Below are 60,948 nucleotides of genomic sequence, written 5' to 3'. Positions count from 1 at the left end.
AACTAAGACACAGTGCGTGATTTAGAAGTTATAATGGCATAAGCAATTAATAAGTGAAATGCTTAATGAAAAGAAACATGAAATCAAACCTCTTATTTATTGAGATGGCTTCAAGTCTGCCTGGTATCTGTGAACACTTCTTTTACAGGTGGTTTTTTGAAGTACTGGGATATCCCAAATCTTCAAAGGCCAACATCATCAATGGTGTGCTGATGACAGTTGTGTTCTTCGTGGTGAGGATTGCCGTCATGCCTGTATATTACAGCCATGTCATTTCTTCATTTGGAACAGAGGCTTTCCTGAGATTAGGATTTGCAGCCCAGAGCGCCTGGATCATCTCCAGCGTTGCCTTGGATGTTATGAATGTGATGTGGATGGTCAAAATTGCCAAAGGATGCCAAAAAGTCATTTGTTTTATCGGACAGGAGGAAGGAAAAGAACTCACACTTTGTTATTGTGTCAAGTTTTCTTTCTTAATGTGGTAACATCCTAGGTGCCTATCATGGATGCATCAGGAAGGACATGGACCTGATGGAGCCGGTCCAGAGGAGGGCCATGAAAATGATCAGGGGGTTGGAGCAGCTCTGCTACGAGGACAAGCTGAGGGAGCTGGGGTGTTCAGCCTGGAGAAGAGAAGGTTCCAGAGAGACCGTAATAGCAACCTTCCAGTACCTGAAGGGGGCTACAAGAAGGCTGTAGAGAGACTGTTCCCATAGGCCTGCAGTGATGTAGCCGTTTGAGCTTTCCCAGAGCCAAAACCCCAATTGTACAGATGTAGGATATCCCAGTCTCCCCTTCCCCTTGTGGGGAAAAGTTAGGCAGGAGAAGGAAAAAAGGTAAGCAATGAAAGACATGCACCGACTGGGAAGTTAAAAAGGTAGTTTTAGCAAAAACATAAAAGGTGTTTAAAGAAAAGGAAGGTTACAGGCTGATAGGGGAAGGGGATAAATACAAGTATATTGCAGATGGCCAAGGAATCTCTGGATGGCAATGGATTCTCTTTGGATGCAGGCCCCCACGAGGCAGCAGGCTCAGACCACATGGAGCAGGGCCAGCCAGGTGGGCAGCAGCAGCAGCAGGGAGGAGAAGGCAAGAAGGAAGCAGGAGGAAGTTGGTCTCCCTTATATAGAGTCCAGACAGGAAATAGAAGTGGAATAAAATATGACCTGGGGAACCTCTTCCCAGTGTCCACCCAGGGGTTTCTATGCACCCCCTGCAGGCTTGAAACCACAACAGAGGAATGAGGAGCAATGGCTTCGAACTAGAGCAGAGCAGATTGAGATTGAATGTGAGGAGCAAGTTCTGCACCATGAGGGTGGTGGAACACTGGAACGGGCTGCCCAGGGAGGTGGTTTTAGCCCCATCCCCGGGGATACTCAAGGTGAGGCTGGACAGGGCTCTGGGCAACCTGATCTAGTGGAGGATGTCCCTGCTGACTGCAGAGGGGGTTGGACTGGATGAGCCTTGGAGGTCCCTTACAGCCCAGCCCATTCCATGATTCTAAAGAAAGGTTTTATTTGGTTTCAGTTCAAAACCAGCTGGCTAATGTGCAATCTTCAAGTCTCATGCTGTAGGGAGGGAGTATGAGGTCTGGAGCCACATTGTTGTTCACGTGGCTGGATTTTAAAAGGCTGTAATTCTATGTGGGACATTACTGGGGCCAGGAATGTAACTTCTGTTGGATAGTGTAAATATACTGGCCTGCACCACATGCTTCAGAATAGGAGCTGTTCAGTTGTCTGAAGGCTGTCTGTGGATAAAGAGCTGCTGTTATAAATCAGAGAATCACAAGAATTCAGGTTGGAAAAGACCCTCAGGATCACAAAGTCCAACCCAGAACCCTATTCTACAAGATTCACCTCTAAACTATATCCCCAAGCACCACATCCAGGCCACCTTTAAACACATCCGTAGTTGTTGACTCTACCACCTCCCTGGGCAGCCTATTCCAATGCCATGCCCTTCAGAGTCCCTTACTGCGCACTGAGAGTGAGGCAGCTCCGAGGCTGTGTATGTGCAGCGAAGGCATGCTTCAGAAGCATGATTTGTGTGCTAACACTGAGAGGTTGTTCTGAGCACCCTGAGAGGAAGGGCCCCTCAGTTCAGGAAGGACACGGAACTGCTTGAAAGAGTCCAGCACAGAGCCACAAAGATGATTAGGGGCTGACCTCATTCATGTTGATAAAGATGTGCAGGGTGAGTGCCAAGAGAATGGAACCAGGCTCTGCTGGGTGATGCCCAGTGACAGCACAAGGGGCAATGGTGAAAGTTAAGGCATAGGAAGTTCCATGGAAACAGGAGGAAGAAATATTTCCCTGTGAGGGTGACATAACTCTGGAACAGGCTGCCCAGGGGGGTTGTGAAGTCTCCCTCTCTGAAGATATTCAAAACCTGCTCTGGCAGGGGGGTGGACTGGATAATCTTTTGAGGTCTGTTCCAGCCCCATACATGCTGCGAGTCTGTGAATTGCTGCTGCTGTAACCATTGGCTTCAAGCACAAGAATTGCTTGTGCTTCTTCTGAGCTTCTGTACTATGTGATGGTTACATTACTAGAAGAAAACACAAAGCATTCCAGTGGGCTTTACTTTATTCCTCTCCTCTTGCAAGTGTTGTGTTGGGGTTTGGTGTTTTGGTTGTTTGTTTGTTTTGTGGTTTTGTTTGTTTGTTGTCTTTTTTCCCCTTTCATTTATAAATTATGTTCTTAGGGACTAATTCTACACTCTGTTACTGTAGGAAACTGCACCCCTGGGAAGTGACTGGGAACGTGGGGTTTCTGGTTATTTTTAGGGTCAGATGGCACATGGATCAGATTTCCAGCTACTTGAGGAAGGACAACGGGGACTCGGTGGAAGGCTTTTGTATTGGCACTGGGCAGCTTTTAACACGGTGAATGGTGGGAGAGGAAGGACTGAACACGGCTGGGAACAAGGGATGCCTTTCAGCAAGCCATTCTTAACCTGGCAAACGCAGCAGCTCTTGATTAGTGTGAGAAACAGACCTCTGCCTAAGCCGTGGGGCATAGGAAGTATTTAGTATGTCCACTTCTTAGTCAGGTTCCAGAGCAAAATCGCTCCTCATTTTCTCCAAAGTGTAATTTTTTTATGGGATTTCTCATTGTCTTCTTGCTGGAAACTTTTGTTTTCTGTACTTGTACTGATTTTAATTCTGTATAAAAGTTGTTTTGGTTGGTTGGTTGGGGTTTTTTGTTAAAAATAAAAGAAGTTATTTAATCTTCACAGTGGGCATAATGTGGTTTTTTTTTCTTTAGATTGTGAGTATCTCCTTGTTTTGCTCTGCTTTTCTGGAGATCACAGTGTAATGCACTCAAGGGTTGGCAGTGAGCTTCTTTGAGGTTGTGACCTTGGTGTTCTTTGTAATGCTTTACATTGAGGAAAAATGGATTTGCTGCTTGGCTTATCTTGTAAAGAGTGAAAACTATTTCCTAAACAATGACTAGTAAGTAGTGTAGTTGTTGCCTTTGGTGGGGTGTGACGGTGGAAAGCAGGGAGACAGCATGCTGCCAACAACATAATAGACGGAGAGGAGACTGTAGAACCGATTCCCCGCTGGAGAACACCAGAGAGAAGAAAGTGTGTTTTACCTTAGTGTCATTCTGCCACAGACCTGAAATATTTTGAAGCAGAGATGGCCGTTGGTCTACAGGAGGCACTCATTTCTAAACTGCATTGTCGAGTGCAGCAGAAGAATCAAATGATTCTATCTTGTCGAGTGCCGTTACTGTGAGCGCAGCCCTAGAAATTTCAGCACAGCCAAATATGCCTGAAACTTGGGCAGCGACGGAGGCAATCATGTTTCCTAAGGCATACAATAGAGACTCTGTTGCTGGCACGGTGTGACCTTCCTAACTCCAGGTTCTTAATATGCTGTGCTAGTAATTCCTGCATGCAGAAAGGGCAGGAAAAAACTTCCTTTTACATAACAAAACCCCTGAAAGGGCAAGAATGAGTGAAAGGATGGATATTTGATATTCTCTCCGATTTTCACTCTGTGTTCACTTGGAATGGCAATGTCCTCATCAGTAAGATTGATCCTGTTTTGAAAGGTTGTATTGTGAATATGCTCTCAAAAGCACTCTTCAGAGGAGCATGTGGGGGGAAAAAAAAGACGTTTTAAAATTTAGGTAGCAATATAACTTTAAAAAATGCTTGACAGGACTGCTTTGGTGTGATTTAGAATTTATTGTTGTTACTCTTCCTGATGATTTTCAACACTAATGGAAGGGAATCACTCATTTATTTTCCTACATCAAAATACATACAGACCACGCAGGAGATCCCTCCTCCAGATTCAGTTTTGGATTTTTCTTTATTCTGAGGTAAATGCATTAAATGGGCCACTTCAAGCTTAAATTCCTTCCTACTTTCAACTGCTCAAATGAAATACAATGTTTTGGGGAAACAAAAACCTCAAACCCACACTTTTTTTTTTTGCATCGCTTCTAATTGTTATGTATTTATAATGAGCGCTTGTCTTGTGCCTTCCCACCTGCCTTCTGCACCAGGCAGCCTATTCAGAGCCCACCTTGCGGGGTGAACACTGCAATAGTCGCGCAGGGCTTGTGCCGGCTGTTGCAGCTCTTACCGCGCAGACAGACCTGGTCTCGCTGGTCAGGGAGGGACAGGGTGAAGCGTTCTTCCCTGCTGGGACGCAAAGCCAGCTGCATTTTCTGCACCGGCGCACTCCGGCGTTGTGCGCAGCACTTCAGGGGTATGGTTAAACTGCATCCCCTGGCTCTGGTGCAAGGCAGCGTTCGTAGCAGATCTTACAAGAGCCGCGGTAATTCTCTGGAGTACTTGATGTTTTAAAAGCTATCCTAAGGAACCTTAATATCCCTGTAGGTTTAATGCACCATTACACGGCTGTTTAAGGATGCTGGTACAGCCAGGATTTTGTCTGCCCGTTATAAAAAGCCGAGATCTGCAGTTGTAAGGGATGGTGATTTCACAAACGCGGCAGGTAGCTCATGCGCCGGCAGCGGTGCGGGCAGTGAACGTGAGCCTCGGTGCATACAGCTGTCTGTTGGTTAATTCTGCAAGGCTGCAGTACTCTTCGATGTGCCATACATAACGGCGGCAGCCCCGATGCAGCGTGCGTCCCGTCCCGCCGCAGGGGCAGCCGGGCGGAACCAGCCGCCCCGTTTGGCCGCCGGGCCGCTGAACGCCGCCGCCAGCAGGTGGCTCTGCGTCCTACTGTGAACGCGTTGCAGGAGCGGCCCCGGGTGCGGGCTGCCGGCAGAACAGCGCCCACTGGTGGCCGCCAGCCTGCCTTCCCCGCACCGCCGCACCATCGCCACACACAGCGGGGCCCGGGCGGCGGGCGCAGGCGCGGGGCGGGGCTGAGAGGCCGCGCTCTCGCGAGGCAGGGCGCGCAGCGGCGTCCTGCGGTCGGGGCCGGGCGCGGGGGCGCGGGCCGCGCGGAGGTGAGGAGGGGAGCGGCGGGAGCCGCTCGGGGCGCGTGGCAGCTGCTGGGACGCGTGCTGGGGGAGGGCGCGCGCCCGGGGCGGGGCCGGGCCGGGCCGGTTGAGAGCGAGGGGCGGGCCTGACCTTGCCGGCGACTGGCGGCGGCGGTCACGGAGTGCGGGGCGGGGCGGCGCCGGCGTCCCGGTCGCGGGGGGATGCGCGGGCGTGTCTCTGTCTCGCGCGGGCCTGGCGGTCCGTTGAGCGCCGTTAGGCCTGGCGGGCGCCGCGGGGTTGCGTTGGGGCTGGGCGGCTTTCCCTGTGCTGTTGGAAGGCGCGATGCGGGAACGCGGCTGCCCTTGCGCTCGCCCTCATAAGTAACCCGTGCGGTTGGGTGTGTCAACCAGTTTGCCTTTCCTTCTGTGTAGAAAGTTGACCTACAGAGACCTGGCGCCGGGAAGCCATGGGTCTGTCTGCGTCCTCCCCGGCCGCTGCAGCCCAGTCGCCGAGTCCATCGAAGCAGCACCAGACAGCATCTCCGTCTTCGGAGTGTCCTATGCATCAACAGAAAATGAGCGGTAGTTACTCTTCAACTCACACCAAATAAACTCCTTACATAAAAAAAAAAAAAAGAAAAACAGGTGGAAAATATTTTGGGGGGAAAAAAAGTAATAATTCTACAAGTAAAAGGTTTTCTTTTAGCAAAAATCCTTTTCAAGTAACTTCACAAGAAAAAGGAGTTGGTTATTGAGCAGAACTGCATGCAGGCTGCTTTGTAAAGACACTAGGTGTTTGCTGTAGAACCTGTGGGTTGCTTCTGACTCACATTTTACAGGGGTCAGGAAGGTGTAGGGGCAACCACGTGCTAGCTGGAAGCATGTGGTTGTCACTAGAGAACAGGCATCTGGAAAAGGGCAGCAGAGACTGGAATAAAGTGAACACAGTTCTGCTGCTGACGCAGTCAACACATGTTGGATTAATACTGCTGTGGAGATCTTGAGTGCAGACAGTTCAGTAGAGGGGCTAGCATGAGGTGAGGAATGAGCATTCAAAGACTACATATGAAACTTAGAACTGTGGTGCTCGAGCCTACAGTGCAGAAACAAACAGATAAAACTTGCAAAGCTCAGAAGAAAAAGTGAAATACCAGTTTGTAAATAAATGAGCATTTGATAAACTGGTTTGCATTTCTCATGTCTTAGAGTTTCCTTTTTGTATACATTTTCTTCCTGTATTTCAGGTTGCCCCATGCACATGAAGGCTTCTGAGAGCACAGGTGATGTGCCTGCACATCAAGACAGAGCCTATGAATTCGTGGCCTGCCCGGTGAACTCTGCTGCAGCTCAAGGGAAAGATGACATCGATCCGAGCAATATGGTAATAACTTCTGCTTGTTTCAGATGTTTTCTTCAGTCTTGCTTCTTCTGAAGTACTGTCCCCACAATGTAAATAGTGGTACTGTTCAAGGCAAATGGCCACTCTTAAATTTCTCTCTTTCTATGCTATTTCTTATTTCTAATTTTTTTTCTACTGCTCTTTCTCATTTTGTGTGCAAATGTCAGGATAAAAATGTCTTCTTTCACATTCTTTGTTTTCAAATTTAGATCTTTTTGATAACAGCCAGTTCTCCAGTTTGTAAACATCTTTTGCTGTCTGTTTCCCTGTGTGAGTTACATGCATCATCTTCATGTTACATTAGGGGGGTTTTGATTCTGTAGAATAGCAGTATGAGTGAGTTCTGATTCAATTCTCTCCCAAGATTTCTTCTGATTTCCAGCAAGCACTTTTCTTTCAAAAGCTGAAGTTTTAGGTAAAGGGGCTTCTTTTAGTCTTCAGATGACAAAATTAGGCAAAGAATTCTACTGCAAAAGAGAAAGATCATTTTGGTAGGCTTAAGGCTGAACTTCTTGATCATTGTGGTAGTCGGTTGATTGTGCTTTGATTTTTTTTCACAGAATTGTCAGGGTTAGAAGGGACCTCAAGGATCATCCAGTTCCAACTCCCCTGCCATAGGCAGGGACACCTTACACTAGATCAGGTTGCTCAGAGACACATCCAGCCTGGCATTAAAAACCTCCAGGGATGGGGCTTGTACTGTCTCCCTGGGCAACCTGTTCAAGTGTCTCACCGCCCTCATGGTGAAGAATTTCTTCTGAACATCTAATCTAAATCTCCCCTCCTCTAGCTTAGATCCATTCTCCCCAGTCCTGTCACTACCTGACACCCTAAAAAATCCCTCCACAGCTTTCTTGTAGCTCCCTTCAGATACTGGAAGGCCACAGTTAGGTCTCCTTGGAGCCTTCTCTTCTCGAGACTGAATAGCCCCAACTCTCCCAGCCTGTCCTCAAACATCATAGCATAAACAATTTTTCATACTCTAGTTTCTCATTGTTTCTCCTTGCTTTCTAGATGCCTCCTCCTAATCAGCAGCCATCCCCAGATCAGCCATTTCCATTGTCAACTGTTAGAGAAGAATCTTCCATTCCTAGAGCACATTCTGACAAGAAATGGGTTTACCCATCAGAGCAGATGTTCTGGAATGCTATGCTAAGGAAAGGGTAAGTACACTTAAGTATCAGCAGCAATCTGTCATTCATCAAGCAGCCTGACATTCATCAAGTAATCCATTGATACTGTTTAAGAATTTGTGAACACAAAGCAGTAAATAGTTAACTAACTCTAAAAAATACTGGGTTTATAAACAGGTTTATTTTAAAGAGTGAGCTGGTCTCAAAGTGATCAGCAAGCATGTAGGGAATGCCAGGCAAGACTGTGACTCCTCCAGCGATCAACAAGCAGGGAGGGAATGTCAGGCAGCTGCTGCTAGCTCAGAAAATGTTGAAAGACAGCGCATAGGCATAGATAAGCCTCATATAATTGGCAGCTTTCAAACTCAACTTCCTACCAGTTGATACTAAGGATTCTGTGATTGTCAGAACATCTAACTCGACTCTGCAAAATTGATTTGCACATTTGCTTGACAAATAAATGTTTTCAGACTTCACAAAAAATCAGCATAAGCAAGATCCCAACTGTGGCCTAAAAAAGCTTCTGGGCTGCTGTTCTCTCATTCTTTTGTAATTCTGTGTCATTCTCAAACAGATGCAGTTTAGGGGCAGGTGCTATTAAAACAACAGCAATTCTTTGTTCTACTTATCGGCAATCTATTGAACACAAAGGCTTTGATCCTGTCAACAGTTAAGTGCCTGCTGGAAAGGTAGCACCTGTGCAGTCACAGAGCAGGTCAGTGACGTGTAAGACATTTCTAAGTGCATGGAAAATGTGTTGGAACACTGGACTTCCCTGCCTTGGGAATGCCAGGGGGGATTTGTCTGAAGCATTTCTACAGGAGCTGTGAATGTGGTGGTGTTCATACACTGATCCAGTTAAGGTATTCATTCAGACTGTGTGGATCTCTGTGATGATGACTTTGATAAGTGCCCTTTAACACAGAAAACGAAGCTCTGAAGATGCTTAAGCATATGAGCCAGAAGTTTCCATACTGACTTTGTGTATTTGCGTAGAACCTTCAATGTTTTGACTGAAAGGCCTATCAGATGAACCGAGGAAGGTGCAGTTGTTGTGCTGTAATGCTTTTGAACTGTTTGCTAATTCTTACTTTTTAGGTGGAGGTGGAAAGATGATGACATAACAGGTGAAGACATGACTAACATTATTAAGATTCACAACCAAAACAACGAGCAAGCGTGGAAGGAGATTTTAAAGTGGGAAGCTCTTCATGCTGTGTATGTACACGTGGATCAAAAAGCAAATCCTTTGGGTTAGGTTCTGCTTTTGTAATGCTTTGACAATAGAATGCCTCTTTGGTTCTTGTGGAGATACTTTGGTGCTGATGCAGGCCTTGTAGGAGCCTGCATTTTGATTAACCTGGAGGAAGATTATCCAGAAGATCTTAACTAAAGCTGAAGAATTACTACGCTGATAAAACTGATGAGTGTTTTGGTAGCGTGTGTATAGGGTGGGGTTTGAGAAATGAGCTTCTTACTCTATATCTGTGTGGGACTTTCTAAATGGAAGTTTTTATGTTATGAAAATGACACCAGGTGTAAATTTAGATTAAAAGTTGTCTAGCATAAAATAGTTGCTTTCTATCAGTGTAGAATAGAATAGAATAGAATAGAATAGAATAAACCAGGTTGAAAAAGACCTTCGAGATCATCGTGTCCAACCTATCATCTAACACCACCCAATCAACTAAACCATGCAACCAAGCATCCTGTCAAGCCTTGCCCTGAACACCCCCAGCGACGGCGACCCCACCACCTCCTCAGGCAGCCCATTCCAATGGGCAATCACTCTCTGTGTAAAACTTCCTCCTAACCTCCAGCCTAAACCTCCCCTGATGCAGCCTGAGACTGTGTCCTCTTGTTCTAGTACTGGTTGCCTGGGAGAAGAGACCAACCTCTGCCTCACTACAACCCCCCTTCAGGTAGTTGTAGAGAGCAATAAGGTCACCCCTGAGTCTCCTCCTCTCCAGGCTAAGCAACCCCAGCTCCCTCAGTCTCTCCTCAGACCCTGTTCATAGAGGATACAAACTAGTTAAGCATTCTGTATGTAGAAATCATTCTGACATTCTATGGTCTTTGTTACACAGTAGTTTGGATGACATTTTTCTGTTCTTTACCCTGTTAGATCTGTGGGCTGGGTTGGCTGAGAACTACTCTGTTGATAAGGTAGAACAACAATGTGAACCATGGCAAAGGTCCTTTGTTATACCAGCAGTTAAGTGCTGTCAGAAACTGGTGGACTTCTAAAACCTTTGAACAAAACCCAAAGCTGGATTAGTTGTGGGTTTTTTTCTCCCTATTACTAAACCAAATTACCACTTCTTAAAACTGTTTCTTTCTCAATTGTGTGCACAGGGAGTGTCCATGTGGGCCATCACTGATGCGGTTCGGAGGCAAAGCGAAGGAGTATTCCCCAAGAGCCAGAATACGTTCCTGGATGGGGTAGGTGGCCAGGAAAGGTCTTCCAGTGAGGTGGGGGTAGGGAGATCATAGTATCAGTCAGGGTTGGAAAGGACCACAAGGATCATCTAGTTCCAACCCCCCTGCCATGGGCAGGGACACCCCACACTAGATCAGGCTGCCCAGAGCCTCATCCAGCCTGGTCTTAAACACCTCCAGGGATGGGGCCTCAACCACCTCCTTGGACAACCCATTCCAGGGCTTCACCACTCGCATGGTGAAGAACTTCCTCCTCATATCCAGCCTGAATCTCCCCACCTCCAGTGCTTCATTCCGTTCCCCCTAGTCCTATCACTACCTGATATCCTGAGAAGTCCCTCCCCAGCCTTCTTGTAGCCCCCTTCAGATACTGGAAGGCCACAATTAGGTCACCTCGGCGCCTTCTCTTCTCCAGACTGAACAGCCCCAACTCCTTCAGTCTGTCCTCATAGGAGAGGTGCTCCAGCCCTCTGCCCATCCTCGTGGCCCTTCTCTGGACACCTTCCAGCACCTCCATATCCCTCTTGTAATAGGGGCTCCAGAACTGGATGCAGTACTCCAGGTGGGGTCTCACCAGCGCTGAGTGGAAGGGGAGAATCACCTCCTTTGACCTGCTGGCCACACTTCTCTTGATGCAGCCCAGGATCTGATTGGCTTTCTGGGCTGCAGGTTCACACTGAGAGCTCATGTTGAGCTTCTCATCCACCAGCACCCCCAAGACTCTCTCCTCAGGGCTGCTTTCCAGCCAGTCACTGCCCAGCCTGTATTTGTGCCTGAGATTGCCTCGATCCAGATGCAGGACCCTGCACTTGTTGAACCTCATGAGGTTGGCTTGTGCCCACCTCTCCAGCCTGTCAAGGTCCCTCTGGATGGCATCCCTTCCCTCCAGCCTGTCTGCTGCACCACACAGCTTGGTGTCATCAGCAGACTTGCTGAGGGTGCACTCAATGCCACTGTCCATGGCACTGACACAGATGTTGAACAAGCCTGGTCCCAGGACTGATCCCTGAGGGACTCTGCTTGTCCCTGGCTTCCACTGGGACATGGACCCATTGACAGCCACTCTTTGGGTGTGGCCATCAAGCCAGTTCTTTATCCATCTAGTGGTCCACCCATCAAACCCATGTGTCACCAGTTTGGAGACCAGGATGTGGTGCGGGACAGTGTCGAAGGCTTTGCTCGGGTCCAAGTAAACGACATCAGTTGCTCGCCCCTCATCTATTAATGTGTATAAATAGATGTGTATAAAAAGGTGGTGTAGGATTAATTCTAAGAGTCTTAAGAACTGGAATTACCAGAAGACAGAAGTACTAGTGGGAATGTTACGCCAGTGCCTCTCCCGGGTGTGCAGTACCCATTGAGATAACCTACTTACATGGTCTGTTACCCATCTTCCAGGTACGAGCTCCCCTTCGACAGGCACGACTGGATCGTTGACCGGTGTGGCAAAGAAGTGCGCTATGTCATCGATTACTACGATGGTGGAGCAGTAGACAAGAACTACCAGTTCACCATCCTGGATGTTCGCCCTGCCTTGGACTCTCTCTCAGCGGTATGGGACAGAATGAAGGTAGCTTGGTGGCGGTGGACTTCGTAACTGCTCCTGTGGTGTGTAGTCAAAAAACAAACCATTTTCCTCCTAGGCTGAGGATAAGGGAATGCTAGAACTTGAAACAGAAGTTCACTGCAACTGTCATTGTTTTCATCATCACCCAGTATTATAAAGAGTGGGAAGGGAGGCTGGGGGCATCTGTTGTAAAGTACATTGCTGCTCAGTGGTGTTTTGAATGAAATAATAAAAGTTATAGTAGCAAATCCACGTATCTTTTCTTAAGAGCTTGGAAATCTTTTCTTAGTTTCTCACAGATTCTGTGTAAGCTTGCCACCTTCTCTCTTCTTGACTCCTGTAGGGGGCCTACAAGAAAGTTGGTGATGGACTTCTTAGGGTATCAGGTAGTGATAGGATTGGGGGGAATGGATCTAAGCTAGAGGAGGGGAGATTTAGATTAGATGTTCAGAAGAAATTCTTCACCATGAGGGCGGTGAGACACTTGAACAGGTTGCCCAGGGAGACAGTACAAGCCCTATCCCTGGAGGTTTTTAATGCCAGGCTGGATGTGCCTCTGAGCAACCTGATCTAGTGTAAGGTGTCCCTGCCTATGGCAAGGGAGTTGGAACTAGATGATCCTTGAGGTACCTTCCAACCCTGACAGTTCTGTGACTCCAGTGCTGCACCAAAGACAATAGGGTTCTGATTCTGCCTGGAGTTTTGAGTATTGCTTAAATAATGAAAACTGGAAATTTCATGGACAGTTTTAAGTAGTTACAGTATTTGTAGACTTAGATGATGAGTAAGAAGCAAAACATCTGTCCTATTTAAAATTTTATGGTTTATTAACTATATAAACCTATATATTTGTTTTCACATGGGCACTTTACCTGTTCAAATACATGTTGCCTCAGACAACTTGAGTCAAATTTATTCTGTTAAAAGAAGTATAGTGTAGGATGAGTATTTTTAAAAGTGTGTTAGGTTGAATAGGAGAATATACTGGTGCTGGACTAAGATTAGTTTATTCCTGGTTACAACATGGATATTTGGTTTTGAGGATGATGCCCAAGAAAGGGCTGACAGGGTTTTGATCTGATTCAGAAGGTTCTCTTTGTGATAGACAGTTGCCAAGTGTAGTTACTGTGTTGGAGAGAAGACAAAAACGTGTTCTGATTTTTTGCTGTGACATACCACCTCTCCCAGCCCAGGACACTGGGTTATCACTGTGCTGAATTGCCAGTGAGGGAACCAATCCTCACTGGGCAGCTCAAAAGCCCTTATAGTTGTGGCCCCATCCCTGGAAATATTCAACGTGAGGTTTGACAAGGCTGTGGGCAACCTGATCTAGTTGAGGATGCCCCTGCAGGGGGGGTTGGACTGGATGACCTTTGGAGGTCCCTTCCAACCCAGACCATTCTATGATTCTGTGCTACTGATGCCTTAATCTGCAATTTGTCTTTGAACAAACGAACATCTGTTAGAAGCAGGAAATGAGTGCCAGCTACTTTTAAAACAACATTTCCAAAAGGACATAAATTTGATACTTAATGGCTATTTATTTGAGTATTTGAAAGCTTTTTTTTTTTCTCTTTCTGATGCAAGGAAACTATTAGTAGTTCCATGCTTTAATGATTGCTTCATGCAATGCATTCAGGACAGAATTTAGCCTTATGTGAAGAAACTGTCATGCAGTGCATCTGTGTTGTGCATCTTTGCTTCATCAGCTTTACCATAGTGTATTTTTTATAGAGAATATAAAACTGGACCCGCACAAGGCTGGCTGACTGCACAGCCATACACGTTGCTGCACAGTGACTGCAATAAGGCATATTACTGATGTGTATAGAGCTTGGCTAAAAAGTTACCAGCAGTGCCAAGAAGTAAAGTGGATATTAGCATTTGCTGAGTGATGCGTGTTAATACTGCGTGGCTTAAAGAGCTGGTTAATGTCTGTGCTTAAGGAAACTTGTTCTTAAGTCTTGCACTGCAGTAACTTCAAATTTGTGTGGCTTGGTGAATTTCAGGTGCCACATACCTCTGAATGTAAATTGTTTCTGCCTTCAGTGTGTATTGCTCTTGAGAATGAGCCCTGCATGCAGAACACTTGGAAGTAGTAATGAGGTATCACACTGTAGCTTCTCAGATGGGGGAAACTTCATAAGCTCAGCTGTACATTCAGATCCTGGAAGTGGTTGTTTTTAACTGACACTGGAAACTTTTGTTTGTTTGTTTTAATACCTGAGGGGAAAGTCCCTCGATGTTTCACTTAAGTAACTTCCCATTTAATACAAAAACTTCAGGAAGCTTCCATACTTCAAGGTATTAATGGAGGTGAGTGGCTCCCACTTCAGAAGCATCTGTCCTGCATGGTGGGAATAAATATTACCCACAAGTCCAGAATCTTAATGAAACCATTTTCCTGGCTCTATCCACTTTCCTCATTCCCTTTCTACATTTTAGTGATTTATATAGATTTAAATTAAGAATAGTTTGGGGGGAAAAAAAAAAAACCAACCCACAAAAAACTCCCATCTGTGATGGCAATGTTTGCATGAAGTACAGAAGTGTGTGTGTGAAGCCTGTCTTGCCATGAAAGAGCTGCAGTAAAGGCAGCCTTACTGCTTTTTTGAATTCTTTTTGTGTGTGTACATGTTTGGTTTACACATTTGGTAATGTGATACATGCAGAATTCTGTCTTTCTCACCACTAAATATGGGAAAGGTACACCAAGGTAGGGAATGCTTCAGAAGCTTCAAAAGGAGTTTGCTTTGTTGATTTCAGAGGTGTGATGTTGAGTGCATGATGGAAACTGTCACTGCTGCTAAACCTGGTGAAAGGTGCCACATGGCATTTCATGTATTTACCATCTCCCATCGTATTCCATCTTGCACAGGTTGACAATTGTTCTTTTCTGTGCTGGTGCTGATGAAATGTACCACCTTGCATCCAATAAACACACTTTTCTTAACTTTGGTATTTGGTGATCATATTTTTTAGCTGTAGGAATTACTAAGATATGTCTACTAAGATCTCATATGTCATATGAGATTATTAGAGTCTGTTACAACCAGTCACATCTTTGAACGGTACTAATTCACTAGCTTGTCCTTCTGGGATGCCTGGAGCTCCTGGCTATGTAGAGTCATCTTCTGGCATTTTGCCCTTGCATGGTACTAGCAGGGAGCATGTGAGAGGAGCTGTAGCTCTTCTGTCACCCTTCCAACCCTAAGGCTGGAAAAGACCTCAAAGATCATCAAGTCCAACCTGTCACCCAAGACCTCATGACTACTAAACCATGGCACCAAGTGTCACGTCCAATTACCATTTTGGAATGATGTGTGAAATGAGACAACAATGCTGTCTAATGTTTACATAATGTATTTACTATCAGGCCTCAAATGTGCTTCGTAATTCATTCCTTAAATTCTGAACTATGAATATTGTTCTGGCTCCAAGAGGTGTGAGAGTAGCAAAGGATCTCTCAGTGGTCTGGAAATGATCACAAATAGGCTGTCATTTCACACCACCTCATTTTGTCCATTCAACTCTTGTGTCCAAGTTTGGGGGGCATAATAGCTGATGTGGAGGCACAGATGCTAAGGCTGCTGTAGCTCAGTAGCTAAAGATGAGTGGAACTGGTAAACCAAGGAGCACTGGTAGCTACAGACAACACGTCTGCAGATTTGTAGCATGGGTACATAGTTCTACAACTGGAGTCTGAATGAATCTACTTTTCAAAGGATAATGTAAATATATTGTATTCTAATTAGGCCTCATTAAAAATTGAAAAGAATAGATAGTTTCCTTTGCTGACATTTCAGTTTGGACCACGACCTCTCTTATAAACTAGAAACTGTCACATTTGGTTTTGACAACTATGACACCCCCCTCTCCCTCCCCTTTAAAGACTTCTGTCAGGACTTTTGTTTTTCCAAGGTTTTGACAACTTCCTGGTAACTACAGGAAGTTTTTATCTGTTTTTCCAGCATGCTGCTGCTCTTGCATCCAGCTTCTGAAGACTGCCCCCATAAACCTCTTGTCTGTAGAGATAGCTAATGCTTTAATTGATCATTAGCAGACTTTCAAAACGAGTTTCCATCTGGCAAACGATTAAGTGACTTAGGGCACTGACTTTGAGCAGTTTGAGGCACGGAGGACAAGTGTAAGTGCTTTTAAAAAGCAATGCAAGACCACACATCCCTTGAAAAGCTTGCTTCTAAAATACTTAACAGGAATGGAAAAGATTTTTCCTGATTTTTTTCTTGAAAGAAAGCTTTTTTTGGTAGATCATTGAGAATCCATTAGCTCACTTTCAAAACTCGAAGTGTAAAACCTCATATAAAAAATGTTGAATTTAACCTTCGAATCAACCATGCAAATCACAGGTTTTCATAACTCCAGGGGTTGCCTATCCTGTTTTCCTTGAAGTTTTGCCATTCTGGAGTTGTTTTCTACAGGTTTTTGTGTTGCTTTCTCATTGCCATTTTTGTACAAGCTACATTTTGGGAAGACTTCTAGCACTGTGCTAACCCTTGTTGCTACAGAACTAATGACTTCTTTCTTAGGTATCAGAAAAATCAGTGCTGTTTAACTCAGTCCTGAGAACCATTCCAGTTGGTAAGCACACTGTTCTGGTTGCTTTAGAGCTGTCAATGTGGTTCCAGCAGAAAATACAGGAACTGCAGCTGTCCTGCAGGAGTGCCAAAGGATGGATGTGGTTTGTGTTGCACACATTAGCCATCACACTTAGCAGTGAGTATGGGTTCCGTGGTATTTTTGTCTTGTGACCCCAAAATCACAGAATCACAGAACATTAGAGGTTGGAAGGGACCTCCAGAGATCATCCAGTCCAACCCCCCTGCCAGAGCAGGATCACCCAGGGTAGTCCACACAGGAATGCATCCAGGTGGGTTTTGAAAGTCTCCAAGGAAGGAGAGTCCGCAACCTCTCTGGGCAGCTTGCTCCAGGGCACTGTCACCCTCACTGTAAAGAAGATTCTTCTCATGTTGAGCTGAAACCTTCTATTTTCAAGATTGTATCCATTGTTCCTTATTACTGTGCACCACCCACTGTGTCCCCTTCCACTTGACACTCACCACTCAGATATTGATAGACATTGATTAGATCCTCTCTCAGCCTTCTCCTCTCCAGACTAAACAGCCCCAGGGCTCTCAGTCTTTCTTCACAGGGGAGATACTCAAGTCCCCTCATCATCCTTGTGGCCCTCCCTTGGACTCTCTCCAGCAGGTCTCTGTCTCTCTTGAACTGGGGAGCCCCAAACTGGACACAGTATTGCAGGTGTGGTCTCAGCAGGGCAGAGCAGAGGGGGAGAAAGACCTCTCTAGCCCTGCTGGCCACACTTTTCTTGTTGCACCCCTGAATCCCATTGGCTCTCTTGGCCACAAGGGCACGTTCCTGTCCCATGCAGAACTTGCTGTCTGCCAGGACTCCAAGGTCTTTCTCCATGGCTGCTTAATGGGTGGTTTGCAGTAGTTTTTAAACTCTTCTTAGTGGTCCTCTAATGCCTTTGAGACTACACGCTTTTAGGACCACTTACAGTTGCAGCAGCAGGGATGGCAGGGGGGCTGGCATGGAAATGATGGTAAAAAGATGTAGGAGGATGTTCCACACTGACATTTTTTTCCCCAAATGTCTGTCTACTCCTCTATTATTCACCACTCAGGTTAGGAGAAAATGGGTCTAAACATACAGCTTTATATATAATCACTAGTGGTTGTCGATGCAACACCTAATTGATTTGGGGCACAATTCCACTAACAGGGCTTTTGCAGATAGCAATGGGAAGAAGGTTAGTCTTACCTGGGTATGAAAGGCTGCATTCTGTTTGCCTTCTCAGGCGAAGTGGAAAGTACTTATACTGTCAGTGGCATATTGATTTGTGACAGGATGCTGGAGCTGGATTGATGGAGGCTGACTCTAAAAAGCAAGATTTTTTTTCCCCCCTATGTTGATGAGAAAGCATCCATTTGAAGAAATGAATACGGCTTAATGTTATTTTATCACAAATACGGCTTAATGTTATCAAACAGTGCAATGTTTGAAGAAACCGTAAAAAAAACCCCAATGAAATAGGGAAAGTAAGATCTTGACTTCCAGTTTAATAATAATGGAATGTGAAGGCCAGATTGTAACTGCAGAAGTTCATTTCAAATTTAAATATTTAGCATTTCCACCGGTCTGCAAATACAAGAAAATTTATTACATTAAGATGGAATTTAGATCTTTTGACATGAAGCTGATATTTTCCCAGTGTGAAAAATACCAAGCTGACATTATACTGTCTCATTTGATGACTTCCAAATGTCAGAGTGCAGTAACTTATTCATGGGGACCTCAATGTCTTTGATAGTGTCAATTTAAAAGACTTTTACATCGACTTTTTTTTTATTTAAACATGTAAAATAGAATATGCAAAGCAAAGGAGAAGGGGGGAAAGACCACGGGCAAGAATGTTCATAATAACAGAATGCGGCACTTTTAAGGCTAATTTCCACCAAAGCCTTCTGACAGCTGCGTGGCCTCCCACTACCTGGCAGTCCCCCTGACAACTGCTGTCTTCTTTCCCTTCACCTTATTCCCCTCAGCCGCAGCATTCCCACGGTCCTTGTTATTTCAGCAGAATGCAGGGGATTAAAAAAATAACACAATACACTCTCGTGAAAAAGCAAACCAGCCGTGCCTTTGTCACAATGGAAACTGCTGAGTATTCTAGTCTGAGGTGTTCTAGTGTGAGGTGTCCCTGCCCATGGCAGGGGGGTTGGAACTAGGTGATCCTTGTGGTCCCTTCCAACCCTGACTGATTCTGTGATTCTGTTTCGGGACCACCTGGGCGTTGGTTGTAGCAGACCTCGGTGGGATGGCCGTTCCGAACCCGCACTGCAAGAAGCAAGCGTTTGCATTCTAATGAGCTTGCATGAGCGTGCGTGGCAGCGTTTCGGCTGCCTGTCCAGCCATGCAGGCCGTTGGTTCCCGTGGGCCGGAGACGGCCGTGCCAAGCTGCCCGCCCGCGGAGCGCTGCCGCGCGGGCCGCCGCGCAGAGCGGCCATTTTGTTCGGCACCGAGGGAGACAGGCCTCTGCCAGCGCCCGCCGCCGCTCGCTGCCCCATAGGCTGACAGGCCTCTCGTCGCTCCGCAGGCCTGAACCCAGGGGCTGCGGCGGGCGAGGCCTGCGCAGGGCTGCAAGAACCCCGCCGCCAGCGGTGCCCTCCTTGAGGCGCGGGCTGGGGTGGCGGCGGCGGCCGCGGCCATGTCGGAGCTAGCGCTGGAGGAGTTAACAGCTCTCGCCGCCATTTACTGCGAGCCGGACGCCTGCGAGGTTTTATCAGTGTCAGGTGAAGGTGGCCGCGTCCCTCTCCAGAGGGCTACGGGTCGCCGCGCTGGGCAGTGCCTCGCCGAGCTGCCCAAACGAAGACCAGGGTGACGGCGCCTCAGCCGGGCGGCTTGGCGCTCGCCTGTAGCGCCGGCCCGGCCCGGCCCCGAGAGGAGGCGCTGCGGGCCCGCTCACGGCAGGCCCGGCGGGGCTGCTCTGGCTTGGTCGCTTGCTTTCCGCGGCAGCGCCTGTTTCGCCGCTAGGCCCTTTGTAGGGTACAAATCCTAGCGAGTCCTGTTCGTTTGTAATTAGCGAGGTTCTTAATTTCATCAGTTTGCAGTACCGTGAGCGAGGGCCGGTGGCGGGAGCGGGCTGCGTGCTGTTGAGGCGGATAAGCAGGTGTGTCGCAAGGGCAGGTATTTGCCGTGCGATATTGGGGTACAGCTGTTGCTCTGCGTGAGAAGCCTTGGGACATCTCTGCCTTTTTCTGGGGCTAAAGCAGTAATCTGGACCGTAGGATCTTCACTAGTTTCAGCAATGTGTGTGTGGCTGCGGGTTTTACAGAGTACTAAGGCTAATCTTTCGTGTTTGCTGTGTATGGAGATCATATGTAGTGCTTGCTCTCATCGGCTGCTCGGTGCCGTAGGCTAGGAGCGTGGTGAGAGTAGACACCTTTACTCCATGTTTTCTGCATCAGTGGTGGTGGCTGCTGCTCAAAACCTAATTTTAAGCAATGTTTTTTATCAGTATGTGCTGTCACAGGGCTGTGAAGATGCCCCTTTAGCGAGGGACAGTAAATCTCACTAGTGCCGGTGTACCACAGCAGTTACTAAGTTACTATCAGGCTTAAAGAAAGTGTCAGGTGGGATATGAGAGTCTGGTGTGTCTCTTCACATCCAGAGCATGAGGAAAGCATAGTGACGACCCTGTTGTGTATTTGTTGGAGATATATAAATATACAGAGAGAATGTGGTTCTACTCTGTACCACTTGCTGTCTCTGGTGTGCTGGGAGCTTTAGCAGTGTACTGCCAAGATCCCCAGCGGAGCAGTGGAGAGCAGGTGGTTTCCTGCTGGATGGACTGCAGTAAAGTGCTGGAGAATGCCATTAAAATTTGATCTGATGGCTTGTTTTCAGATTTTGTTTTCTCATGTACTTGGTCCCAAAGATGTGAGACTGACAAGGAAACACTTTTTTCCTGTGAGGCACTGGAACAGATTGCTTAGAGAGGTTGTGGAGCCTCCATTCTGTAATGTATTCTAAAGCCAACTGGATGTTGCACTCGATAGCCTGCTGCAGGTCGCCCTTCTTGAGTGGGGAGGGTGGAGAAGGTGGCCTCTAGAAGTCCATGCCTACCTCGAGCATTCTGTAATTCTGTGACAACACCTTTGTACAGTTTTAAGTGGCCACTACTGAGTGACTCAAACTAAGAAGCTACTAGGAAACTTTTGTTTCAAAATAATTGCTGAAATAGTGAATACACAGAAAAGCAAGTAGGTATTTGAAAAGAGCCCTATGAGGAGAGGCTGAGGGAACTGGGATTGTTTAGCCTGGAGAAGGCTCAGGGGTGACCTCATTGCCCTCTACAACTACCTGAAAGGTGGTTGTAGACAGGAAGGGGTTGGTCTCTTCTCCCAGGCAACCAGCACCAGAACAAGAGGACACAGTCTCAAGCTGTGCCAGGGGAGGTTTAGACTCGAGGTGAAGAAAAAGTTCTTCACTGAGCGAGTCGTTCGTCATTGGAATGGGCTGCCCAGGGAGGTGGTGGAGTCACCGTCCCTGGAGGTGTTCAAGGGGAGATTGGATGTGGCACTTGGTGCCATGGTCTAGTTGTGAGGTCTGTTGGGACAGGTTGGACTTGATGATCCTTGGGGTCTCTTCCAACCTTAGTTATACTGTGATACTGTGTGATACTTCTTGTGCAGATAGCCTCAGAGGGATAAAGATGCTTGTGTCTGCATGGAGCACAATTAATTTGGGCAATCTAAAAGTAAGATTGTTTTCTGCCTCAATCTGCTTGACACACCTCATGCTCCATTGTAGGCATTGGATTTGTTTGAGTTGATATTTGGAATTGTTGTTGGAATTGTGGTGTTTTGTTTTTTTTCTTAAAAAGTTTGAAAATGTTCTTTCAGGTGTAGTTTGATAATACAGTATCCAGCCTTATCAGGTGCTCATTTCAAAAGCTGTGAGGAGAGCTGAACATTGCATGTGCATGGCTATGCCTGCGGATCTCTTAGAGGAGGCACACCTTTCCCTGGGCTTCACATACAGAAAAATGTTTTTATGTTCATAAATTAATAGAACAGTGAAAAGCTTAGAAACCTTCCTGGAACGTGAAGTGCCACAAGTGCACAAAGAGAGGAGGCTCTTTTATTTGTGTTGATGTTGTGTGACCTACAGGGCCTTTAGCCAGGGTGTGTTCGTGATGTGTTGGATCGTGCATATCTGGTTGGTTTCAGTTGTTTTCTGGTGAAAAGGAAAAGGTTATTTTCAGCCACGATTATTGGTAGCTTTCTTACTTTGGGAATTTACTTCTCTGTTGCATTGGAGCTACGAAATCCTTTAGTTTCTATCCAATTAATTTTTGTAGTATTCACTAGTTGACATCTCTTCAAACCATATAAATTTGTCATTGCGCACAGAAATAACTTCCACCAAGACTGTCATGTTATGCTCTCTCTAATACATTAAGAGTAATTTGTGTGTAGATCCACAGGATCAAAAAGGAGGCCACTGGGGATTTATGGTTTCAAGGAATGTAAGAAAATGCTTTTCTAAGTTCCTGGTGCACTGAAAACTTTGGCTTTCTGGAATTTAGCAATGAAGCGTTCAGGATGTAAAGTATATTTTTATCAAAACCAATGTGTTGATGAATTTAAATTAATTACAGCATTTCTTCTTCCTTTTTTTTTTTTTTTTTTCATGTTATGTATCTATTTGCAAAGATTAGTGTTACAGATAGAAATCCATAATTGACTTGTTAATCTGTTCTCTTCTGGTTCGTGCAAGCTTTCTGTAGAAACGTGTTTGTGTCTTCTGAGCGTTTGCATTAGTAGGTGCCATTTTCTGAATTTAAAAATAGGCTGCATGTGTTGCATAAAATGCCTTGGGGCAGGAGAGGAGGGGGATATCTCTCTGCTTGAAAAAAAATCTGAAGTATGCTGGAGCCAAATATACTGATAAGCATGCAGCTATTGGGGGAAAATGAATTAAAATGTATTGACTTTAGTCTTATTAGCACATTAAAAGCTAGCAGAATGGTCACACCCAACCTTTTATTTCAGAAGGAGTCGCAGTTTTGCTGTGGAGACCACTCGGACCTTTCAGCATGTGCAAACAAAAGAAGTCTTTCTTTAGAGCCTCCTTGCACAGGGTGACAGTGGTGTGGTCTTTGTTCTGACAGCTGTCTGCAGTGCTGGTGCAGAAAATGGACACTGCAGTGTTTAAACTTTAGATGCTGTGGCCCCCCCAGATGTTTTTGAACCGACTCTGCTTGTTAAAAGTAAGACTGAAGCAGATGGAAGTGAGCGTGGCCGGGCTTTTCGTGATGGTGCTGGGTAATGCACCTCGGGATGCGAGGTGGCGCTGCTACCTTCCGATTAGTTCATCACAGGGGGAGGTGGGAGATTGTCACAGGCTTGAGAACGTGATCCCTGCAGCAGGAGGCCCTTGCTAAAGGGGCAAGGTTGGCCTAGCTGTTTATTCCTCAGTTACTCCTGAGTTGATGAGATCTGTTCTAACAAGCTAATGAAAAAATCCTGGGAGGATTATCGGGAGGATTATCAGGAGTATAACGTGGGTTTCTGTCCCTGTAATTAAGCTGGCAATAGAGTAGTGTTCTTCAGCTCGTTAATAGGCTGTGCTTTGTAAGATTTCTTATGGCAACACAATTTGAAATAAAGTGAATCATGGGCAGGAACATAATAGTGTCAATGTCATCCACCCAAATGCAGCTGGCCTTCAGCTGGCTGCGTGCCTCTGGTACTGCCCTGTGTAAGGGGCAGCTGGAAGGAGGTGGGTTGGCAGGTACAGCCTGTGTGCAGTGTGGTGCTCACATTTGCTGGAGATCCTCTGTGGTAGCCAAGAGCCTTGCTGGGGGTCCCAGAAGGTGCAGTGCAGGCTTTTCTTGTGTAGAATACATAGAATACATAGAATACATAGAATAAACCAGGTTGGAAGAGACCTTCAAGATCATCACGTCCAACCCATCAACCAATCCAACACCGTACTTTTGGTACTTTTGTGTACCAAGCCTAATACAATGGCAGAGGAGCTGTTGTTGCTGGTGCTCAGTGAGAAATGTTTGTCAGGGTAGCAGAAGACAGAGATAGGAATATGAAGGCTTGGGGTCCTGCATAGCTACTGCCAATGGGCAAGGCCCCCATGCTGGATACTGTGGACATTGGAGTCTCTTTCAAGGCTGGTTCATTGCTGGGAAATAAACTTGGCTTAAAATTGGTCTGAGACTTTTCACAGCGTCTTAAAGATAGAAGAACATCTCCTGTTGGCAGAGAATGAGACTTTAGTACATAGTGCCTGTAGCTATGTGTGTCATTTAATTTAATTCACTGGATTTGAATACTCCACTTTTAGTACTGGATTTGACTCTGTTTTGTTAGGGATGGTTTGTATATGTTTGGAGACTTCTTTATAGTAATGCTACAGTTTGAATATTTGGGTTAGAGGGTTTGCTTATTTTATTTTGTGACTGCTCTGACCTAGAGAGTTCTTTGTATAACCCAGGAAGGATGTTTGGAAACAAGCCCTTGGCTAAGCTCTCTAAAGTGCTTCTGTCTGTTCAAGTCACTTTTAGGTTCTTTAACTTACTTAGCAGGGTTCAAATATAAAATCATAGAGAGCACTGAGGTTGGTTAGCAGCATCAGCAATACTAATCAAACATAATTCAACCGACTGTCATGTAAAGGAAGGTAAGATAAGGTATGGGGAGAAGAAGGCAAATCACTTCAAAAGAGCTCCTCTGAAACTCAGCTGTACTCTAATCTGCCTTTCAAATCTGGCATCTCCTGCCCTCATCGAATGAATTAACCTGACATCTTAGCAGTTTTTGAAAGAAAAGGAGTGAAGCGTTTAGAATGCATCAAAGAGGTGAAGCAGAGAACATCTGAAGAAGATCTTTTATCTGATAGCCCCTTTCTTCATGGCAGAAGAGCAAAAGTAGGTTAGGTCTTTGTCCTCACTTTCCACTTCATGAAGTTTTGTATTGTTGTGCTGTGAAATCTGTTTTAGTCGAGAAGGTTTTAGTGCAGGAATTACTGTACATACGTTTCATATTCAGTCCCTGATTATGTGATGCATCAGGAAGATGTGGTCTTTTGCCCTCCCTGCTGTATGCTGTAGGTATGCTTTTCACTCTGAAGAGTTCTGTTCTGAAGTAGACCGAAAGCAGGTCCTGAGTAGCTATGTGCATACATACACGTACATTTATATGAGTGTGTGCATACATGTGTGTGTGTGTTGATAGGAATGTATGCAGTACCTGAGGTCAGGTGTGTGGCAGGGATTCTCTCCTTATGTCAGTCCAACTGTTGTGGAGAAGCTGGCAGAAGAGAATTAAGTGTAGTTCCTCTGAAAGTTGCAGGGGACAGCGAATCTGTGTTTTTTCTTTTCGAGTCTCTTCAGCATGCAGCTGCTTTTGAATGGCTGTCTTAAAAAAAAAATGCTCAGTGCAAGTCTGCTTGCCTTGTGCTGATGGTGATGTTAGAACTCTTGCAGCTTTCTCTAGGAGCAATGCCAGGCCAGTGCTGAGTCCAAGGCCCTATTTTCAGCTTTCCTTGCTGCTGCTATGGAGCTGTAGAAGCTGACTTAGGTGTTTCTAAGAGGGATGATGTTTTTAGAATGTGTTAATAACTTTCCTTCTGCTATGATGTGGAAATGCTTCATTTCAACATTCCCTGCAAGTATAGCTTGAGTCATTGGTTGCAATCCTCTACTGTGCAGAACCTCCCCCCCCTCCTTATTTTATATGGCATGATAGTTATTTGATATGAAATGGTAAAGCAAATACCAGGACTTAATGCTATATATGTGTATTTCAACTTACTGCAAACTATTCATGTTTGGTTTTTTGGGATGCTTTCCAGAGACGCATGGAGTCACGTTTAGAATTCAAATCAATGTGAAAGAACCAGACACAGATGTACTTCTGAAGCTGTTATTTCATTTACCAGTCAATTATCCATCAACTGTACCAGAGATTTCTGTTAATTCAGCCCAGCTTACAAGGGCCCAGTGCATGGATGTGAAAGAGAAATTACTTGAACAAGCAAAGGAGCATCTTTCTGAACCAATGGTGCATGATCTGATTCTTTGGCTACAGCAGCATCTTAAAGATGTCATTAAGCAATCAGCAACAGTTTCCAATGAAAAAACTACTTTGTCAAAGGGAAGGAGTACAGAGGACGGCATCTGGATGCTCCTTTTGCATTTAGATCACATGAGGGCCAAGACAAAATACGTCAAAACTGTGGAAAAATGGGCTTCGGATCTAGGGCTGACTGGAAGACTGATGTTCATGGGCAAGACAATATTGATTCTTCTTCAGGGTGACAGGAACAACATTAAGGTGCAGGAACAATGAATGTTGACTAGTTCTATTGATTTAGCACTGAAACCTATGGATCTGAATATTTCATGTGTGTTTTTCTAAGATTAACAATTTTGGAAGCAGATTGATCATTAGAAGGGTAAAAAGGTCCAACAACTTTATTGTGTTTTTAAGAAAAGAAATGAGAAAGAAACCACTGATAACCTGTAGCCCTGTGGCCTGTATTACTTTGCTTTCCACTGTATTACACCGCTGTATAGAATCCTTGAACACAGGTTGGAAGGGACCTCAAGGATCATCTGGTCCAACCTGTCTTGGGATAAGCACAGTCTGAATTTCTCCCCAAACCTCTCTATTCCCATCTGTAAGGACGTTGTTTCCTACTGAAGGGGTTGGGAAAAGCCAATGAAGGATGAAACCAAAGGGCTGTCCACCTCCAGTCTCTCAGTGAGGCACTGAAGGCGAGCATGGCTGCCTTCACCTCCTGCCTCCTGCTCAGGCATGCAGCCAAAAAAGCTGAAGGTTCATGTGAGTGGGGGAAAAAATACCCATAACCCAAAACTCTTAAAAAAGAAAAAAAAAATTACAAATCCAAAACCTGCAGACTTTTGCACAAAGCAATAGTGGTTAATTGCAATTCTGAACCTCTCTATTGCAGCCCACGACAGGCTGCCAAGAAGGGATCTCACCTATCAAACCACTGGGAGTTGGCTGATGAAGTGTAAGCCAGGACCCTGCCCCATTTCCCCCATCACACACACATCTCGAATGCTGTAACCGCTAATTTTTTGTAGTCCCAGCTTTCCAGCATGCAAAAAACAAACAAGAAAGTTGCCTGTATTCAGGCTTCCCCTGTTAAGGGGCACGACTCCTAAAAATAATAATAAAAAAATAGTTGTGCTCCTGCCACAAATAAAGTGCAAAAACCCAGCTGTTTTTAGGTACCCACACACACACACGTGTGTGTGTGTGTGTGCAGGTATATGTGTGTATTAAATAAATAAAAAAAGAGAAAACATGGACAAAAATGTCCCTTACGGGGTTTTTTTTTGCAGCCAGACAGGGACTCCTGCATCCTGGCCAGCTCTCTGACCAGCTCCACAAGACCTGTGTGACTGCAAAACGCATCTAGCTCAGCCTGTCCACCTGCGACAACACAGGGACTCAAACCCCCTCCCCATAATCTCCACTTTCCTCCAAGGCAGAGGAAAGGGGAGATGCAGTATCAGCACAGCACCTCAACCCTTGATCAGTCTCCCCATAGAATCAACGCACACCTCTCCAAGCATCTCTGGATACTCCCCAAGATGAAAGAATCACCAAGCCACCACCAGTGTGGCTCTCCTGTGTATTTCCTGACTGTGATATGCCAAGGTTCAGTCTCCCTGTATTTCTCAAATGCCCCAAAACCAGAAAATTTGTGATGAGAAATGAATCTCAGACAGATTTCTAGGTCACTACTAACTGTTTCTTTCCTTAACTTAGCTGAGATGGTGCTCCCAGTGCATGCCTGGGCTTGGAAAGTCTTGTTTGTACTTAGGAACTCCCACTGCATTGGAGAGGTTTTTGTGGTGATACCAGAGGAGAATGTTCTGATGAACAGAAACTGTCACATATTTGTTGGGATGTGCACCTGCAACATTTGAGTGCTGTGTTCTGAAAAACAGTCTGTGTGTTTTGTATAGATTTTTGCATCTCACTAAACATCAATGATCCTGGATGACATCCTCTTTTTTTTGGTTGTTTTTGGTGTCATTTAGGAGTACTTGATTCTTCAGAAAACTTCTAAGGTAGATGTGGACTCAAGTGGAAAGAAATGCAAAGAGAAAATGATCAGTGTACTGTGTGAGACAAAAGTACAGGCACAGCATAAAAGGTATAATTTAGTTGTGGGTAGGAAGGTAACAGAATTGATAATTACACTCTGACAAATCTAAGCATATTCATGAGTTTCCCTTTTACAATATAGGTTTCAGATGTTTGAAGTCAAAGAATACTCAACACTGGATCAGCTACAAAAGGAATTTGAAACTGCAGGACTTACAACCCTTTTCTCTGAGTTTGTGCCTCCTCTGTTAAAATAGAACTACAAGAAAAACACTGGATGGACTCTTTGACCAAAGCAGATGCTGACAGAAGAGAAAAAGACCAGTCTGGCAGACAATATTAAAGTTTTTCTGCAAAGAATGCCAGAGTAGCCATCCTCCTGCAAGAAGGAGAAAGCAATTCACAAATGAGGAACTGGTAATCTTTGGACATTGGTATATTAACAGATTTTAATTGTGATAATTGCACGGCAAGCATAAGAGATCTGGAAGAAATTGTGTTAAAACAATAGACTTGTGTTTGGACTCTGTTTTGCAATCCCTGTTTTCCACTATTGTGGTTTTTATCCCTCATGGTGGTATTTTTTGGTAATGACCTGCTGAAAAGCACCATTAATTTGGCTTTGGAAGCTTAATATGAAGATATTTTGATCAGGAGCACTGCAAATGTAGATCTGGATATGTGAGGACAGCATATACTTAATATCCCTTAGGTTCTTGTTTACTGGCTTTCCCTTCTCCATTTATTTGACTGCAAGTGCCAGATTGTTGGTTTAAAGAAAAGTTCCCATCACTTGGGGCCTGGAATAACTTGTGTGTGTCTTTTTGAATGTTAATTTTTGTTCTAAAATTTATTGAAAGCACTCAAATGGAGAATTTAAGTTAATTAAGAAGGTAAAGGTAAAAATCAATTGTAATATTTGATAGTTTGCAGGCTTCTTTTTGCACTTGAGTTGGTTTTACTGCTGTGCATCTTTAGATCCCTCGATTCAATTAAACTGTCAGAGCAGAATGTAGACAGACTTCAGTCTTCTGGCTCTCAGGACTTTTGCCAAGTTCTCTGTCATTGGAGAAGCTGGGAACTCCTAACTCCCTATTAAAATTCCCCTAGCTTTACCATTCATTTATTTATTGGTTAAGTGGCCTTAGGCAGCTTACAAACGTTTTCACCACTGGTCTGTGTTTCAGTATAATGTTACAAATTATCATTTTGGCAAGTTAAGTTGTGCAAGATCTGTTTGCCTAGGGAGAATCTGATACGTATTCATTATAATTATTAATGTCCTTTGATTTCTGTTTTGTCTGGAATCATTCTCTAGCAAGACTAGATAAATTGTCTGGCAGTAAGAATTGTGAAGTCAGGAGTTCCTCGGGTGCTAGCAATGCCATTTCACTTGGTTTTGAGCATGTCGCTGAACACGTGCTTTACTGCTCTCCAAAACTCACTCCCAGAAGCCAAACATCTTGTCTTCTTTGTTAACTGAATAGATTGGACCAATCCAGTGCAAATTAACTTATCTCTGTTGTACTGGGGGTAGACTGGCACACTTTGGTTCCCATAGTATGGTTTGGCAAATGGTAATTCAAGACACTGATTTCCAGTGTCATACTCAGACCATGAGATCATGCCTCTTTCTTTCTGTGTACCAGAAAAGCAATTACATGATTAGGGTTTGCAGGTTTTACTGTTTGAGCTATCAAATGTATAAAGGGTTGTACACCCTTTGAAGGTTGGTAGTTTTCCTAAAAGGGAGTGTCTCAAAATATGTATGGTGCATGCTATTTTATGCACCCGGATTTATTTAATGAGAGAGCAGCAAAAACTCTTCTTGATGAGTTTTTCATGGTTAACACATGCAGTGCATCAGGCACAGCAAAAACCAAACTGCCTAAAAGAGATTTCATAAATCTGTTCTATGTTATTTTGAGTGCCTTCCTGAGAGAAAGGCAGTCTGATTTGCTATCATTTCAAGTGCAGGCAGAGATTAATTTTTGCTGTTAAAAAGAAGAATATAACAGAATATTTTAAAATATTAAAATAACATGCATTTTAAAGGACAGTTTTCAGAATTGAGGTGTTCTGAGTTAAAATATGCTGAGAAAGCGTGTGTCAGCTGGAAAGCTGCTCCATGGAGAAAGACCTTGGAGTCCTGGTGGACAGCAAGTTGTCCATGGGACAGCAATGTGCTCTTGTGGCCAAGAGAGCCAATGGGTGCATCCAGAAAAGTGTGGCCAGCAGGGCTAGGGAGAGGTGGTTCTCCTCCTCTGCTCTGCCCTGCTGAGACCACACCTGCAATACTGTGCACAGCTTTGGGCTCCCCAGTTCAAGGGAGACAGAGGCCTGCTGGAGAGAGTCCAAGGGAGAGCCACAGGATCATAGAATCCTACAATTGTTAGGGTTGGAAGGGACCTCAGGGACCATCTAGTTCATACCCCCCTGCCATGGTCAGAGACACCTCACACTACATCAGGTTGCTCAAAGCCACATCCAGCCTGGCCTTAAAAACTCCAGGGATGAAGCTTCCACCACCTCACTGGGCAACCTGTTCCAGTGTCTCACCACCCTCATGGGGAAGAACTTCTTCTTGACATCCAATCTGAATCTACCCATTTCTAGTTTTGCTTTCTTTCTTTTCTGTACTGATTGTCCAAGCCATTATTTATGGCATTAATAGCATTAATTATAGCATTAATATTTGTATTTAAGGAGTTTTATTATCCCCTCTTGGAAAGAAAGCTTTGTGAGCAGCACGTGCTGTGAAACTGCCTGCCATTCAGGAGAAGGATATGACTGCAGTGGAAGGAATGTGGAGTTCCAGAGGAGGGAGACACTTTCAACTGGAAACATCCTTAGTATTGGGAATTCCCCATCTGTTTTAACTTCTTGACTCTCATGGGGATTACAACTCTTGCCAACATGAGGCTAATCAATTAAAAACATTGAAAGCAGATTTCACTGTTGCAAGTTAGGCTAATTTTTGTAATTTTGTTGTTCTTTCTCCTTTTCCTATAAGACCACTTCTCTCATTTCTGTGTGAAGAGCACTGGGATTAGGGTAAATTATGCACAGAATTACAGTAATGAGCCTAAGGAAACTTCCTAGTGGAAAAATATGTTTGTTTACGTTGTTTCTTCTGAAAAGAGTTTAATAGACCCTATGGATGGCTGATTCTAAACCTAGTGTCCTTTGGGGTTTTTTTTTTACATCTTTTGTCTCTGAAAATCCACATCATCACATTGTAGTTCATTTGAGGTTAGATGCTGCAGTGTTGTGGTGGTGAGAGAAAGTTTAGTTCTCCCCCCACACACAAAGAAACCACAGCTAACTCAGTCGAAGCAAAAACAGATTAAAGCTGTATTTACAAGCAGGATGACATGCAGATGAATATATACACAAGATACAGTATTTACAATAGATACAAAAATATACAGCAAAGTAAACCTTCCCTCCTCCAGAGAGGAGGGTCCCCACAATCCCCTTTCTCCCCCTTCCTCCCTTTTTTCCCAAAAAGGGTTAGAGAGAGAAAAGGTAAATTATTAAGGAGGAAATTCTGTTAGCTCAAAGCATAGGCAAGAATTAGTTTCTTATCTGGTTAGCTCAGTTAATTCAAGGTCAATTCCATCCAGCACAGAGGAAAGGCAGCAGCTGCTCATGCAGACTGGAACAGAGAGAACTGACTGAGATTCAAACTGAACTAAAATTTAAAGTTGCATTCTACCAATCTACCAATGAAATTAGAATATCTTTGTTTTCCTTTTCACACCAAAACATTCAGCCAGAGTGTTCCAGTAACTGTCCCTTTCTTAAAGGCATAGCCTAAAACGGTCACAAGTGTTGCAGACACTGTGTTTCTGCCAGAGTTGGAGGCTGGCATTGCTTACGCTGTGAGACAGTGAAACTGCTGGACCCGACTTGCTTTTATCCCACAGCAGCATTAGGTTTTCTCATCCTGTCTGTCTGTGCGTAGCACATGCAACACTGACAACGCTCTCTTCCGGCTTTGTATTTTTATCTATACTTTGTTACCTTCTGCCAGAGTTATGATAGCTTACTTGCTTAATTATAGACAGAAGTGGAGCTTGAAATGCAAATATGCCAACAGCATTTTGCAGTTGTTGTTAGATTAGAATAGAATAAACCAATTTGGAAGAGACCTTCAAGATCATCACGTCCAACCCATCATCCAACACCATCTAATCAACTAAAGCATGGCACCAAACACCCCATGAAGTCTCCTCCTAAACACCTCCAATGATGGTGACTCCTCCACCTCCCTGGGCAGCACATTCCAATAGGCAATCACTCCATGAAGAATTTCTTCCTAACATCCAGCCTAAACCTCCCCTGGTGCAGCTTGAGACGCAACACTGACAACGCTCTCTTCTGGCTTTGTATTTTTATCTATACTTTATGTTACCTTTTGCCAGAATTATGATAGCTTACTTGCTTAATTATAGACAGAAGTGGAACTTGCAATGCAAATATGCTAACAGTATTTTGCAGTTGTTGTTCTGTGCTGTTTTCATCTATTGGCTCCTTTGTGTTTTGTAACCTCCAGTTATTAACCTGCAGTGAAGAGACCTCTTCAGAGTGACAATAATTTGCTTAAAAGACACTTTAAGGAATTCTTTGGAATCTAAAAATCAGTCCCTTAATATTTTCAGTTAATTATGCATGCAGATACTTACATTTTATGCTAATAAGGTAACAACTCTTACACTTTTAGTTTGTGTTTCTTAATGTTATACAAATAATCTGTTTGTATCTTGCTTTAGAACATAGCTGATTATGGAACTGAGGGTCAACCTTTTATTAGCATTCCCCATTATAAATATCTACAATTCATTATACCTAAGCACTGCTGAGTCATTTTAGGATGAAACAAGGCAAGAGATCTTTTCATGAGAACAATAACTCTATGTTGTGCTGCTTTTCCTGTTGTTACCTATCACATTCCTACAAATAAAGACTTTTTTTATGGGAGGCAGTCAAATGATCACTTTTCTTGAGCTGAACTTGACAGAGCAACTCCTTGTATTACACTGCTCCTTGATACCTGCTTGGTGGAGGTGAGGAACTCTCTAGGACTTTATGAGGCCACCTCTGGCAACATGCAGCTGCTCCACTGAAGAAACTGGCTGGGTGTTTCTTCAACTTTAAAGAGCTGAGTGAATCAGTTTCACCTGTGCAGGGAGGGAATGGTCTGCTGCTGCTTGAGCTGAGCCTTACATTGTGAGAGCAGCTGGATACTCACAGAATCACAGAATGTTAGGGGCTGGAAGGGACCTCAAAAGATCATCCAGTCCAACCCCCTTGGTGATGCAAGAACACATCCAGGAGGGTTTTGAATGTCTCCAGGGAAGGAGACTCCATAAACCCCTTGGGCAGCCTGCTCCAGGGCTCCATCACCCTCACAGTGAAAAAGTTTACCCTTCTGTTCCCATGGCACCTCCTCTGCTCCAGCTTGCCCCCAGTGCCCCTGGTCCTGTCACTGGTCATCCCTGAGCAGAGCCTGGCTCCATCCTCCCCACACTGCCCTTTGTCAACATGAATGAGGGCAGCCCTCAGACTCTTCCAAGCTCAAGAGCCCCAGCTTCCTCAGCCTGTCCTCACAGGAAGATGTTCCACTGCCTTCAGCAGTTTTGTGGCTCTGTGCTGGACTCTCTCAAGCAGTTCCCTGAGGTCCTTCTCGAACTGAATGGCCCAGATGTGGCCTCACCAGGACAGAGCAGAGGGGGAGGAGAACCTCTCTTGACCTACTAAGCACCCCTCTTCTAATACAGCCCAGGATGGCATTGACCTTCTTGGCCACAAGAACACATTGCTGGCTCATGGTCATCCTGCTGTCCACCAGCACGCCCAGGTGCTGCTCTCTCACAGGTCACTTGGCACTGATCTTGTGATAATTCTACAAACTGAATCCAAGAAATGGGGATGTCTCTTCTTGACTTTATCTCTCTCTACTTTTCCCTCTCCTTTCCTGGCCCATTTCCCCTCTGCTCTGGTCCAATCTAATAAACCCAGTTCATCAGCTGTGTGGCATTGATTTGCCTTTATTTACTCCAAAGGAATTATCTGACATGAGCCCCAGCTGCTGACCAGGGTTGGTACAGGATCACCAGTTTTGGATCACCAATATTTATGTACTGGATCTTTCTATTCCATCTCTTGTCATCACCTGCAACTGGAAGAAAGGAAGAGAAAATAAGTTTGTGTCCCAGACTCTTTCACCAACTGGCCTTGAAGTCTCTTCATTCCCTTCAGACTATGGGATGCAGCTTCCTCCCCACCTGTCTGGGAGATAAGGACTATTGTCTGATGATCATGTCAGGTTAGGGCAGTTTCCTAGTGGTATCCCTGATTTAGGCTCCAGGAAGATGTAGTGGTGTCAACCACATTATGTGTATGTTCCCCACCACCAAAGTCATGGATTTATGACTGCTGGATCCATGGCTGTGCTGTATTTGTGTCCCTGGAAAGTGGGCAGTGGTCACCCTCTTGCTTTTCTGATCCTTGAGTGGGAGTGCATGTTTGCCTCTTCTGGGGTTTGGGTGGGTATTGCTTTCCCTTTTACTTCTGTTCTCTGGATATAGTGCTGGAATCTCATAACTTTCACACACACAGAGAATCACAGAATCACCAAGGTTAGAAGAGACCTCAAAGATCATCAGGTCCAACCTGTCACCACAGACCTCATGACTAAACCATGGCACCAAGTGCCACATCCAATTTTGTAGCAGGGGAGGAAAATACTCTGTGTAAATCAAATGAAAACTCTTATTCTGCCTTTTTTTCCATTCCTTTTCTTGTCTCCTGGTAAGGAGAGAGGAGATGGGAGGGGCAGTGGGGAAGTAAGGGGATAGAGGTATCTTGTGTTGCCCCCATTGCAGAAGACCACAGACTTCCCTAGGATGAGGGTCAGCCTGGCATATTGGGCCCTCTGTTCCATCCATTCATGTTGGTGCCACGGAGGCCAGTAGCCTGAAGTTTACACTTGTGCCAGTCACAGAGAAAGCTGCAGAACAGAAGGGGTGCCCCCCTTTTAAGACCAAAAGTGCTGAAATTAATGCACCTTTATGGGTCCTGAGAGGCACTCAGAAAAAAAATCAACACAAAATGATTTCCTTGGTCTCTGCTCAAACACCAACCTGGTGCAGTACCCAGAGGCAGGGCACATTTTTGTGGGAGAGGATGCTACGAGTACCTTTTAGCCAAAACAGTAGAAAAAGCAGTTCTTGTTAAAATAACTGAGTTACTTGAGACAACACTGCCCATGTGGGTTGCAGGATGCTGAGCAGAAGCTGAGCTGCATGGATAAAAGCTGTGCCAGAGGCTGATTTTTATTTGGTGGAAGTGGAGGTGTTAGAAAGGAACAGGCAGCAATAAAAATGCTGGCCATGTGGCTCTCAGAGATGCCAAAAGAAAGAGGTTTTTTGGTTGTTTGGTTGATTACTCTCTGGAAAGAGATTTGGGAGTATGAGGAAAGAAATTGCTACTGTGTCCAAGCTTCAAGTATAAATGCCTGAAATAAATAGGCAGCTTCATTGAAGGACATCGAGACACTTGAATGTGTCCAGAGAAGGGCAACAAGGCTGGTGGGAGGCCTTGAGCACAAGCCCTATGAGAAGAGGCTGAGGGAGCTGGGATTGTTTAGCCTGGAGAAGAGGAGGCTCAGGGGAGACCTCATTGCTCTCTACAACTACCTGAAGGGGGGTTGTAGGCAGGAAGGGGTTGGTCTCATCTCTATAGCAACCAGCACCAGAACAAGAGGACACAGTCTCAAGCTGCACCAGGGGAAGTTTAGGCTGGAGGTGAGGAGAAAGTTATTCCCAGAGAGAGTCATTAGCCATTGGAATGTGCTGCCCAGGGAGGTGGTGGAGTCACCATCCCTGGAGGTGTTCAAGAGGGGACTGGATTTGGCACTTGGTGCCATGGTCTAGTCATGAGGTCTGTGGTGACAGGTTGGACTTGATGATCTTTGAGGTCTCTTCCAACCTTGGTGATACTGTGATACTGTAATTGTTTCTTTTTAGCAGAGATGGTGTGGAGAGGTGATAAAAAGTCATGGAGGTTTTCATGGCTGTGGAGGTGAGTAACCTCTCTTGAGAGCTGTAGGCTGTCTGCAAAGGAATCACAGCAATTCTTCTCAGCTGACCCAGAGATGACAGAGGATATGTTGATGCAAAAACCTCTGAAAGTCTCCTAAGAGTGGGAAACCAAGCTGCGGTACCTCTGGGGATTCGGAAGACTGATGGAGGAGGTGACTAACAGCTCCCAGGAGCAGATTGTCTGCAAAATATGGGTGTGGTGGAAAGCAAGGGTTGACAGGGTTGGCTTCTGGGGGAAAAAATAATCCAATTATGTGTGGAATCTGAGAGCAGAGGTAAGCATTTCATTTTGATGAGACCATCTGCATTGATGCTAGAGAGACCTGATGAGAAGATGTTGGATGGTCTTTGTTCAAGTACTGCATAATGCCTGGGGAGGTTGATGTGTTTCAGTTCCACATCAGTTACAAAGATCATTTTGAATGATAGTGGTGGTCAGAGGCATTACAAGATTGAAGATTTAAGTGCTGCAGATCTATTCTGGGTCAGGGATTTGCTGTTGGATTAAGAGTCATTGCTTAATTACAGATTAGGAAAGGCACATCTAGTAAGAGCAAAAACGAGAAGGAGAGAAAATACTCCCCTGGAATGGCTACAAAGGTTCCAGGAAATCATATTTCTGAGGTACTGGTATAGCAAAGAAGGACTTCAAGGTTACCTTTGCATTGACAAGAAGCCAAATACTAGAAACCCTGCTAGAGGTGAGCACGTCAGTCTGAGTTTCTGGGCTGCGTGGTAGCTGGCGGGTGGCTGGAGCTTGGCACAGAGCACATGCTTTGCTGCCAGCCATGCACCACAGTTCTTTCCTATGTAGAAAATAAAAAATCACTTAAAAGCACCTGCAGGAAGGGAGCTGGAACCTGCTTGCTTTGACTTTCCATCATCAGTAAATTTGCTGACGACACCAAGCTGGGGGCAGGAGTTGATCTGCTGGAGGGCAGAGAGGCTCTGCAGAGGGACCTGGACAGGCTGGACAAATGGGCAGAGGCCAAGAGCATGAGATTGAACACATCCAAGTGCCGGGTTCTGCACTTTGGCCACAACAACTCCATGCAGAGCTACAGGCTGGGGTCAGAGTGGCTGGAGAGCAGTCAGGTGGAAAGGGACCTGGGGGTGCTGGTTGACGGTAGGCTGAACATGAGCCTGCAGTGTGCCCACGCAGCCAGGAGGGCCAATGGCATCCTGGCCTGCATCAGGAACAGTGTGGCCAGCAGGAGCAGGGAGGTCATTCTGCCCCTGTACACTGCACTGGTTAGGCCACACCTTGAATCCTGTGTCCAGTTCTGGGCCCCTCAGTTTAGGAAGGATGTTGACTTGCTGGAGCGTGTCCAGAAAAGGGTGACAAGGTTGGTGAGGGGCTTGGAGCACAGCCCTATGAGGAGAGATTGAGGGAGCTGGGGTTGCTTAGTCTGGAGAGGAGGAGACTCAGGGGTGGCCTTATTGCTCTCTACAACTACCTGAAAGGGGGTTGTAGTGAGGCAGAGGTTGGTCTCTTCTCCCAGGCAACCAGTACCAGAACAAGAGGGCACAGTCTCAGGCTGCGTCAGGGGCAGGTTTAGGCTGGAGGTTAAGAGGAAGTTTTACACAGAGAGAGTGATTGCCCATTGGAATGGGCTGCCTGAGGAGGTGGTGGGGTCACCGTTGCTGGGGGTGTTCAGGGCGAGGCTTGACAGGATGCTTGGTTCCATGGTTTAGTTGATTGGGTAGTGTTGGATGATAGGTTGGAAATGATGATCTCGAGGGTCTCTTCCAACCTGGTTTATTCTATTCTATTCTATTTATTCTATTCTAAGACTTCAATTATTCATTTCCCACAATTAGTAAAAGATGCTACAGGTTTCCTTTGCACTAGTTTAGAAGAATCAGGGGAATGCTCTTTAAAATAAAGGATCAGTGATAAAACATCTTCAGATGCTCATCATTTCTGTATTGATGCTGTGGGAAAAAAAAAAAAAAAGATAAAATTGTAAGAAAGGTGATAGTAAAGCAGAGCAGGGAGAAAGACAGAGACCCAAACCGGTCCAGAGGTGCCACCTCTCCAGGCTCCTGGCCGAAGCTGACGCTAGTGAACAGCAGCGCAGAACAGGGATCTGCACCATGCTGCCTGCTGCTGGCACTGAAGAGCTCTTTGTGGGGTGAGTTGGGGAACACCTAAAAGGCAAAGACAAAGTTAGGAAGTACAGGCAGCATGCTGGCGAAGTGCTTACTAGCAGCAAAACCATTGCAAGTGCAGCAACAGATGTCACGACGTTTCAGTTGCTGTGGAATAGTAAACTACCACAGAGAAAAATGTCTGTGTGTAAATCCTGGTAGTGTTTTGCAGGGACTTTTCAGGTGTAGCAGCAAAGAGGGTCTAGGATTTTTCTGGTTAGAGATAAGGAGTCAAAAGTTTATTTTTTATTTTATTTTATTTTAATTTTATATTTTATATTTTATTTTATTTTATATTTATATTTTTTTTTTTATTTATAAAGTTTTATTATTTATTTTTATTTTTATTTTTTATTTTTTTTTTTTATTATTATTTTATATTTTATTATTTTTTTTATTTTTTTATTTATTTATTTGTTTTTATATTTTTATTTTTTTTTTTATTTATTTTTTTTATTTTTTATTTTTTTTTATTTTTTTATTTATTTTATGTTTTATTTTTTATATTTTTTTGTATTCATTTATTTTTTATTATATTTTTTTATTTTTTTATTTTTTATTTATTTTTATTTATTTTTTGTTTTTATTTTTTTTTTTTTTTTATTTTTTATATTTTTTATTTTATTTTTTTTTATATTTTTTTTTTTATTTTTTTTTATTTATTTTTATTTTTATTTTTATTTTTTTTTTTTGTTTTTTTTTTTTTTTTTTTTATTTTTTTTTTATTTTTTTTTTTTATTTTTTTTTTTTTTTATATTATTTTTTTTATTTATTTTTATTCAATTTAATTTTATATGTTATATTTTATTTTATTTTATTTTGTTTTATGTTTTTATTTTATTTTATTTTTTTATTTTATATTTTATTTTATTTTGTATTTTATTTTTAATTTAATTTTATATTTTATTTTTTATTTTATTTTATTTCATTTTGTTTTATATTTTTATTTTATTTTGTGTTTTATTTTTAATTTAATTTAATTCAATTTAATTCTATATGTTAGATTTTATTTTATTTTATTTTATTTTATTTTATATTTTATTTTATTTTGTATTTTATTTTTAATTTAATTTAATATTTTATTTTGTTTTTTATTTTATTTTATTTTTAAATTTTATTTTATTTTGTTTTATATTTTTATTTTATTTTATCTTATTTTATTTTATTTTATTTTATTTTGTTTTATTTCACATTATCTTGTTTTTATTTTCTTTTAATTCTCTGAGCCAGCAGCAAGAGATTCTATTTATGCCATTTTCCAGTAGCAACACCAGAAAAGGAATGGTCCTCCTGGAAGCACCCCAGGAAAGGATTAACTGAACTTCACCAAATCTTTAGGTCTCATTCATCAGTTTGAAGAACAAACACCAAAAGAAAAAAGAATCCCAAACACTTACACACAGAAACATCAAAGTCCTTGTACAGGATTCTGGTTCTTTATCCTGCACACAAGACCTTTTTTTCCTTCTGTAGCAGGCTGATGTTTGTAGTGGGCAGTAGCAGTCAGGAGGGGAAGCAGAGGCCTGGAGAAAGGTCACTTTTGTGGCAAAATGTAGCTTGTGGCAATCTGAAGTGACAGCTCTTAGGTTGTGCATGGATGTGTTTGAGAGACTGCTCTCTGCACAGGGATGGGAAGGATTTTGATTTTGTTTTGTTTTCCTGCTAGTGTTAGAGGGGATGCTGGAACATGCCCAGACCTTTGGACAAGAGCTGGTACGTGACAAATAACCTACGGGAAAGCTCAGGCCAGCGCTCACGGTCAGATGTGATGTGAGCTGTTCTGAAAGGTACAAAGTGAAAAGGTAGACTTTTCACTGATGAATGGAAAACTGAGGCTCTGCAGAAACAGGAAGCTTTGGCAGTTCTGGAAAATCACAGAATCACAGAATGTTAGGGGCTGGAAGGGAACTCAAAAGCTCATCCAGTCTAACCCCCCTGCCAGAGCAGGAGCACCTAGAGCAGGTCACACAGGAACACATCCAGGTGGGTTTTGAATATTTCCAGAGAGACTCCACAACTCCCCTGGGCAGCCTGTTCCAGTGTTCTGTCACTCTCACAGGGAAAAAATCCTTCCTCATGTTCACATGGAACGTCCTTTGCCTCAACTTCCACTGTTGCAGTGTGGTAAGTCCCAGAAATGCTCAGTGATTAACAGACTGCTCTTCGCTTGGTTCATTTTGTTTCACAGCTCCTTTCATACTCAGACAGGAGAGCAGTTAAAAGGGTTTGGGTAGTGTTTGGCTTGTGGCAGTAGCATCCTATTGTTTTTCAGGGATGAAGTGTCATTTTCCTGGGAAACAACAGCTGGCAATGGTAGAACCACTGCTCCCCATGGAGGATACCTGTGCTCAGGACAGACTGAGCGTCGCTTTGGTTGCTCCACTTGCAAATACTGACCAGAAGAGGAGAGCAAAGGTTTGCTTGTTGGAGCAATAGGTTTGTGCTGAAAGCAGTGGTCTTCCTCACTGTCTCCCACCAACCACCTCCTTAGGTGGTTGGGATCCCTTCCCTGGAGATATTCAAGGTGAGGCATGATGAGGCCCTGGGCATCCTGATCTAGTTGACCATGCCCCTGCGGACTGCAGAGGGGGTCAGACTGGATGGCCTGTGGAGGTCTCTTCCAACCCAGACCATTCTATGAGTTGTGTAAGTGCAGATGCTGTCTTCATGAGCACCAGACAGGTGTGAGTTCAATCTTACTGGCCCCAGAACTGAGAAAGCATCTCTGCAACTGGAGCTGGAAGAAACAGGAAAGCGAAGATGTGCTTGCTGTCCAGGCAAAAGGGGCAGTGGCTGTTCCTGGCAGGAGCCATCTCTAGCTGACCATTGTGACAGCACAAGGGACTAGATGGGCTTCAAAATTGGGTTCAGGCTGCATGAGAACAGATCCTGACAGTGCCTCTGGGAGCAACTGACTGTGATCCCACTGTGCTGTTAAGTGCCCAAGTCGTTACATGTGTTGTTTATAGGTGTGCTCTAACCCTGGAACTAGGGACTGATAGAGCTGAGGATGCCCCTGCTGACTGCAGAGGGGGCTGGACTGGATGACTTTTGGAGGTCCCATCCAACTCAGACTATTCTCTGTTTCTGTGTGACTGTCTTGCTGTCCTGAGGATGAGAAGGCCTTAATCCTAGAGCTCAGTGCTCACCATCATTTTGGTTTTTGTACTGTGAAATGTCTTTCTCTTTCTAATGTGTATGAGAACGAGCAGCCAGTGAAAGCCAGCTCCACAGTAAAATACCAACAGTGTGGGATGCAGTGTGGCAGTCCGTGAGCATCCATCCCCTGTCACTTGCATAAAGGGAACAACAATTGGTTGTTCCTCTTCAGAAATTTAGTTTATGCAGTCTATGTAAAGGCAAATTATTTAGTGCAGTGCAAGGAAAAATGCTTTTTTTCCTATCTGAAACCAGTTTAGTATTAACTGATAAAACCAACTGATAGTGAGCCCTTTGGTGGCATAAAAGACACAGATGAGTGGTTTATCTGACAAGAGGCCTGCCTCCATTTGGGAGGTAGTGGGGGTGTGTGTGTTAGTTTTTTGCTTTCTTAGTAATAGAGGAAGAGAGAGGAATAGATCTGCTGGAATGCTCTCCTTATCTTGCTAGCCTACGTTCTCATAGAGAGGAGCAGCTGAGAGTTGAAAGGGGAAAAGTCCTGACTGTTGTGCTTTCCCTGAGATAAGGAATGTTTTAGAGCTCCTTGTCTCATGCGTGAAAGCTGCTGAAAAGGACTTCTGTTAGCAGAGGGGAGAGTTTTGGGGACAAACACATCTTAGCCTTAGGAGTCTGCTTTTGACTCTTGTTTGACTGGGTATGTTATATGCCTTTCAAAAGGAAAGCTGAAAGGGGAGCTATGAGCCACACAAGGCTGAGATCACTGCGGTGACCTCACGAGGTGAAAGCACAATTGGAAAGGTCTGTTTTAAATGTTTGAGGAATTAGTAATTGCTGAAAAGTGCAGGCTACTGGAAGAGCAAGCATCTTATATGCCATGCTACAGACAGATCTGGCACTGCTGGGAGGCATTTGTGCAACAGTCTTCCAGTGGGTGACATTTCTGTACGTGATGAAGAGACAAGACCCCTTTATGTGAAATTTACAACCAGCTTTCTAATGTCATAACAGTTTTTAAGCTGAAAAAAAGCCTTCTCTCATACATTGAGCTCCCCACATTAGGCAGTCAGCTTTTGGGGGTTGTGGAGGACAGCTTCACAGGTGTACATGGTGGTGGATGCAGCAGGAGGCTGTGGGACAGCGGCCCCAAGGTGGGATGGGACAGAACACTGCTGTCCCTGGGCATGCAGCAGCTAAAGGGGTAGTTTGCAGCAGCTGCTGTGCTTGGGCTGTGTGTGGCAAAAGAGATGGAGGGGAAAACATGTCCTTACCCTTGTCTTTCCTGAAAGCCTATGTGGGAGTTGGGAAGGAGCTTGGATATCAGTTTTTAGTGACATGGGACCAGCAAAGAATCACACAGTAGAGAAGAAATAGGGTAGAAATATTGAACAAGAAGAGAGAAAGAGACAGTGGACTGGAAAGTGATGCCAAAAGCACTGTGAAAGAACAAAGCAGAGTGCCAGGCAGAATGAAAGGTGTGGAAGCAGAAAGTGGTGGGGACCAACCACCAGCTGCAGCAAGGCTGTGCATAGTTGCTCAGGCTCCTTGGCTGCTCTGCTCCTGAGGGCTCCTGTGGGTAGCAGCCCAGCCTGCTCACCAGCTGCTGGTGAGGCAGCCAGGCCTGGTGGCTGCAGGGTGCCCGGGGGCCCGGTGGTAGGCTACCCCTCCAGCTCCCCACCCCACTGCAGGGAGAAGCAGAGGCTGAGGGTTACTGCTGCTTGTGTTTCAAACCAGAGACATCTTCTGCACAGAGAGCTTCCCCTGATGCTGCTCATTTCTGCAGGCATCCTTATGTCTTCTTGTGGCCTCCTCTCTGAACAGTGTTGCTTTGTCTGAACCTGCCACTTGGTTTCTCAACATTTGTAAACCCTTGATGAAGCCACTGGCTGCTTGGATCCCTTGCTGGAGTGAGTGGCTTCTATGTGGTGAAGATCAAGAGAAAACAGCATGTACCCAGTTCAGTGAAAATGGAAATTGCCACTTGTGGTGAGGACTCTAGTGAGAGATCTGTGGCATTGTTCACCCATAATGCTTTCAGGTTTACAATGCAGGAATTGATTTTAGAAGAAAGACATAAACATTGTGTCCCTTGAATGCAGTGAGATTCTTCAGTCCTCAAAACCTTTCAGCAAACTACACCTATCAGTAACTAGAGGCATCCAATCTGAATTCATTTTAGTATAAGAAACTCTCTCTAGAGTTTTTGTTAGGTGATAAGCAGGCCAGGCTTTGGGTCCAACCATCACTTGACATTCTTACCTTCGAAACCCAAGCATTTTGGTTCAGGGTATTGTAAGTGACACCTGTGTGGGGGTTTGAAGGACAAGTTTTGACATGTTGTCTCTGTAGGCTACATGTTTTTGTCCCTCTTTTCTGTATGGAGAGGAGGCTGTGTGCTGGGAGGCTACACTGTGCTGAATAATGCTGGGAAAAGGCAACTTCACACATGGGCTTAAGAAACCCATGAGGGTGAGTGGATGGCTCTTGTGGAAGCTGTGGACCTATGGGTTCATTTACCTTATGATTTGTCTGGCCACAGTCCCTGTGGCGCCCCTTGGTCCTGTTTAATGTGGCAGCAGTCAGTGCAAGGAAAGCTTTGTGGGCAGGATGTATGCTCCAGCTGCTCTCCCCGAGCTTTGCCTCCTCACTGAACCTGTTGTACCCCAGGTTTAATCCAGAGCAAGCTGCATCTTGCTCAGAAGGGCACTAACCCATTCAGCTGCTGCCTTAGATCTGGGAGGCTGCAGTGCATCAGAGTATTTTGATAAACATCATGTCTCCTTGGAAACTACTACTTAGCAGTAACTCGATGCTATATTTGGAGTGCTATGATTAATTTAAGCCTTGCTTCTGCAAAGACACATGGTATGGCCCTCCTTCCACAGAAGTGAGGAGCCTTGTTGAGCTTATCAGAACAGCTCCTGCATTCCAAAGTGTCCCTGTGGAGTTTGGGATTTTTTTTTCCCCCCTGAATCTCTTCAGGCTCTGCTTGAAGCTCATTGGTTATAAATCTCACTTGTTATCCTGAGGTATATTTTTAGGGGTCTGTTGTCTAATTCCATGCTTTAAAAGCCATTTCTCAAAAGTCTACCTCTACCCTTTATGAATAAATATAAAGCTCCTTCTGAGGCCATTAAATAATATTTTAATTAGGCTGGCAAAATTGCTTTTGGCTTGGCTTTAAGGTCCTTAGTTATCTTATTTCTATTAACAAAATGGTAATCAACGTTACCTTCAGAAATGTAACCAAAGTAGGTCAGATTTTTATTAGCTGGAGATAGATAATGGATGTGCCCTATATAAAGATTTGGATTAAATCTTCTGAGATATTGAGGATAGTGTTTTAATTAAGGTAATCCTTATTGCATCTCACAAACACTACTGCTGCTTAGAAATTTAAGACCTTAGTGATGCATATTAGTGCATTACCTCTACGAATCTAATGGAGATTTAATACTTGTATTTGGAGTAGCAATCTGTCATAAATTAAAAGCATTTGCATAATAAATGTAAACCATGTTATTGTTTGAGGAGTCTTATCTAATTAAGGAACACATTCAACATTAAAATAGTCTAATTTAACACATTCAACATTGGAGTTTTCTGATTGTTGTAGTGCCAGGAAGGTGTATTTGGCTGCCGCTGTTGAAGCGGTCCTTGTTTTCACCTACCTGTAACACAGAGGGGTCCAGCTGTTGCAGCACAGTTACACACATGTGCTAAGCTTCTTCCCAACCTCCCAGGAATTTTTTTTTGCCATTTGGCACAAAGAATGGGGCTGTGCAGACCACCCCACCCAGCGCTAAAGTGGGCTTTACAAAGAGTGCTTTAGAAACTTGATAGAAGTCTGCAGTGAGACAGACTTTGCACTGTAAGATGTTTGAAGTAGACATTTGGCCTGGGATGCTGGCAAAAGGACTGCACTTGATACAGCACATCGTAGTCTAGCCAGCTAGGCAAAGGCAGGGCACAGCAGTGAGAAAGAACTTGGCCCCTTTAGCATAGGGGCCAACCTGCCTGCTCCCCCAACACAACAGCGAGGGGGTAAGTAACACACACAACTCAGGGCTGGGATAAAGAGATGAGAATTTAATACAACATGAGATATCATAATCACAATGCATAATTACCTTAGCTAATAATCTAATTAATCTAAGAATATGGTGCATGATTACCATAGCTTAGCCTATTTGCAGAAGCAGCACAGTGAAATACAGGAACAAACAGCATGAAAGAGAACACCAAAGCCAGCAGCTACCCCACTGTCACCTGTCTCACCACCATGCCTGCAGAAAGGAGCCAGCAGCCAAGACCCAGAGGCAGCAACCAGAACAGGAAGTCTCCCATGCTGCAGTCTGAGCTTCAAGCCCCAGGATACTTCGCTCCAGACAGCACTTCATTTCTGAAGCTGGCATGGCTGCAGCATGGTATGGATAGCAGCAGCAGGTTCAACTCAACCCATGACATTCTCCACCCCTTATTCTGTACCATCTGCATCATGCCCAGCAGCAATCAACATATATAATATGTGTGTATATATATATATATATATATATATATAAAAATGTAACTGGAGGCTTTTACATTGAATACATTCCAAGTGTCCTTCATCCTAGAACAATGCTATAGCTGCTTTGATTTCTAGGCTGCATTACCTAATTTTGGAGCTCTGCCATTGTGCCAGTCTGTGAAACTAACTCCTGCAAAGTGAAGCAGACACATCTTGTGCGCCGCTTTGCTCTTGCTCTGCACTGTGATGCCAAGGTTAGCTGGAGTTTGAATGAGAGTTCTTGTAACACCCTCCACTGAGTTATGAGAAATGCTACTGTTTGAACTCACCAAAAGCTTGGCCTGAGAAATTTGGGGTGCACAAGGATCCTGTCCACCTCAAAGCACTCATCCCTGGAGTGTAGCTGATGGGATGCTTGTGGATCAGGTGTAAGGAACGGGCAATATCTGGGGAGAGGCTGTTGCCTGATCAGTGTTCTGACTCCTGCTGTCACTGCCTTCTCCTGAGGAGCTCATATGTCACTGAAAACAGGTGATGTGCAGGGACTTTCTGGCCAGGCTTGCTGAATCTTATCTGCAGTGCCTCGCTCCTCACGAGGAGAGGAGGATGTGACAGCAAATCTGCTATCTTCTTCCCTTAAAATCCCCCTGTGCTGATGTTACTCTCATGGTACCAGATCTCTCCATTTCGCATGGCAGGGTGCACAGAACCAATCCAGACCAGCTTTGGGTGTGCTTTGTTGAGTTCCTATAGGTGTAGGGATTTCCCTGCCTCTTTCTTCTGCTCTCCCCAGTGGGGGAAAACCATACTGATATTCAAACTGCAGGTTTTGTGTGCATAATTCCACCCGACTGCTTCCTTGGCACCTATGCTGCACAATTCTCATTTCTTGGGTATTTATGGCCATCAGGAGCACTGTCTTTCTTGCTCACAAACAAGAAGCAAGTCATAGGGAAGATCATAAAGATTATCTTTATTAGCTTCCTCTCAGCACAACCCCACAAGCACAAACCAATGTTATCCTTTAACTTAACATTGCCCTATAAACTAACATAAAAGAGTGCTCCCATTAGGAGTTTCATATAATATGCAGTCAAGCAATATTAAATACTTTATTTGTGTCAGAGTCACTGAGTGTAACATATTCTTGCTGTCTGTGGATGACAACAGTAGTCATGGAAGAAGCTTTCTTTTGGGATGCATAACTGGATAGCTTTGCTCTCCTCTCTGAGCCTGATACTTAGTTTTGTGGTTTTGTGAAGAGCATAAAGGGAAACCACAGCAAACATGGCCTTGTTCAGGCTCTTCGCTGAGTGTTCACTCTGTGTTGTAAATACTGTCCTTTAAATTGGTAACTGATGTGGAAATTCTACACTCAAGTTGGCAAATAACAACCTTCCCCATTTCTACTCTGCTTTGGGTACTGTTGGCAGTGGTTCTGCCTCTCCCTCTCCCTCTCCCTCTCCCTCTCCCTCTCCCTCTCCCTCTCCCTCTCCCTCTCCCTCTCCCTCTCCCTCTCCCTCTCCCTCTCCCTCTCCCTCTCCCTCTCCCTCTCCCTCTCCCTCTCCCTCTCCCTCTCCCTCTCCCTCTCCTCCCCTCCCCTGACTGACAATTGCATGCTATTTTACATTCCTTCATACTCCTGGGTGGCAGAAGTAGAAAGACCTCAGCTCCTGAGGCCAAAGGTTGCTTAGCTTTGCTGGGTGGCATGGCATACGGTTTGGCTGTGATGAATGGTGCTAGGACTTGAAATAAAAGTCGCAGGCCTAAGAGCACAAGTCACTGTAGTAGATCTTCATGTCTGCAGACAATGTGTGCCTACTGCTGGCTGGAAGAATTGACCATTTTCCATCAGTAATGAATTACAGTAGTAATTTCATTAATTTCTTCACCTCAGTCAGGATATGTTAGTGTAAGTTGCTTAACCAAGCATCAGAGGAGCCATTGCCGTTAACCTTTAGTCCTTTGCTGTGTAACCAGGACCAGTTAAGAAGTAAATTAGCATTGCATCCTCTTTTTTGTTGTTGTTGTTTTTAAATTACTTTAGATAAGCAGTGGACATAATTTTTGGGCTGTTTTAAATTTAATAGCAGGTTTATGGTTTTATGCAAACCCATTCGCGTTACATCTGACCCGCTGGGAGCGGCGTGTTTTCGTCTGTGTAATTTGGTGTCTTTAATAATCTGCTGTCTGTTAAATCCAGCACAGGCTTGATTAATGAATTGTGATGAACCAATGCATTCATTTACAGGTTTGGTCTAATACCCTAAAAGGCTACATTGCTGCTTCCAGTTATTAATGCTAATAAAACTTGAGAGAAAAAGCAGCGTGAGGAGGGGTAAGAGAAGGCAGTATGTGACAAGTCTTCTCTTTATTCAAGCGTTTATGTCTACAGCTACTTTTCTTACAAGAGAGCTGCAAAAGCTCTCTTGACAACACACAACATCAAATCAAGAACAGCTTGTAGTGTTTAAAAATATTGTACAGTTTCTGAAGCTGTCTGTCTGCGTTCCACAGTCAAATCTTTTTTCATTGCTGAGGTTCCTTATTCAGCATAGCTTCTTCAGGCTGTATTGTTAAATACCGGGTAAGGTAGTTTTGAAGTCCTTTGCAGCTGAATCTGTGGCTGAAACACAATCTTGAATATGAATTTCTCTGAAAAGTCACTTCAGAAACCTGGCAGGTGGTAGGTAGGTATGCATGTAAGGAGGCATACACATGGAAATGGTAGGTATTTGACACTGACAGAATCTGCTATGACAAGCAACTCGCTCCTAAGATGACACAGAGGCTTTTAAGGTGATCCTTTTGAAGATTTTAAATAAGTCTACAAGCAAAAATGCAAACTTTTACTCAATTTCCACCCCCCCCCCCCAACCCCTTCCTGTGTCTATTGCATGTAATAATTCAGAGGAGCAGGTTGTATCCTCTTAAGTCTCCAAAGAGCTGGTGCACTCAGAAAAGGGAATAATAATCCATTTATTTATTTTTTATTGAGACAGTGGGGTTTGGGAATGGGACAGTAATATAGAGTGAATATTTTAGGTTAGTTTCAAGAAAGTATGAAATGTTGGCTTTGATACTGAGCCTTTAGATCTCGAAAACATCTTAAAACAGCATAGAAGTACAAAGAAAGGGCTGTGTGTCCTCTCTCCTTGGGTATTAGCTCACAATACTGGAGCTTGAATGTCTCCAAATTACAATTCCAGCCTTGCCTTGTTCTGATAAATCTAATCTAGGAATGATTATTTTAGACATTGATGTATCCATCTTTCTGTCCATGAAAATACAGCATGACGTTTAAAGCCCGCTGTAGAAATCATGCCTCAGGCATTTTCTTTCTAGTGGGGCACAGGAATTTTCCCTTGTCCTTGAGATAGATGACATTGGTATGGAGCTGGCATCTCCAAGTCTTGCTTCAGCATCCATGGCATCACAGCATCCTTGGAGACGTTGGAATGAGACAGAGAAATTAATGCAGTCTAGGCTGAGCAAAATGATTTCCCTCTGTTTCGGCTGCTTCTTTCTCTTCCTTACTGTTAGGGAGAGAATAATCTCTGCCACATCTTGGCTGTTTTAATAGGATGCAGAGCACATGATTGCATTAGATACTGTACCTGAGACAATCTGTGTTTAGCCTGGTGATAATTACATGCAAAAGTCATTCAACAATGAGGCAATTAACGCTGATGAACTTTAATCAAGTCAGCTGTCAGCACTAGATATTGCTGGCAAGTTTCCTAATCCTATATTTATAATACTTTGAAATTCCCTTATGTTCTGTTCTGTCATGCACTACTGTTTAAGGGGTTAACCCCCACCCCCACCCCCCTCAAAACCCCAAACCCAAACCTGATCAACCAACCAAGGAATTTGCTATTGGAAACTATTGCCAGCAACATATTTATATATGACACAAATAGGAACAAGGAGGTCAGAAGTCAGCCTACTTACCAGATTGACTCCAGCGATTGGTGTTTACCGTGGAAGATGATAGACAGAACAGGGCAGATCGTCTAATTCTCTCAGCAGAGAGAGGAAACATTAGATAAGGAATGCAGGGTTTACACTTCCCCTCATTGTTGATTAACAAGCAGTAAATTATGCTTAATGTCAGATGTAGGCAGGTCATCACAATGTGGTGTCAGTGTAAATTAGAGGATCAAGCCAGTTAGTGCCAAGGATTTGCAAAATTGTGGGACCTGCGTACTTTGCTGCAGAAGCAGAGTTTTGTGCATTTCTTAGTGCTCCTAATTGCTTATAAGGCCAGGCTCATTTTCTCCTTGGAAAATTCCATTAGAAAGCCATCATGCTTTAGAACAAAGCAGAGAGCGACTCCCTTGCTTTTTTTTTGCCTTTCCACAGGCTGCAAGGAGCAGGGTGATGGGAGGAATAAAGTCTCCTGCCCAATAAACTTTGTTGGAACGTTGCAAAGGCAGCGCAGAACTGTGGAAATCCGCAGCTGCTTTTCCCGTGGGTCATTTGCTGTGGCTTGGTGGGCTACAGCCCAGGAGCCACTGCACTGACTCATGAGAGCTGGACCAATATGAAAGGAACTAGCAGAAGGTACAAGTGTGATAGTTAACCAAAGAGTATGTGTCCTTCTGGCAGGTGATGTACAAGGTCTAGATGTGGGAGGAATCATGTTTGTCTCACCATATAAATCAGGTGCCATTATAGAGCTGTTAAGCTTAGGGTGAGAGCTTGCTCTGGAGCTCCTGGAAGAGCCATGATAGCAGGAGTCCTGAAAACTGTCATCACAGTGTCACCAAGGTTGGAAGAGACCTCAAAGATCATTGAGTCCAACCTGTCACCACAGACCTCATGACTAGACCATGGCACCAAGTGCCACATCCAATCCCCTCTTGAACACCTCCAGGGATGGCGACTCCACCACCTCCCTGGGCAGCACATTCCAATGGCTAACAACTCTCTCAGTGAAGAACTTTCTTCTCACCTCGAGCCTAAACTTCCCCTGGTGCAGCTTGAGACTGTGTCCTCTTGTTCTGGTGCTGGTCATGTCAGGGAAGGGCTCTTTTTGCCTCCCTGCTTTCAGTAATGGGATGGGAACCACCAGTGAGGTGCTTCTCTGCATGCTTTCTTATGAAATATGAAAGGAGATGTCCTGAGGGAATATCCCTGTAGGTGTATGTGTTACCCTTCTCTGCCCTGTTGGAACCTTTGCCTGAGTGCACTGGTGGTCTAAGAACACTCGATTCTTCTCCCACTCTTCTTTTACCTGCCTGGAGCAAAAGCAGTGCTGGCAGTCCCTCAGGGCAGTGAAGCAGCTGTTAAATACAGGCTCAGTGACTGAAGCTACCTGGTATTGTCTATTTCAGCCTTTGGACTGTGTTAATCACTAACAAACAGGCATGGCTGAGGAAAATCTGGTGACGAGAGTTGAAAGTGTGTTGTGGGTAGTATAAGCACAAGGGTTCATTTGTACAAGCCCGTGGTTTCAGTTAGTAAAACTCTGGTGTTTGGAATGAGGTTAAGCTTCTAGGATGAAGTTGGAGATGAATCACAGCTGGATTTTGACTTTTGAGTTTAATGTCTACTAATCTTTTTCCAGCAGCTGATGGAAAGATCATGCTGAACTAGATAAGCTGTACAAAATTCCTGCTGTTTTAACCTGAAATTGTATGAGAGAAAGGTGGAGAGTTGGAAATGAAAAATGTAATGGAAAATGTTCATCATGAAGTGTTGGAGGCAAGTTGCAGCAGAACCCCAGCAGGAGACAGGTGAGAGTCAGGAGAGGCTCGCCTGGGTCTCTCTGACCGTGAAATAAGTCTGGCTTGGCCTGTCTGGCTCTGGCTGCTTGTGTTCTTCAAAAGAGTAAGGAGAAGGGAGAGAGGGAACTGGAAGGGACCGAAGGGGTGGTGGGGAGATGGGAACCTTGACACAAGGTGACAGAAAGGTGAAGGCAATGGGGACCCAGAGGAAAGGCAGTGGCGAGGAAAGAGTGAAAGAAAAATGGAGGGGGTGGTACCTCTCTTCCTGCCTGCGCCGGAGCAGGTGGCAGCAACATGGTGTGGCTTTTACTTGCCAGGTAGGGCTGTAAAGTATTTACACACCTGTTACAGCGTGTAACAGCTCCTTAAATTGCTCCAGCACTTGCAGTGTAAGGCAGTGCTGCCAACTGCAGCAGCAGGCTGGTTTCTAAAGCTAGATGTAGGACATTGCTCCCCGTTTTGCTGGGAGCTGTGTTCTTTCCCAGTGGTTAGATTGCTGCTTTGGCCTGTTGAACAGGTTCATACATTGACATTTCTTTCTGTGTTATATCAGAATCCTTTGAAAAGGAGGAGGTTAACAGGTGTCCAACTGAAAATGTTAAGGCCTGGATGGGTGGATGACTAGGTGGATACAAACCTGATTGATTGGATGGTGATTCTCAGAGGGTTGTGGGTGATGAGTCTCACTCTGCATTACGGAGTACCGGGGTTCTGCCTTGGGACTTGGCCCTGTAAATGATCCAGGGAAGTGGCAGAGTGCACTCTCCTCAAGTTTGCAGGTGTTGGTAGTCTGGGGAAGGTACACATCAACATACTGAAGGGCTAGGCTGCTCTTCAGAGAGACCTGAGAGACCTAGCCAGGCTGGAGGAGGCTGCCAGAGTCCTCATAAAATTCATCAGGAATGAATACCAAGACCTGCCCTGGGGTGGCCTGGCTCAGGGCAGCTCTGGCCTGGGTAAGCAGTGTGCCCCAGCAATAACAAAAGCCAACAGCATCTTGGGCATTGTTACCAGGAACAAAGTCAGCAAGTCAAAGGAGCTGCTTTTATTCAAGAAGAGCTCAATCCTGCTTATTTCTTCTTGTCATCTGGAATCACAGAATCAACCAGGTTGGAAGAGACCTCCAAGATCATCAAGTCCAACTGATCACCCAACCCTAACTAATCAACCAGACCATGGCACTAAGTGCCTCATCAAGGCTTTTCTTAAACATGCTCCAGGGACATCAGCCTGAAGAGATTTGTAACTGCAGATGTGGATCTTAAAATTGAGTCTCTTTATTTTTGTTGTTTATTATGCTTAAAAAAGGATTGATTTTGCCCACGCATGTTTGCAGAATTGTTAGTCTGAGTTGGGGTACTTCTGAAGTACTGTGCAGCTGCACTGGAATAGGAGATGGACACAGGTACTCTGCAAAATGCAGGGCCAAACTTTTGGTACAGGAAGAAGCAAACAAAACTGATAAGCTCAGCCACCTGAACTCCATGAATGAGCAAATGCAACTCCTTCCCTCGGTGCAAGGATGAGTCATGCATTGTGCTGGAGATGGTGATTGGGGCAGGTGTGCTTGGCCTCACGTTCTCAACCAGGATGGCAGCTCCTGCAGGCAGCTCCTGTGGCTCAGAAGCAGCACCTAAGTCCCTCCTGCTGTCCTGACTTGGTGATGTGTCTGAGTGCTTACAAACATCATCCAGCTCTGATCACAGGCAGGAAGCAAGATGAGGAGAGGAGGTGGCACGTACTGGTTTTGGTGTCTTACTACAAGGTAGGTGCAAGGGGTGGTGGTGAGGCGGCTGGAGCTGCCCAGCTGGTTGCCATCTTGCATGGCCACCCAGCACTGTGCGGCCACCGCTGTGCTCTGTGCTCAGGGTGCCCAGTCCTCTGTGTCTTGGGTGTTACAAGGATGTAGGGGAGATTGTGTAGAAAAGATGTGCAGGAGACTGCTGGTCCCCCTGACTGGTTGTAGCAGGAATCCCTCAGATCTCCATAGAGCACCCCAGTGCCTGTGACGGCTCTGATCCTTGGGCTCTCAGGGTGCCTTTGGATGTCATTTGAACAGCAATGATTAGTTAGGACTGAGTTTATTCACAGTTTGCTTTTCTCACGTTCTTTCCACCTGTCCTTGTACAAATTAAGTGATATTTAGTAGAGATTTACAAAGAAGCTTTTCCCCCCCTCACCCTTATTTGGTGGTTCATTTGATTTAATTGATCTCTCTAAATCATAATCTGATTTTTGTGACCAGAAACTGTCTGAGCTCACCACTTGCATTTTCCTGCGTGCTGTGGAAGAACAGTTTGGGCTCTTTAGGAATGAATCTGGACCGAGGGCAGGCTGGAGGGGCCTGGCAGCAGCTCTGCCCTGAGGCAGAGGAAGCAGGCTGCTGGCGTGGGTGCTTCATCCCCTATGAAGATCAGTGCTGTGTCTTTCCTAAACGTGGGCTTCGTGGCCTAAAACGGGGGCCCACCTTAAGCCCCAGCTGCCATAGATGCCCTTTGAAAGGTAGCAAGGGGCACCACTGGAGGAACTTTTAAAGGAGTTTCAGCTTGTCTGGTTGATCTTCTTCCTAAAGATAATGACACTTCAATGAGGCAAATTGACTTTTTTTTTAACATTACCCTTTCTATTTTGTTCCCTTTCCCTTTTTTCTATTCCCCCCTCTCTGAATGCCAGGAGAAAAAATGGAGTAAGAATATGGAGAGAAGCCAGTCGGGACTGGACTTCCAGGAGGGCTATCCAGAACAGCTGACCCGGCGGAAGAGACAAAGGTGGTTTGCAGCTGCCTGTATCTACGGAGCGGGGAGAGCCCGCTCCCGCCGTGTGCCCGGCGGCAGGCAGTGCCCGTCTGCCGCGAGCAGCGGGCTGCGCGCATCCTCTTCCCGGGATCCACTAGGGGCTGCTGGTGGACCGCGGCGGTGACTACGCTGCCGTTATCGCTGCCCCCTCTCAGGCTGCAGCTGCCGCCTCCTTCCCCCGCTCCGAGCTGCAGCTGCCGCCGCCTCCCCCTTCTCCGGGCTGCCCCCCCCCCCCCCCCAAGTGTAGTTCACATTTGTAATTAATTAATTCCGTGTCCCGCTCGGGGTAATTTTTTTTTGCTCTCAGAGGCTGGCACTCAGAGATTTAAACTTTCGGCCCAAGCCTGCTTGTCGGAAGGGTTCGGCTGGCGTTCGGCCTTAGCGGGGATGTAGTGGAGATGTGTTTACGGGGGATAACTGAGGTGTCTCCCTTCCTTTAGGGGTTATAGAGGGAGACTTGACTATTTACTTGTGGTGTCTGGTAACTCCCCCTTCCTGTGATCTGGGGTTGTTGGCTTCCTTCTGCTGATTTCCTGTAAAATAATGACTTGAAAATGTGCTGCTTTCACGATCAAAGTCTTCCAGAATGCCCTAAAAATGCACTTAGCAATGGCACCCTTCGAAGTGCTGATCCGTGACAGAGGCTTTGGGTTGGCTGCAGAAACGTGTAAAATAATCTGGCAGTGAGTGATGCCATTCCTGTTTCCACAAGGCTAACATCCCACTTGTGACAGTTAATGAGTTAACACCATAGACACAGCGGACTGGGATAGGCAAAAAGTGTGGCATTCAGATGGAAAGCCTGGTGTCAGGAGAATCTCCCTTTCATGTTTTTGGAAAGTGAAGCCAGGACAGTCACGATGTTTTGATGAAACGTTTCACCTCCCTAATTGGTGCCATTGCAAGTTTATTCCCTTTCTGTTGCTCCTCAGGTGTATTGATTTATTTATTTTATTTCATTTACCCACCAAACTTTCCCAATAGCTGCGGTGGGAAGAGCACGCTCAGAGACTTTTGGGGAAAAGGAGTTTGATTACCCTGCTCTAAGCAGCCTTCAGGAGTTTTGTTAATAACCCTGCTGAAAACATCTTTAATAATAATAATTAGTAATAATTGTATGCTCTGTTGTCAAAAACCCTAACAAACCTTTAAGTGAGTCTAATTAAAGCAGCCTTTGATAATGGCAATAATAAAAGATTACTTTAATTTGCACTGTAATGAAAGGATTGTGCCATTAAACATAACAGGAAAGAGTGGAACTGCTTTTCCAGAGCAGACAGAGATCGCACGCTGTGCTTTTATGATCTTAAGGCCAAGCGATCCTGTTTCACACCATCAGCAAGAATTTCAGGAATGAGGTAGTTCCTGCCTCTTCTGAGAGAGACTGTGTGTCGTCTGGTTACCCTGTTTGGTGTCTCCAGCGTGTGTTCCTTCTGTAAACCCCGCACATATGCCCCCAAAGCTGATCATTTTAACACAGATCAAGCCTGACAGTTTTTGTGGTGTCTGAACAGCAGGCTTTGGGCTGGAAACATTATACTGTAACATTTTGGTTTGTTTGTTTTGTTTTGCTTTGCTTTTTTCCCCCCCCTTCCCTTGGAGTTTCTTTTATGGTATGTTGTTTCTTGGTGTCTTGTCCATCAAGCCAGGATGGTTCCAGAGAAATGAAATGACAGCTTCCTTTTAGGAGCACGCTTCTAGATGCCAATAGGATTGCCCTTCTCAAGTAAACAGGTTGCCAGCCTGTGAGGAGTGGCATGGTGTGATAGCCATGTCAGCAGGACAGATGCAGGTTAATCACCACAGAGGCTCAGGTCACTCCTCTGCTTCTCTGTTGCAGGTTTGGGTTTAATTTTTAGAGTTTGCTGAATTTTTGTATTTATTTTCATGGGACCCTGAATGTTTTTGAGAAGGGAACCTGAAAAAGCAAAGTAAACAACACGTGGTTTCCTAAGGTGAAGCAGAGCCTCGGAATTGAGTTGCGTTTCATTTTCATATTTTGGTGAATGAAGTGGCTGAAATGTGGCTAATTTGCACCCTGTACTCATTAAATGCTAAGCTGTTAGGACTAAAGCTGTATATGTTTCCATATCGAGGAACAAACAGCAAGAAGATGAGAATCAGGAACCTTGGAGCGGGATAGAAAATGCTGTTGCATCTGGGGCTCACGCTGGTTCTGTGTGTTACAAAGAAAACATCTTAATAACAATGATTAAAACCCCCCAAAAAAGAGAAAGGGAGCTACACTGTGGATTCCAGGTTCACTTTTCAGTGCTACCCTAACTCTTTGTAACTTCACAATGAAAGATTCAGAAACTGGAGCCAATTACCATAATATGTGGTGGTTTGGTGGGAGCATGTTCTACATCAGACAGTTAAAAGGTTTTATTGCTATTAGGAGCTTGTTAATGCCCTTGATAATGTCTCTAGTTGCTTTGTAATGTCTCTTGTTGAAGTATAGAATTCTTTTATCTTCTTATTACATTATGCAGAAACTTGAATTGAAACGATATTTGCAGGAACATTTAAAGTAGTGCATCAATCAGTTTCAAAGAAGAGAAAATGTTCTCAGAATAGCTTATAAAAGGATAACTGTCAGTTTTATTTTGAATGAACAAAGAAACTGACGTAAAAAGCACTCTATTGTAAAAGCACACTGTGCAAGCCAATAAATATTCCACATAAATATAAAGGAAAAGAAAGTTCATAATTATCTGATGGCTTGAATGTAATTTAAGTAATACTTCCAGAGTATAGCAAGCGGTGAGGCACCTTCTTCTTTCCTGTGTGAGCTATTTCCTACCCCCCACATCAGCTCCTTGGTAGGAGATAGCTTAAATAACCCTGGTTAATGATTTGAAAGAGTAAAGCATGGCTATAATTTAACAATATCTTCCAGGAATCTAAAGCCTTTTACAAACCACCTCACTGCATTAGAAGAAGTGCAGCAGCATCTTCCATCGCTCTTCTTGTGTCTTGTCTCTTTTTGTCTGTTTGTTTTTGTTTGTTTGGGTTTTTTTTGGTTGGTTATTTTGTTTTGTTAGTCTGGGTTTGGTTTTTTTTTCCCCCTCCCCCCCCCCCCCCAAAGGAAACGATTTCTTGTTATTTATTTTTCCCTCCAGCATTTCTTACCTGCATTAGCACAAGGTTCTTAGAGTATGGATACATTGGGATTATAAACCATCTCTATAAACTGGCTGATCAAACACTTCCACGTGGTGTTATTATCCAGGAAAACAGTTGCAAATAGTATGCTCCCTGAACCAGTAGTAGCTTGCTAGACCACACAAAATATGGCGTGTTGCAAATCCCGTCTTGTAGCCTGCAAACCAGAAGCAGTCCTCCTCTCTTCTTTATTTTTCTAAAAAAAGAACAGCAACAACAAAAAGCTGAAGACTGCGCACAGAGGGTTCTGATGCTCTTCTTTGTACAGCAAACGCTTCCCAGAGAAATCTCAGTGTGTTTTGCCCTTGGGATCTGTCATCTTTTCAGGACCCGGTGTTCACCCCTCGACTTCAGCAGAGTAGACGTCTCGTTTCATAATGGTATATTTATTTCTAGGGAGTTTACTAAGACAAAGAGGAAACTGTGAGAGCACTGATTGTTTTAAAATGGTCACTCACTTCTGTGTACAAAGGATTTCTAACTTTTGGTGGTGGTGGTTTTGAAAGTGCCTACAGCACACCCCTGTGTTATTAAACCCTTGATTTTTCCCAACTGCAACTTTGAAGAGCATTTGTTTTTATTTAACAATCCTACCAACCCCCACCTTGTTCATGCCCAGTTCTCAGTTCTCAGCTGCAGCCTAGGTGTGTTCTCAAGCTGGCAGGTGGTTCTTAAAATTACATGCTATTAAAAAAGCCCTGTGGGTTTATAGTGGCTTCAGTGCACCCTGCTATAGCTGCTCAATCGATTCACAATATTTACAATGGGTTTAAGCTGAAGTTATTTTTTCCTTGATACAGTTTTCCTTTCCTCCTGTAGCTGATTCCCTTTATTTCCATAGCCGTACATTAGCTCCAAAGGATGGGGCACTTTTGCCCCTCAGCACACCCATCCTCCATCCCCTTTGCCCCCCTTTAATCTCTGGGCAGACACCTGCCTTTCTTGGCACAGGTCTAATTGCAATACCCCCAAAACACTTCAGGCAACTTCTTAAGGGGAACCTTCACGAGTTACTGAAGCCTCGAGAAAGCAGTAATTTACAATGAGCAGGTTGGTGAGTCGCACACATCTGTGTGCTCTGCCTGAGAAGATAAAGGTGATTCCCATGGCAACCACCGGGTTCAGTGTGTGACACCTCACCAGGGAGGCTGCGGCTGCTTGCTGGGCGAGCCCTCCTTGGCCCCCGCAGCACAGGGTCTGTGCCTTCCGCTACTGCGCGCCAGGCTGGCGTGCCTCCCTAGCCCTTCCTCACTTCCCCATGAGCGTGGCCTCTCCTTAGAATGTGCAACGATCAGCCCTGTGCTAGAGAACTCAAAAACCCAAGGTAAACAAATGTCATGGTTTCAAAACACTGCACAGAAACTGCAGCCAAGCCTGTGATAATCTTGGGATCTTCCTTCTTACCAGAGGGCACTGTGCTTCCAGATCATCAGCTCCTTTCCCATTTGGAAAAAAACGTGTATTTATTTGCCTCAAATTTATTTGTCTTTTAACTTTAGTTGTTAATGAAACAGACTTTGCTGGCCTGAGGGGAGAGAAGGGGAGCAGTGGTGCAGTCTTCAGGAGCGTGTGTCGGAAACCTGATGTGAGAAATATGTTGAAAGGACACAGTAAAAGAAGCTCACACTTTATCTAGCATCTATTCCAAAATGTGGATTACTGTGACAAGTGTGATGCTGACTGCTTTCAGTTGGCAAAAGGTACCTGGCAACTAGACCCGACGCCGTTTGGGAGCAGGACTTTGGTTCAGGGTATTGCTGGGTTCTGCTTTCCCCCTAAAGGTGCAAGAGAGGTAAAATACAGAGCAGCTTTGGGGAGTTGGTGGTCAGGGGTTTCTAATACAGTGTGATTTTGACAGAAGAGTGTGGTGGTAAGGAATTATACAAACGTATGTAAAATCCTTGCTGGTTGAGCTGGAATGCCTCTTGTAATGTGTAAGGCTTTAAATAACTCTGAAACTAAGAAAGGAGTTAAAATCTGGCTTTTCTAGATGGGAGCACTTTCAGCTATGTTGGGAGGAGCAGAAGAGGTTATGAATAGATATGACAACGGCAGCAACAAGACAGACATCTGCACGAAGCACAGAGTTGTTCTATGGGAGGCAACAGCGTGACTCGAGTGCCAGAAGCGTGAACCGTAAAGAACCTGAAAACTCGAGGGTGTTCCTTGTCTTAATGTGGTATGACACCAAAATAAAGGTGTGCAGCAGTAGCACCCACTCCATCCAGCCAAGGACAGGGGACATGAGAGCTCTTCCCCAGCCTACCTGTCTCTAAATAAAAATGGAGCAGAGGCTTGAGAATGGAAACAACTTGAGTGAGGAGCCTTGTCCAGTGTCTATGCTGGCTGGTAATACTCCTACAGGTGTGACCTGGCCTAAGGTACCAAAGCGCTGGCCTAGGTCCTGAGCATCGCGTCACTGTGACAGGATGAGGCTCGTTTCAGATTGCAGCAAAGAAGTGATGTCTTAGCAGAAGAATTGAGTGGGAAGTGACAGCTCTTGCTATAAAAAAGTGGAGAGTGTCTGAGAGTTAAAATAGATTCTCCTCTGAAATGCCCATGTAGCTTCAATAGCTCCACAGGAGTTTCAGGATTACAAATGACAGCCAAATTTGTGCCGTTCTGCATAATTGTATTCTTCACAAAGAAAGTTTCCTACATCTCCTAGCAAAGATGGGACTTTCATTAGAAGGGAAATAATTTCCAAATGACATCTCTTTGTGCCAAGGATTAAAAAGGTCTAACAGAGAGTTCTTAAGGAAAAAAGAAAAGAAAAGAAAAGAAGTATTTACATTGAATCCTTTGGTTTTACAGGTAGAATAATGACATGAAAATAAAAAAAGATTTTAATTGGTGAAGGGAAGGGCAAACATCTTACTTCCTGACTTGTCACTATATTCATCCTCTTTTGTAGCACCCACCATTTCACCGGCAATGTACAGAACTACCTCTCCTGTCTCTACTGAGCTTCAGCTCTGTTAAAAAAACACATCCAGAAATCCACTTTTATCTCTCTGCTAATGTAAGATTTCAGCCTTCCTTAACACAGGTTTCTGACAGATAAGGCTGAACCCAGAACATCTTGGTTTGGTAATGGTTCAGTCCCCTGTAATGTGATTAATTCAAATCTAGTTGCGAGCAGCACACTTAGGAAATGCTGTCTCTTTTTACCCCGCCGCAGCCGCAATCGCTCAGTCGGAGCTGGAGAGCATGAACTCTCCATGCTCGGCTTGCAGTTCTGCCTGCCTTGTCTGGCCATTTCTAATTACTTTGGAGGCACTCCATTTTGTAGTGCATGCATAATTAGTTAGTTATTTACATTTTGTTTTAGCATCTTCCCTAGCCGGTGTGCTAATGAAATCCCGGTGTGACATCAGAACCCGCGTGGTGAAGTGGGTCTTCCCTTCGGGCATCGGCCACCCTTTTAAATTAATGGGCCACTTTGCAGAAACAGCTTCATCATCTGCAAGGAAATGTAGAAATGGCCCAGTGCTTTTCTTGGGGTCTGATCCAAAATCTGCTGAAAGTAAAGAAAATCCCTCACTGGTGTTGCACGCTTCAGATCAGCGCTTATATGGATTTTTTTTTGTTTCACGTGTTTACAATAACTCAGTCAGGGGAAAGAGTCCTCCAGTGAGCAAGAGGGTGTGTGGGAAGCAAAGGAAGGATGTAAGAAAGATGATTAGTGATGGAGCCCCCAGAAGTCCA

The 60,948-nt window shown here is 44.6% G+C and overlaps 2 protein-coding genes across 2 annotated transcripts; both read left to right on the top strand.

The window, feature by feature from the left end:
• The first annotated feature begins 5,400 nt into the window (after positions 1-5,400).
• Positions 5,401-12,099, top strand: LOC104306006 (holocytochrome c-type synthase). Its single transcript, XM_054165451.1, has 7 exons — positions 5,401-5,441; positions 5,847-5,996; positions 6,659-6,795; positions 7,828-7,976; positions 9,045-9,164; positions 10,302-10,388; positions 11,784-12,099. The coding sequence occupies exons 2-7, from the start codon at positions 5,882-5,884 to the stop codon at positions 11,980-11,982; spliced, it is 807 nt and encodes a 268-aa protein (XP_054021426.1). The 5' UTR covers positions 5,401-5,441; positions 5,847-5,881; the 3' UTR covers positions 11,983-12,099.
• Positions 12,100-19,168: 7,069 nt separating this feature from the next.
• On the top strand, positions 19,169-29,116 carry RWDD3 (RWD domain containing 3). The gene is made up of 4 exons (XM_054165396.1): positions 19,169-19,289; positions 25,372-25,853; positions 27,596-27,711; positions 27,805-29,116. The coding sequence occupies exons 1-4, from the start codon at positions 19,205-19,207 to the stop codon at positions 27,917-27,919; spliced, it is 798 nt and encodes a 265-aa protein (XP_054021371.1). The 5' UTR covers positions 19,169-19,204; the 3' UTR covers positions 27,920-29,116.
• Positions 29,117-60,948: the final 31,832 nt, after the last annotated feature.

Source organism: Dryobates pubescens, chromosome 11 (genome assembly GCF_014839835.1).
Source record: "Dryobates pubescens isolate bDryPub1 chromosome 11, bDryPub1.pri, whole genome shotgun sequence".
In the NCBI taxonomy this organism is placed as follows: domain Eukaryota; kingdom Metazoa; phylum Chordata; class Aves; order Piciformes; family Picidae; genus Dryobates; species Dryobates pubescens.
The sequence above is the reverse complement of the archived record's forward strand: the minus strand, read 5'-3'. Positions and strand labels throughout refer to the sequence as shown.

Excerpts from the sequence above, each read along its gene's own strand:
- RWDD3 (XM_054165396.1), top strand. The coding sequence starts at position 19,205 with ATGTCGGAGCTAGCGCTGGAGGAGTTAACAGCTCTCGCCGCCATTTAC. Across the intron at positions 25,854-27,595 it reads GTGACAGGAACAACATTAAG|GAGTACTTGATTCTTCAGAA; the intron begins GTGCAGGAACAA and ends GGTGTCATTTAG. Across the intron at positions 27,712-27,804 it reads GTACAGGCACAGCATAAAAG|GTTTCAGATGTTTGAAGTCA; the intron begins GTATAATTTAGT and ends TTTACAATATAG.
- LOC104306006 (XM_054165451.1), top strand. The coding sequence starts at position 5,882 with ATGGGTCTGTCTGCGTCCTCCCCGGCCGCTGCAGCCCAGTCGCCGAGT. Across the intron at positions 7,977-9,044 it reads AATGCTATGCTAAGGAAAGG|GTGGAGGTGGAAAGATGATG; the intron begins GTAAGTACACTT and ends CTTACTTTTTAG. Across the intron at positions 10,389-11,783 it reads AGAATACGTTCCTGGATGGG|GTACGAGCTCCCCTTCGACA; the intron begins GTAGGTGGCCAG and ends CCCATCTTCCAG.